This window comes from Bos javanicus, chromosome 2, assembly GCF_032452875.1.
Source record: "Bos javanicus breed banteng chromosome 2, ARS-OSU_banteng_1.0, whole genome shotgun sequence".
In the NCBI taxonomy this organism is placed as follows: domain Eukaryota; kingdom Metazoa; phylum Chordata; class Mammalia; order Artiodactyla; family Bovidae; genus Bos; species Bos javanicus.
The window spans coordinates 72955106-73027194 of record NC_083869.1 but is presented as its reverse complement, the minus strand read 5'-3'; the positions used below and the strand labels follow the sequence as shown (position 1 = coordinate 73027194).

General features: G+C 46.2%; 1 non-coding gene and 1 pseudogene across 1 annotated transcript; both read right to left on the bottom strand.

The window, feature by feature from the left end:
- Positions 1–27338: 27338 nt before the first annotated feature.
- TRNAL-CAA (transfer RNA leucine (anticodon CAA)) lies at positions 27339–27411 on the bottom strand. Its single transcript has one exon. It is a non-coding gene; the product is annotated as a tRNA-Leu (tRNA).
- LOC133256115 (ubiquitin-conjugating enzyme E2 N-like) lies at positions 27394–64561 on the bottom strand (annotated as a pseudogene).
- Between the last annotated feature and the right edge of the window lie 7528 nt (positions 64562–72089).

The following is a 72089-nucleotide window of genomic DNA, read 5'->3' as shown; positions in this document are numbered from 1 at the left end:
CTTCAGGAGACAAGGATGCAAGGAAAAGCTGGAGTGGGTAAGGATGGTGGATGTGGGCAGGTGCACGTCAAGGGGAAACCCTAGGTTACTGAGGTACCTGCCCCAGAGGATGATGCCTGAGGCAAGTGGAGATTGGTTATCTGGCTTGGAGGGGCCAGGCACCCAACCAGCCTCTGCCAGGGGGCAGCCAAGTCCCTACCTGCCAGTGAAGGCTGACAGGAGTATCAGGGCTGGGAGGGTCTTTTTCCAGATACCCATCACCACTACTTACAGAATGTATGTACCACAGTTCAGGCCAAGCACACAGCAGACTCAGTTAAATGGCCACATTTTTTTTTTTAGTTGAAGTATAGTTGATTTACGGTGCTGTGTTCATTTCTGCTGCATAGCAAAATGACTCAGTTATACACATATATATGGGGCTGGTGGCTCAGACAGTAAAGAATCCACCTGTAAGGCAGGAGACCCAGGTTCGATCCCTGGGTTGGGAATATTCCCTGGAGAAGGTAATGGCAACCCACTCCAGTATTCTTGCTTGGAGACTCCCATAGGGAGAGGAGCCTGGAGGGCTACAGTCCCTGGTGGTCACAAAGCGCTGGACATGACTGAGCGACTAAGCACACACATACACATATGTACAATCTGTTAAATACTGTTTTCCCATTATGGTTTATCCCAGAAGATTGGTTATAGTCCTCTGTGCTTAAATGGCCACATTTAACCATTGCAACACCCTGCAAGTTAAGGCTACCGTGTTTGTTCTCCAAGGAAAAACCTCAGGCTTAAAAACACTGACTTGAATGTGGTACATTCTTGGCCAGAAAGTGTGGCCTGACATCCTGAAAGGGAGTTCTATCTGCACAAGTCTCCCCTACACCTTTTCACATCATCTTTCCCATGGAAGGCCCCACCCGTGCTCCACTCCGGTATGGTGACCAGGAAGAGATCTAGGTGTAAGAGTTGCCATGGCGAGGGGCCCAGCTTGCTTGTCTCCAGTTGAAGGAAAGTGATCCAGACCTGATCTCTCCAGCCTGTCCTCTTTGAGCCCAACAGTGACTTAGAAAAAGGACCAGAGTGACATCTGGGGACCTGAGTGTAAATTCCATTTCTCTGAGTGAGACGTCTTCATCCACGGGTGAAAATTGCAAACAGACTCAGCTATCCTATTTTGGAACAGAAGATGTTAGATTTCAACCATTCACTTGTTTTTTTTATTTTGGCCACTGTCCTCTGTATTTTAGAATTGATCTCCACCTGACCAGGATTCTCAGCACTTTAACTGCAGAAGGCATTGTGGCTGGGGCAGGCTCAGGGGTTCAGGTTAGTTAGGTCAGGGAGCAGGGACAAAGACGTCCCCAGGGAGGCCTGGCATCAATTCAGGAGGTGCCTTGGGCTTGACAGGGCACCCAGTGGGGGATAGAGGCTGCTTGGAGGAAGTCTGACTTTAGGCTCCTGCCCCACATGCCACCAGCCACTGGCTGCCCATAAATCCTGGTGTGTGGGTCTTTTCCCAGAGACGCCATCTCCATCTGCCTTTCTTTCTAACACTGGGGCCTTTGCTTACAGGGAGGTGCCTTCTCGGCTCCTGCTGGGGTGGGTCTGAAATGCCCAAACTTGCAGCGTACAATGGGTTTTGGAACATTTTCATGGACACTCCTTGCTCTAAGCTGGTGGAAGCCAGAGGAATAGGAGGCCCTAGCAGGTTCCTTCTGGGAGGGACTTGGGACAAGCTGCTGGTGTCCAGGGCTCCCCCAGGGCAGCAGGCCTTTCCTCCTGTTCCTGTCAAGCCCAGAAACAGCTTGGGGGCAGACAGCACTTTGATAGAGCTGTCTTTTCAGCCAGGAACTATGGCGGCATTGCATTTCATAGATACCATCATGTTTTCAAATAAAAAAGAAGAAAAGGGTCCGTCTCACAAGTGGTTGTTTATAAGTAACTTATTAAACATCACAACAGGTCGGAGACGTTATAGCTAAGAGGATAAGAAATGTACCATGCCTCTACCCCAACATCCATAGTTCTTAAAACATCCTGCAAGGAGATACTATTATTACTATGTAGAGGAGTAATTAGGTCTCGATGGACATGAGTTTAGATAAACTCCGGGAGTTGGTGATGGACAGGGAGGCCTGGCATGCTGCGATTCACGGGGTCGCAAAGAGTCAGACACGACTGAGCGACTGAACTGAACTGAATGGGGTCTCAGAAAAATCGAGTACCTTGATTAAAATGACACAGTCAGGGATTTTCCTAGCTTCCACTGCAGAGGACATGGGTTTGATCCCTGATGGGGGATCTAAGATCCCATAATCCACGCAGAGCAGCCAAAAAGAAAACCCCACAAGCTGACACAGTCAGAAAGTGGTGATGCCTGGGTTCAGACTTAGTTCTGGAGCTCTTCAGATGGGCAGTTGTTTTGGGACTGGCACCTTCAAGTTTGGATAGGATGCCCAGGTGTGGGAAGACTCAGAGCCCAGGTCATGCTCTGCAGGGGGTACCAGCCAGCCTGGCTGCAGAGATGCTCTGATAAGGCCTCTCAGTAAACAGCTCATGACCATCTCAGATGTGACAGGGAGTGAAAGAAGCAAGGAAGAATGCATGTTACCCAACTTCCTAGCTTGGTAAAGAAGGCAAATCTATGAATGTATAGGGATGCTTAGGTGGTCAAGTTCAACAGAAAGGCAAGGAAGTGATAGCTGTGAATGTCTGGCTAGTGGTTAACTTGGCGGGGACGGGGGGCAGTGGGAGAGGATTCAGCTTGGGGGTGGTTCTGGGGAATTGCAGTGGTCCATTTCCTGCCCCAGGAGTGATCTTTTTGAATGTTCGCTTTGTTATAAGTCATTGAGCTGTGTGTCTGTTTTGTGCCCTTTTCTGTATTCACATTAAGTTTCACAATAAAATAGGTTTGAAGAAGACAGAAAGAGAAAGAAATGCTCAGTTCATAAAACAAGTCATTCTGAAAAACAAAACCAAACCAAACCCGTCCCTTGCCCAGTGCTCCCAGCTGGAGCAGGCAGTTCCCCCACGGACCTGAAGAATCTTCTCCTGTCTTCTCTTCTGGATGCACCTGCTTTTCTTTCAGTCTCTTCCACAACTGGTGTTGGCAGCACTTGGTTTCTAGTCCATGTTCCTCATGCTTGCTTGATGAGAAGAGTCAGTGCTCCACATAAGGGACCCTCTCCAGGGGGCCAGCTCATCTCCACCCAACCCTGCCGTCGAGCTGGGCCAGTACCAGAGCAGTCATCCATTGTTCTTGCCCATCAAGTCTGCTCTGCTGACAGCTCTGAAGAAAGAGGAGGCCTCAGAGTAGCTGGCAGCAGGGGTGTCTTCGGCCTCCCCTGCCCACTTGCTGGCGCAGATCCTGCCTTGGAGTGCCCAGTCCCCAGGAGCCAAAGGCTGCCCACAACTGCCCACCATGAGGCATTTCAGCCCACACCTGGCCGGTGTGTTCTAACAGCAGGAGGGTTCAGGCAGGCTCAGCCCTGACCACTTCTCTAGCCCCTAGACTAAAGATAATTGTACCTCCTTCCCAAGGGCAGGTGCCTGGTTTCAACGTGATGACACAGGAAAGGCAAGGGGCACTAATGTGGAAAGGGCCCGACCACATGGCTTTCTTGCCCAGGACAGCCTTCCCTTCCTGCAGGCACAGAGCCCTCCCGGTCGCCTCTAACACAGGTGGGCCAGACACGCCCCCTTCCAACTCCCACAGCCCCTAGCTTGCACCAGCAAAGGTGTTTCCTCTTGCCCTGTCCTCCCCCGGGCCGAGAGCCTCTGGAGCACCGGCCCTTGTCTTACATCCTGGGAGCTCTGAATTGGAGATGCTGACCAGCTTCCAGAGTAACCCCCAGATCTCCCTTCGAGGCCCTTGTTTCCACACGCTACTCTGGATACAGCCCATTCACTGTTAGTCATTCAAGCACTAATTTAAATATGTCAGTGGGTTTCACCTTTTAAGGAAAGCCTATGAAGAGATAGTTTTTTGGGGGAGTAAAGGATTCTTTTGTAAAGCCACAAAGCCTGTCTGATTTTTTTTTCTTACATAAATCCACATTTTGAACACTGAGGGATCTGGGAAGCAGACTCCAGGATAGAGATCACTGTGCAGGACATTTACCAGGGAATGAATGCCATTTTGGTTTTTTGTTTTGGGTGGTTTTTTTTTTGGCCATGCCATGTGGTTTTCAGGATCTTAGTTCCATGACCAGGGATTGAAGCTGTGCCTCCCAGCAGTGAAAGCGCCAAGTTCTAACCACTGGACAGTCAGGGAGTTTCCAGTAGGAAATGGTCTTGAGGTTGGCACTGGGAGTGGGACGTGGTAGGGAAGCAGCGAAGAGCAGATGAACATGTCAGGCTGCCAGGCTGTCCCGGTGGGGCCTCCAAGGGCCCCACGGGCAGCTCAAGGCTGGAACACATTTCAGAGTTTCCCTCACAAAGGGTAAGAGAGCCAAACCCTTACATCATCTGCCAGTCAGTCCCTGGATGCTGGTCACCCAGGACGGTTGTGACCCTAAGGTGGAAGGCATGTGGTTTGAAGGCAGAGGGGATGTGACTTGAGGGCAGCAATTCTTGCAGGGACTGTCGGGGGCTTCACCCTACCCAGCAACCTGGAGAGAAGGTACTTCATCCCTGAAGGGGACATTCATGAGTATCCACTACACACACTCCCCTCACTCCCATCATGTGAAACTTTCATAAGCAAAAATCAGGGAACTGCTGTTTTCTGAGGGTCCACTGTGAGCAAGACTCTGCACTTCATTCTCTCAGAAAATCCTCATAATGGCTTTGTCAGATGGGGGTTATTGCACCCATTTTCCAGATAAGGAAACAGAGGAGAAAGAAGGCCAGTTATCAGCAGAGTGTCGGACCTTTGCTCCCTGCAGCCAGGCCCCCTGTGAGCACCCATATCCTTTCCCTCCCACTTCCCACCTTGCCTTGTGTAGACCTGCAGCTTGTCCTAGAACCACACCCTTCCAGACAGCCAGCCCTCTGGCCACTCCTGGTGAACTAGAGGCAAAACCTAGATGAGACTTAGTGAGGCCGACCACCAGGGTCCAGGGCCCAGCATGGGGCCCAGGGCAGTCCAAGGACGGATCCTCGGCCAGGGAACTCCTGGTTCCCAGACAGAATTGGAGTCAGAGATGCAGAGGCTGGCTTCCCTGGAAAGTGCTCCGTGCAAGTGCCACCTTGCAGACATGAGGTAGTGAACACACTGGCCTGTGAGGATACCCACTCAACAGACATTGGACACCGCAGAGGAGGTGACTGAGTTCTGAGGCTCACTCGAGGCCACCAGTCATGGAGGGTCAGGACAGGAATACAGGTCTCCCTGACTCTCTTTCTTCCTTCCCAGGTTTGGACCCTAATCCCCACATAAAGATGCTCTGAAGTGACTTATGCCAAGGCTGCCAGGGTGGGAGTACTCATGTCCATTGAGGAAGGCACCTCACCTATGGCTAACCTTGGCTATGACCTTGGGAAAGACTGAAGAGCTTGCGCTGCTGGGTGGAAGAAGACAGTCCTGGCAGGGCAGGGGGTGGTGGTAGGGTCACACAGCCGAGATCACTATTGCCTTTACCCAAGGCCAATCAGACAGAGGGTGGAAGGTCCGTGGGACTTCTCTCTGTGCAGGAAGAGGGACCCCTTCCAGGGCTCGAGACTGGGCTCTTGTCTAACACTGAGAAGTGAATTGTCAGAGGAGACACACGTGCTGACAGAGCAAGAGACTTTATTGGGAATGGGTGCCCAGGCAGAGGGCAGCAGGGTAAGGGAACCCAGGAGTACTGCTCTGCCACAGGGCTTGCAGTCTCAGGTTTTATGGTGATGGGCTCAGTTTCCGGGGTTGTCTCTGGACAATCATCTTGCTTGGCTCTTATTTGGTCTGACTCAAGGTCTTTCCTAATTATGTGTGCATCTCGCAGCCAAGATGGATTCCAGCAAGAAGGCTTCTGGGAGGTTGGCAGGACAGACAGACTGCCAGAATCTCCTCCCTCTTTTTGGCCCTGCCCTAATTCTTAGTTTTTAGCAGCAGCATCATGTTCCTTATGGGAACCTTCTGCTATGAGACAACTCATGCAAGTGGTTATCATCACACCTGGCCAAAAGGTTGGTCAACGGTTCCCTACTGCTTCTGGACAAAGGCATGTGTACCTTTCAAAGGAGGCAGGGGAGGGTCTCTCAGCACCTCCCTGGTGGCAACTTGAGAATAGTGTCTGGCTCAGTGTCCCTGCTGGAGGCCTCAATTCTGTCACCTGCACATCCTCTCAGGGCTGGACTGGCACCTTCCACCGCTGCCCAGAGCCTGCTAATCAGAGTCATTTTCTCCACGCTGAGAGAGCCCAGGCTGTAGAGCTCGCGATATGTGGAGTTGACTGTCTCATGCAGCAGGACAGCCATTCTTGGGAAGTGGGCTTTGCTTCATATATTGCTGTATCATCTGTACCTGGAGCAGAGCCTGGACAGGTAAGATGCCCCATGAAGAACAAGTCCTGAGAGAAAAGCTGGCAAGGTTGGGCCTCTCCCAGTGTCCCCACCACCCTGCCTTTCCTCCCTGTTTCCCTGGCTCTCAGTAGCCTGGCCTTTCCTCTCCACAGATTTCCAGTTCCCTGGAGGGACACTGGCTCTCAGAGATCCTGGGCCCAGACTCACTAGAGTCAGCTGGTGGGGTGGGGGAGGGGAGAGGTAACTGGGTAGCTCAGGAAAGTGGCTCTGGCCAGAGTGAGTGCTGGCAGCCATGTGGCATGTCTGCACTGTCTAGACAAGTGTCATGATTTATTATTCTCTCCTCTCATTTCCCTAGTCAACTGTGAGCTTTTGGACATAGGGTACCATCTCATCTTGCTGTTGTATTTTCAGAGCACTGAGCCCAGAGGCCGAGACACACACATCATTTGGGTCACAGATCTGAATTTGACACAGTCCCTGTCCTCCAGGTACTCACTGGCTAAAGTGGCAAACAGTTCATTAAAATGCAGTGTAACAGGGGACGTGAAGATGTTGGGGAGGGCCTGGAAGGGGCCCCACACCCAGTCTCAATGATTGGGAGGGCCTTTCTGGAGATGAAGCTCTAGGTGGATAGGTTTTAAAACTTATTTCCTTATTCTAATTTTCTGCATGTTTAAATAAGTAATTTCAAATTTGGAGAAAAGTTGCAAAAATCGTGCAAAGAATTTCCAATATCCTTCACTCAAATTCCTTGAAATGTTAATATTTTGCCACACTTTCTTTCCCTCTCTCTTCCCATATCTATCATCTATCTATCCATTATCTATCATCTTCCTCATCATTTATCTATAACTCTCAAAATTTATTTTTTCTAAAGTGTTTCAGAATAAATTGCAGATATGATGACCTTTTACATCTAAATAGTTCAGTGAGAGTTTCCTAAACGCAAGAGCAACCCCAGTACCATGATCAACATTAGGAAATTGTAGGGAGTGTTGTGGGCAGCCTGTGGATGTGGAGATGGGTGGTATGTGTAGTAGTCTGAGCAGGGTTTCTGTGCTGAGCACCTGGGAGGGAGGCGTGGAGGAGGCCAGACTGCAGAGCAGGCAGCCCTGGCAATGGAACAGGCCTGGTGCTAAGTTGATCTGAGCAGCGTGTCTATGCCGAGCGCCTGGGAGGCGTGGAGGAGGCCAGACTGAAAGGCAGCCTGGGCAATGCAACAGCCCTGGCACTAAGTTGAGTGTTAGCACGGGGAGCCCTGCAGACTTGCAGGTTGGACAGCCTGGGCTCTGGCACGCACCTTAAACTGCATCTCTCAGGTCCTCCCGGCCTGGAGTAATGATCCCGGTGGTTGAGGGCCCTCGGTTCATGGGGCAACCCAGTGGCCCTGCTCAGTTCAGCAAGAACAGAATGTACTCCAGGAGCTCAAGGAACAGGGAGTGGAAGGGCAGGGAAGAAACAGAAAAAAGTGAGTGATAATAAGTGTCTGGCATGGGCCAAGCGTGTTTTGTAACCTGTGATGACGTCTCCCAGTGGGTGAGTCACTGTTCTTCTTTGAGGGCTCACTCCTTCCGCATTCACCCACCCCTACAACCATCCTGCTTCAGCCACCCAGCACTGTCCCGCTTGCCTTGCTCCTCAGGACTGAGCACAAGAACTTGGGGTTGTTCACAGTGGGGTTCATATCCTACCATGGCTGCTGTGAGAGTCTGAGCAAGTTGCTTGACCTCTCTGAGCCTCAGTTTCACTTCTCTAAAGCCTGAAAGGAAGTCCATCCCTTGTAGGTTATGGTGGGGATAGCCTGGGCCTGGCTCACCTGCCAGGGTGCCTGGTACTTAGTATTATTCATTAGGTGTTTATGGAACCGAGAGGGAGGTAAAGGGAAGTAAACTCATAAGCTCATGCCTGGCCTACAGCAGATCTAGGGGAAACCTCAGTTATTTTAAATGAGGGCTTTAAACCATCCAGTCATGACCCACTGCATCAGCTCAGAGGCAGGCAACCCAGGCTGAGCCCACAGTGCTGAAGGTGATGGGTGGTCCTGGTGGGCTGGTCACAGCCAGCCTCCCACCTGCATATGTGCTCTCATACCTTGAAGACCCCTGCAACCAGGAGACTAAGCTGGGGTGCTGATGGATCTCATAGGTAAGACCGCCAAGGCCCGTACCTGGCTGTGGGAGCCCCAGGCAATGCGCTGCGTGGAGGAGAGTGTCGGCGTGCTGGCGGGAAGGGTGGGCTGCCAGGGCCTTCCTCTCCTGCTCCCACCCCCGCCCAGGTAAATCAACACCTGGCCCTCTCTCCAGCCAAGAGAGGCAGACCTGTGCCTCTCTTGGCTGCTCTGGGAGGTTTGAAGGTGTTGCAAATTGCTCTATGATGTTCTGGAGCCAAACCATGTCCCTGGCCCACAGCCCACCCCCTGGGGCTTGGCGTCTGCTGCTTTGTCCCTGGAAGACAAGCTGCCTTTGAGGGCCTGGAGTTCTGAAGGCTTTGGTTTGAAGGGACAGGTCAGCAGCATCCTCACCTGGCTGGGAATGGAAAGGCGCCTCCCTAAGCGTCAAGGAGAATTGAGGAGGAGGTCAGAGGATGCAGCCTTGGGCTGCTTCTGTCCCAGGCCCCAACCACCCAAAGGTGCTTCTGTGGCTGAGTGGGGTAGAGGCTCGGAGCCTGTGCTCTGAAGCCAGACAGCCTGGGAGTCACTTACTCCCAGTGTGACCTTGGACAACTGTCTGCCCTCTCTGCTCAGTTTTCTCACTGGTAAGGTGGAAGTGGGAACAGTCTTCACCTCCGAGTAGTTCTGTGCCAGGTAAATGAGCTAATGCCAGTAAACTGTTTAGAGCAGCCTGGACTCGTGGGCTCTGTGCAAACATGAGCCATCACTATGAGAATGCAGGAACAGAATAGATCCTTCTTTGGGGCAGGATGAGGACAGCTTTCCCTCAGCTGAACCTCCCGCCCTCTGTGATCTAGCCCCACCCTCCATCTACCCTTACTTTTGACTCTTCCTTCCATTCATGGCAGCCCCAAGAGCTGATTTACTTTTCAGAACTCACTCAGGCCTTCTCCACCCACCAATGCAGGGGTCTCCTTCCCTCTGACCATCCTGCTTCCCTCTCTCAGGTTTGTAGGGGATACTGGAATGTTGCTATGAGGCTTGGTGAGGCAGCAACCATTTTGCCACTGTGAGGCAATACACATAAAAGAAAGGAGTCTCAGAGAACTTGAAGCCAGATGTATTCTTATCTTCTATAATGTCTAAAGAAAGAAAATTTCTGTCACAGCCACACAGAAGCAAACACTGGCAGTGCCCACTCCAGCAATGCCCACGAGAGCCTTTTTAGTCAATGACCTTTCAGAATTCTGGACCCATTGGTTTTTCTAGCTCTCTCTGTGCCACATTCATGCTCTCTGAGCAACCTATGTATGATTGTTTGTTTTCTGATGAAGGTCTGCTGTGGGAAGAAGGCAGAGTCACAGGCCAAGAACAGTTTCCATCATGTCCCAGGGATACTCATTATAAATGAGTATCCTGAAGGTTGCACAGGCCTGAAGGTTTACACATGTGAGTCCATCTGAAGACATGGAGCTGCATGTGGGGTGGCCCCTAAAGCAGATTTCCAAAGCCTTGCACTGTGAGACTCTTACCCATGAGCTTGGGAATTGCAGAAGATGTGCAATGTCTGTAGGATGAACAGGCATAAGATTTAGTAGAATAAATCTTGCCTCCCCCACTGCAGCTGGGTTCCTGAGGGCAAGACCTGCACATACTTCACCTCGAAGCGCTGAGCAGGGGACCCAGCCCTTGCAGGGATCCCCAAGTGCATGCCAAGGATCAATAGCTGGTTAGTGTGAGCAGTAAGGCCTCCAAGCAGGAGCAGGAGACCAGAGGACAGGAAGCCAGATATCTATGTCTGCTGCTCCTAGACACCTTAATTGACCCCAGGTGCCTGGGGGACCCTCAGCCCATTTCCGTAGGTGCTGAAGGGACATGACTCCCAGACACCCGAGTCCTTGGCCTGTCTTGTGCTGTGGTCCAGAGCTGCATGTGGGTTTCCTACAGAGGAGCTGCTCTTTGAATCTGCTTTGCCTTTTCCAGAGTCTTCTCTCAGAGTGTTTCTGAGTTCTATTTGGTTAGCTGTCACACAAGGATTTCTTGAGCCTTCTATGTGGAGACTGTGGTCTGGCTGCAGACTGGATTTCATTCGGATTCAAATTCAGGTCTGGGTCAGGACCAGACGTGGCCTCCTGGATAAGGTGAAGATTAATATTAAAGCCAGGCTGGAGGGTGAGTTTTTGGTCACATTTTTGTCCATCTCATAGGATGTGGAAGTTGGAGTTGGACTTTTACAGGATTAACCCTCTGAGACCCTCTGAGCTGCCCCTCCCTCCCCTTAGCACCTACTGCGCCTACCACTAAAAGGCCGATGGGCTCGTGTTGCATTTCTCCCAGGTGTATCTGGCTGTTGGGTGATGATACCACCTTCCTGCGGGCAGGGCCCTGGCCTTCCACTGACTGGGAATCTGCAGCTTTAGCCAGATGGCTGGAGGAGCAGTGCTGATGTCCGCCCATCCGGCTGGGCACACTTGCCTCCTAAGGATCTGATCCATGGTGTTCCTTCACTGCCAGGCTCCCACCCTCCCTGCCCAGCCTTGACTTCCAGAGGTGAATGGGGTTGTGATCAGAGGTACTGCAGAGCCAAGTTCCCAGGGTCTTGTGAAGCCAGGGTTAGAAGCTGGCTCAGGGGTGCAGACAGTCATGTCTGGTGCTCGTCACTCTGAGACGGAGCCATTGCGGGTTTGCTCAGGTGAACGGGTCCAGGCAGCTGGGGGAAACTGAGGGCAGGGGGGATGAGGGAGGGAGTCAGGGTGACAGAGCCGCATGGGGCTGCCTCCGGAGCTGCCACCTCCTTCTGGAGAGAGGGAACATGGTGTACGTGCATGTCCTCAACCAGGAAACCTGATGCTTGTTGATCTTGAGCGCCTGCCGGAGTCTTGGCCCCAGTTCTGGGCGCGTATCATCCAGCCTGTGAACGCTGGATCTGGGGCCCGGTCAAAGGGGGAGATGTGGGGGACCGGGGTGGACCTGGGTCCTCTGTCATCAGGGCCCTCCAGCGAAGCAGCACCTCCCAAGAGACAGCTGGAAAGGTCCCTACTGAGCACCTACTAGACATGGGCATTGTTCAGAGTGCATTCGATGCATTGTTTCATTTCATCTTGGGAGCAAGTCTGCAAGAGTTCAGCCTCATTACACAGGGATGTAAAGCAGGTGTGAGAGGAGTAAGACCCAGGCCTTGGCATTTTTTCTTAAGAGAACATCCTTCCCATGTGACAAAACAGAGACCAGAGAGATTCTCAAACCCACTGTCTTGACCTGAATTCACCCGAGCAGAGCCTGAGGCTTCCAGCCTCTGTGTGAAATCTTTTGGGATAGTACTGAAACGGAGCAGGACCATATGGTCCTTGCCGCCCCCCCATGTCCTCTGCCTGCCTTTTGCCTATGAAAATCTTTAATCAAAGAATAAGTTCAATCAAGTGAGAAATGATGAAACAAAGGAAAACAGTCAAAGGAGACTAAATAATAATGATGTAGTCATTAAGCATAGTCAAGGACGTTAGCTCTTTCTCAAGGGCTATAGATAATATTCTGAGCCATATCCTGTGAGCTGTCTTATAGATAGCAAAACACCAGGTGGAAAAGTTAGCTACATGATGACCAGACTGTACCCAGGACTTGAGCTGCCACAGTTCTGAGAATGGACCACAAAGAAATGGGAACAAATGGATCCTGGAACTGAAGATTAACTGTACCTGAAACAAACAAGATGATGCTGGTCAGACCACTGATGATCAGTTTGAGGATGACTGTTAGAGATGACTGTGCTGCTTTTGCACAGTCTACTTTTGCACACCCCACCCCCGCCCGATCTATAAGAGCTGTCACCCCCTGCTTGTTGGAGGGTGGGGATTAGCCTTTGGAAAGATGTCTGCCACCCTCCCCACCTCCAGTTGCCAGCATCTGAAATAAAGCAAAGTTTCCACCAATCTGGCCTGTTTACTGGCTTTTGAGTGGCAAGTGGCTGGACCACTCCTTCTCCCCCATATCCCTTTTGGTAACAGTATGACCCTTGGGAGATGGAGTAATGGAGAGGGGAGGGCATGGGCTGGGGTGGAGAATGGATGCTTGGATGGGATTGATGACAGACCCCTGGGTCCTGGCTTTAAGAAGTGGCACATACTCCTCCTGGGGGAGGGAAGCAGGGGACTTATCCTTAGGCCCCTGCATCCCACCATTTCCTATTGTAACTGTGTGGCCATCAAGCAAAGAATGCTCCGTGCATGGGAACTCAGAGCTGGTCCCCACAGGTACCCAGGTGGCTGGAGCAGAAGACAGGTGAGATCCAGAAGGTGTGAAGCCGTGCAGACCAAGAGGCCAATATGTCCAGTCTCCTCATCACACAGTTGGAGATACTGAGAGGGGACATGAAAGGCCGTGCCTTGGTGGCTGAGCCAGGACTGGCTTGAGATCTCTTGACATTCAGACGACTGAGGTGACTGAGGTGGTGACAGGCAGAAGGTGACCTGGCTCCGGGTGTGCATGTAAAGTCTGTGTAATATACAGAGAGAGTCTCTGGAGTGACAGGTAGGTGGCCAGTAATGAACAAGAATGCAGTCTTCTCTAGAAAGTTCTCAGGTGTGTGTGCCCTGTATAAAGAAGGATGCCCGCTGCCTCCAGGGCTGGGAGGTCTGAGCCCAGTGTTCAGGCCTCTGTCCCAGTCTTTGGAGGGGTTTCAGGCCAGTCCAGGCCCAGTCAAGGCCTTGACATCAGTCACTCCCAGGAGGAGAGGGGCCAGGGGGACGGCCCATCTGGGCTGTGGAGCTGTTCCTACTGGGTCTCAGGCAGCCCAGGGGCCCAGGTAGAGCAAGAATGATGAGTAACTGGGCTTTGGCATCCAAGTAAAACCCACCTCAAACCCCAGACGAAACCGCCGCCAGAGCCTGCCAGCTGCCGCTGCCAGAGTCATCAATACGTATTGTTCCCCTAGACATGTTCCCTCAGCGCTTTTGACCACTGGGTTCCGGGGACGGGCTCGGTGTGGGCTTGCACTCTGAGGATGGACACATCTTAATGGGATCTGTTCCCCAAGCCACCCTACCCAACAGCCTCCAGCAGCAGGGTCTCGGGGAGGAAGGCAGCTTTCAGGCTGGATGAGGCCAGAAAGCCGGCACCAGGCCGCAAAAGCTGGTTGACCTTGGCCTTAGAAATTCCTCCGCTACTCAAAGGGGTGATCACATGGCCCTCGCTCTCATAATGTTGGCGTAAAGGATACAAAAATTCCTGAGCAAAGCATTGAGCAGGAAGGAGTGAAGTGTAGTGTTCCTGCTACTTCTCAGCCATACTGGGAAGCATCAGGCTTCTGGCAAAGAATGTGGGGAGTCCTGGTCGAACAGGCCTGAGTTCCCACATCAGTCTCCTCCACCCCACACATGTGATCTTTCTAAGCTTCAGTTTCCTTATTTGTGAAATGGAGCCAGTGAAGATGGCCAGCAAGATGGTTGGGAGAGCTAGAAGTTGGGCAGGCCTGGCTCTCAACTCAGTGCCAGGGGCTGGCGGACTTGTGAAAATGACACGGCAACAGTCACCTAAAAGACGACTCTCCAGGTTAAACCAAGCATCGGGGCCAGAGCAAGGGCCACATCCTCTCTGTGAGGCCAATGTCAAGGCACACCTCTTCTGTGAAGACCTCTTGAGTTCTTTCAGTGCTCATCTGGGCTCTTCCTTTAGACAACTAGATCCCACAGTGTCCAGACTACTCTTTTTAGCTTTATCTTACTGCAGGGGTTATTGGGATGGGGAGAGTACTGCCCAGCATACTTGCCCCTGCCCATCCTATTTGAGAGAAAGGCCCCTTTATGTGATACTGGCAGGGTATAAGCCACCCCACTCTGAAAGCTGAAGAGGGCAGATGTACCCTCACCAAGGTCCTTGGCATGTTGACTAGGCTTGGCCAAAAAGACACTGCTATCCAGGGCTCAGAATCTTAGGTGGTGACATCTTTCAAAGGGAGAGTTTGACACCGTTCCCCATGGCCATGGCTAAAGGTGACTGCAGCAGTCCTAGAGACCAGCCACAGTGAGGCGGACCTTGCCCAGAGGAGCTGGGGTGTGACTGGCTATGCTTTGGGCTTCCAGCCTCCTTTGGCTCCTGGCCATTTCCTGAGCTTTGTTCTCCCACCTTCCTGTCGATTTGGAGATCCCTGGCAGCCAGAGTTGGGTTTCTGTTGTTTGCACTCAACACACATATTTGCACTTGCATGATACCAACTGTTCCAGGTGAGCAAATACTCTTCCCTTAAATGGATTACAATCCCCAAGGGCAGAAATGCTGCCTTACACCCTAGTGTAATTCCCACCCAATGCCTCCCAGTGTGGTAGACCAAGTGTGCAGGTGAAGCTCAGACTGTCAAACAGAGCTGGGATGGGATGCAGGTTCTGTTACTTATGGAATTTGGGGTTTTGAGAAGTCATTTAATCACCACGGGCCTTAGTTTTGTCATCTGTAAAATGGGCAGAAAGGTACCTACTTCCTAGGGTCTAGGGATAGGATGGGTACATGATAGAGGGAATGGGACTCAGGCTGCTCACAAACCAGCTTCTAGTGATGGACTGGTCTAAGGATGCAGATAGGGGCAGGGCTGAGGCTCTAGGAGGGGGGTTGGGACCCCAAGTGTGAGGAGCTATGATGAGCAGAGGCAAAGTACCTGGTAATTAATTCTGTTTTTATCATTGTTAGATTTCACTTTGCCATCTTTGTTATTTATATTTTATTCCCTTCAATATCCACTTATGATAAAAAACAAAAACAAACTCTCAATAAAGTGGGTAAAGAGGGAACATACCTCAATATAATAAAGGCTGTATATGACAAGCCCACAGCTAGCATACTCAAAGGTGAAAAACTCAAAGCATTTCCTCTAAGGTCAGGAGCAAGACAAGGATGCCCACTCTCATCACTTTTATTCAACATAGTATTGGAACTCCTAGCCACAGCAATCAGGCATGGAAAAGAAATAAAAGGAATTCAAGTGAAAAAGGGGAAGTAAAATTGTCACTCGTTGCAGATGACATAATACTAAACACAGAAAACCCTAAAGATGCCACCAAAAACCTACTAGAATTCATCAATGAATTCTGTGAAGTTGCTGGCCAATATAGAATTAACATCCAAAATATGCAAAGAACTCATGCAACTCAACATCAATAGAACAAACAACTACAGACTTCCCTGGTGGTCCAGTGGTTTAGACTCCATGCTTCCACTTCAGGGGACATGGGTTCAATCCCTGGATGGAGAACTAAGATTCTGTATGCTACACAGTGTAGCCAAAAACACAAACACAAAAACAAAACTCAAACAACCCAATTAAAAAATGGGCAGAAAATGTGAATAGACATTTTTCCAAAGAAGACACACAGATGGCCAACGGGGACATAAAAAGATGCTCAATATCACTAATCATCAGGGAAATGCAAATTAAAACCACAATGAGACATCACCTCCTACCTGCCAGAAGGACTATTATCAATAAGACAAGTAACAAGTGTTGGTGAGTATGTGGATAAAAGGGAACACTTACATACCACTGATGGTAATATAAACTGCTGCAGTCACTATGGAAAACAGTATGGAGATTCCTTCAAAAATTAGAAATAGAACTACCCTTGATCCAGAAACCTCACTGCTGTGTATTTATCCAAAGAAACAAAAATACTATTAGAAAAGATACATGCACCCCAATGTTCATAGCAGCATTATTTACAAGACATGGCTAAGTGCCCATCAACAGATGAATGGATAAAGATGTGGTACACACACACACACACACACACATATACATAATGGAATATTACTCAGCCTTGAAAAAAAAATGAAATCTTGATATTTGCAGCAACATGGATGCACCTAGAGGATATTATGTTAAATGAAATAAGTCAAATAGAGAAAGACAAATACTATACGATTTTACTTATATGTGGAATCTAAAACAAATGAAATAAATGAACAACATGACAAAACAGGAATAGAGTCATAGATACAAAGAACAAATAGGTGGTTGCCAGTGGGAGGGGTGAGGGGGAATAGTGAGGGAGATTAAGAGGTACAGACTCTCAGTTACAAAATAAATGAGTCACAGTATAAAATGTACAGTGTGGAGAACATAGTCAATAATTATGTAATATCTTTTTATAATGACATGGAAATTAGACTTATCTTGATGATCATTTTGAAGTGTATAGAAATATCAAATCACTATGTTGTGTAACAGGAACTAACATAGTGTTTCAGCTCAATTATACTTCAAAAACAGACAAACTAACTCATAGAAAAAGAGATCAGATTTGTGGTTACCAGAGGTGGGGTTGAGGGAATTGAATGAAGGTAGTCAAAAGGTACAAATTTTCAGTTGTAAGATAAGTAAGGGATGTAATGTACACCATGATTAATTTAATTAGCACTACTGTGTGTTATGCATGAAAGCTGTTAAGAGAGTAAATTCTAAGAGTTCTTAGCACAGGAAAAGAATTTTTTTCTATTTCTTTAATTTTATGTTTATATGAGATAATGGATGTTCACTGACCTGACCTTGATGATCATTTCATGACATATGTAAATCATTATGCCATAGAGCTTAAAATTACACAGTGCTGTTATGTCAGCTATATCTCAATAAACTGGAAGAAAAAAAGTTTTTAATCTTATTTTTTGGTTGAAGCTTCCAAAGATATATATTTTTACTCCCAAACAAAGCCTGACTTTCTTGAGGAAGAAGATTTTGTATTTTTCACCTTTTTATCTTTCGTAGCATCCAGTGCATAGTACAGGCATACCTTGTTTTATTGTGCTTTTCTTTTCTTTTCTTTTTTAGCAAATTGAATGTTTGTGGCAACTCTGTCAAGTAAGACTGCCAGTGCTGTTATTCCAACAGTATTTGTGCACTTCATGCTTCTGTGTCAAGTTTTGGTAATCTTTGCAACATTTCAAACTTTATCATCATTATTATATTTGCTATGGTGATCTGTGATCAATGATCTTTGATGTTACTATTGTGTACTTGTTTGGGGCACCATGAACCATGTGCATATAAGATGGCAAATATAATTAATAAATATGTGTATTCTGACTCCTCCCTCAACTGGCTGTTTCCTAGTATCTCTTTCCTTGGTCCTACCTATTCCCCAGGACACAAAAATATCGAAATTTGGCCAATTAATAACATTATAGAACCTGGGACAGAACTGTGTTTGGGTGTCTCCTGAGGATATACGGGTCAGCAGTGGACTGCTTCAGGGGCAGGGCAGGGGCTCTGGGTGCAGTAGACCTGGGTATGGCATAAGCCCTTTTGGAGGAGGTCACCATTAACCCACCATAGAGCCGCCAGAATTTACACAGGACAGGGGAAACAGACTCTTGGAGGACACAAACAGAACCTTGTGAGCACCAGGACCCAGAGCAAGGAGCAGTGACCCCACAAGAGACTGACCCAGACTTGCCCGTGAGTGTCCAGAAGTCTCTGGCAGAGGCATGGTCTGGCGGTGGCCTGCTGCAGGGTTGGGGGCACTGAGTGTAGCAGTATGTGCGTGGGACCTTTTGAAGGAAGTTGCCATTATCTTCATTACCTCCACCACAGTTTGGCCTCAGGTCAAATAACAGGGAGGGAAGACAGCCCTGCCCTTCAACAGAAGATTGGATTAAAGATTTACTGAGCTTGCCCCTGCCCATCAAAACAAGACCCAGTTTCCCCCTCAGTCAATCTCTCCCATCAGGAAGTTTCCATAAGCCTCTTATCCTTATCCATCAGAGGGCAGACAGACTGAAAACCTCAATCACAGAAAACTAACCAATCTGATCGCATGGACCACAGTCTTGTCTAACTCAGTGAAACTGTGAGCCATGCCATCTAGGGCCACCCAAGACGGACAGGTCACAGTGGAGAGGTCTGACAAAAGGTGGTCCACTGGAGAAGAGAACGGCAAACCACTTCAGTATTCTTGCCTTGAGATGCCCATGAACAGCATGAAAAGGCAAAAACACAGGACACTGAAAGATGATGCCCCAGGTTGGTAGGTACCCAATGTGCTACTGGAGATCAGTGGAGAAATAACTCCAGAAAGAATGAAGAGATGGAGCCAAAGCAAAAACAACACCCAGTTGCGGATGTGACTGGTAATGAAAGTAAAGTCCAATGCTGTAAAGAGCAATACTGCATAGGAACTGGAATGTCAGGTCCATGAATGAAGGCAAATTGGAAGTGGGCAAACAGGAGATGGCAAGAGTGAACAACAACATTTTAGAATCAGCAAACTAAAACTGACTGGAATGGGTGAATTTAACTCAGATGACAATTAGATCTTAGGAAGCAACAGTTAGAACTGGACACGGAACAACAGACTGGTTCCCAATAGGAAAAGGAGTACGTCAAGGCTGTATATTGTCACCCTGCTGATTTAGCTTATATGCAGAGTGCATCATGAGAAATGCTGGGCTGGAAGAAGTGCAAGCTGGAATCAAGATTGCTGGGAGAAATATCAATAACCTCAGATATGCAGATGACACCACCCTTATGGCAGAAAGTGAAGAGGAACTAAAAAGCCTCTTAATGAAAGTGAAGGAGGAGAGTGAAAAAGTTGGCTTAAAGCTCATCATTCAGAAAACTAAGATCATGGCATCCGGTCCCATCACTTCATGGGAAATAGATGGGGAAACAGTGGAAACAGTGGCTGACTTTACTTTTGGGGGCTCCAAAATCACTGCAGATGGTGATTGCAGCCATGATATTAAAAGACGCTTACTCTTTGGAAGGAAAGTTATGACCAACCTAGATAGCACATTAAAAAGCAGAGATATTACTTTGCCAACAAAGGTCCGTCTAGTCAAGGCTATGGTTTTTCCAGTGGTCATGTATGGATATGAGAGTTGGACTATAAAGAAAGCTGAGCACCGAAGAATTGATGCTTTTGAACTTCAGTGTTTGAGAAGACTCTTGAGAGTTCCTTGGACTGCAAGGACATCCAACCAGTCCATTCTAAAGGAGATCAGTCCTGGGTGTTCATTGGAAGAACTGATGCTGAAGCTGAAACTCCAGTACTCCAGTACTTTGGCCACCTCATGCGAAGAGTCGACTCATGGGAAAAGATCCTGATTCTGGGAGGGATTGGGGGCAGGAGGAGAAGGGGATGACAGAGGATGAGATGGCTGGATGGCATCACCGACTCAATGAACATGAGTTTATGTGAACTCCGGGAGATAGTGATGGACAGGGAGGCCTGGCGTGCTGCGATTAATGAGGTCGCAAAAAGTCGGACATGACTGAGCGACTGAACTGAACTAAACTGACCATTAGATCTACCATTGTGGGCAAGAATCCCTTAGAAGAAATGGAGTAGCCCTCATGGTCAACAGAAGACTTCAAAATGCAGTACTTGTGTACAATCTCAAAAAAAAAACCAAAAAAACAGAAAGATCTCTGTTCTTGAAAAACCAGATGATCTCTGATATTGAAAGGCAAACCATTCAATAGCACAGTAATCCAAGTCTATGCCCAGACCAGTAACACTGAAGAAGCTGAAGTTGAACGGTTCTATGAAGACATGCAAGACCTTCTAGAACTAACACCCAAAAAAGATATCCTTTTCATTATGGGGGACTGGAATGCAAAAGTAGGAAGTAAAGAAATACTTGGAGTAACAGGCAAATTTGACCTTGGAGTACAGAATGAAGCAGGGTAAATGCTAATAGAGCTTTGCCAAGAGAACGCACTGGTCATAGTAAACACCCTCTTCCAACACAAGAGAAGATTCTATGCATGGACATCACCAGCTGGTCAATACCAAAATCAGATTATTATATTCTTTGCAGCAAAGATGGAGAAGCTCTAAATAGTCAGCAAAAACAAGACTGGGAACTGACTGTGGCTCAGATCATGAACTCCTTACTGCCAAATTCAGACTTAAATTGAAAAAAGGAGGGAAAACCACCAGGTCAGTCAGGTATGACCTAAATCAAATCCCTTATGATTATTTCAGAGTGGAAGTGACAAATAGATTCAAGGGATTAGATCTGATAGACAGAGTGCCTGAAGAACTATGGGTGGAGGTTCATAACATTGTACAGGAGGCAGCAATCAAGACCATCCCCAAGAAAAAGAAATGCAGAAAGGCAAAATGGTTGTCTGAGGAGGCCTTACAAACAGCTATGAAAAAAAGAGAAGTGAAAGGCAAAGGAGAAAAAGAAAGATACCCATGTGAATGCAGAGTTTCAAAGAATGGCAAGGAGAGATAAGAAAGCCTTCCTCGGTGATCAATGCAAAGAAACAGAGGAAAACAGAATGGGAAAGACTAGAGACCTCTTCAAGAAAATTAGAGATACCAAGGGAACTTTACATGCAAAGATGGGCACAATAAAGGACAGAAAATGTATGGACCTAACAGAAGCAGAAGATATTAAGAAGAGGTGGCAAGAATACACATATACAAAAAGATCTTCACTACCCATATAATCAAGATGGTGTGATCACTCACCTAGAACCAGAAACGCTGGAATTCAGTCATGTGGGCCTTAGGAAGCATCACTATGAACAAAGCTAGTGGAGGTGATGGAATTCCAGTTCAGCTATTTCAAATCTTAAAAGATGATGCTGTGAAAATGCTTGAATCAACACGCCATCAAATTTGAAAAACTTAGGAGTGGTCACAGGACTGGAAAAGGTCAGTTTTCATTCCAATCCCAAAGAAGGGCAATGCCAAAGAATGTTCAAACTACCACACAATTGCACTCATCTCACACGCTAGCAAAGTAATGCTCAAAATTCTCCAAGACAGGCTTCTACATTACATGAACCATGAACTTCCAGATGTTCAAGCTGGATTTAGAAAAGGCAGAGGAACCAGAGATCAAATTGCCATCATTTGTTGGATCACTGAAAAAGCACAAGAGTTCCAGAAAGACATCTATTTCTGGTTTATTGACTATGCCAAAGCCTTTGACTGTGTGGATCACAGCAGACTGGAAAATTCTTCAAGAGATGGGAATATCAGACCACCTGACCTGCCTCTTGAGAAATCTGTATGCAGATCAGGAAGCAAAAGTTAGAACTGGACTTGGAAAAACAGACTGGTTCCAAATCGGGAAAGGAGTACGTCAAGGCTGTATATTGTCACCCTGCTTATTTAACTTATATGCAGAGTACATCATGAGAAATGCTGGACTGGATGAAGCACAAGCTGGAATGAAGAGTGCTAGGAGAAATACTAATAACCTCAGATATGCAGATGACACCACCCTTATTGCAGAAAGAGAAGAAGAACTAAAGAGCTTCTTGACGAAAGTGAAAGAAGAGAGTGAAAAAGTTGGCTTAAAGCTCAACATTCGGAAAACTAAGATCATGGCATCTGGTCCCATCACTTCATGGCAAATACGTTAGGAAACAATGGAAACAAAAAGAGACTTTATTTTCTTGGGCTCCAAAATCACTGGAGATGGTGGCTGCAGCCATGAAATTAAAAAAATGCTTGCTCTTTGGAAGAAAAGTTACAACCAACCTAGACAGCTTATTAAAAAGCAGAGACATTACTTTGCCAACAAAGGTCTGTCTAGTCAAAGCTTTGGTTTTTCCAGTAGACATGAATGGATTTGAGAGTTGGACTATAAAGAAAGCTGAGTGTTGAGGAATTAATGCTTTTGACCTGTGGTGTTGGAGAAGACTCTTGAGAGTCCCTTGGACATCAAGGAGATCCAACCAGTCCATCCTAAAGGAGATCAGTCCTGAATATTCATTGGAAGGACTGATGCTGAAGCTGAAACTCCAATACTTTAGCCACCTAACTGAAGAGCTGACTCATTTGAAAAGACTCTGATACTGGGAAAGATTGAAGGTGGGAGGAGAAGGGGATGACAGAGAATGAGATGCTTGGATGGCATAACCAACTCAATGGACATGAATTTTAGTAAACTCCAGGAGTTGGTGATGGACAAGGAAGCCTGGCGTGCTGCAGTCCATGGGGTCACAAAGAGTCAGACACAACTGAGTGACTGAACTGAACTGAATAACCTTACAATGGCTTTGAAGTGAAAGGAAGAGTCAAATAAAACACTAGAAATATAAAGCTTAATGAGGAAGACATGTTAAAAGCCAAGACAGGCTTAAAGGTAGGCCTCTAGTGCCTAACAGTCAACCAAGTTTTGAATACAGAGGGAAAGTTCTTGACGGAAATTGAAATCTGCTCCAATGAACACACGAATGAGTAGAAACCCAAGCAGGGAGGGATAGAGCTGGGGTGGTGGACATCCCTCTGGAGCTGAGTTACTTAAGACAGGAGATGATTTTCCCTCTTTTTGGGTCTTCAGTCCTGATTTGGGGGGAAAAAGGAAATGTTTGCATGTTTCTTTTTATTCTCCCAGAAGCAAGTAGGTAATAATTATTTTCAGTTTGGCACAATTGGGTTCAAAGGTGAAGACTTGAATCTTTTCAGTACTGATGGTTCTAGAGAAGGAACAGGAATCTGTGTCATTGCCATAAAGTCTCAGTGCATAGAAAAGCCAGAGGAATCTCCCAGGAACTTCAACCAGTGAAGGAACAGGGTTGAGCTGGGTTTGGCTTTGGATTTTACAGCAAGCTTCCCTGAGCAGTCACTTTCCTTCTTTACATGTTTATAAATATAGATGGTTGTTCCTTGGATTTAATAAATGTCTTATGGTTGGTTATAATTTCTGACATTGGAAATGACCCCATGTATCATAGAGCCATTGAATTTCCTTAAGAGCAGAGGAGAAAATTCCCTGGGATTTCCAGGGCAACAGAAGTTGTGACTATGACTGGCCTTAGCCAGCATCCCTGTGGATTTGGACCCTGGACAATGTTGCAGTATCCAGGCTAATTGTCCATTAATTCCTTTGTCAATTTATTTGTTCTACTAATTTGCTCCTTACTTATGACCTTACTTGATTCTGGTCATTCCCCTGTTATGACATCCAGGGTAGCCTAGATTAAGAGATGAATGGTCAAGATGGAAGTTCTCTGACATTTCTTCTTAATTTCCTGTGCCAGCTTGTCTTTTTCAAGCCAGGCTTTAAATATTGGTGAGCAAAAGACAAAGAAAATGCAAAAGACAAAGCATATCTGAACCTCACTAAGCCATGTGATAAAATTGTGTGCAGCCTCCTTGGGGACCAGACAGAGAGACTCATGATACTTTCTAGCTGTATGTCCTTGGCAAGTTACTTAGTGTCTGTGACCCTCCCATCTCCTCAGCCTACAGATTAAGGATAAAACTAATCTCTATTAGGTACGCAGCACTCTGCCAGGGCCTGTGGTGAGCACATGACACGTGTAATCTGATATTTGTCTCAGCAACCGTAAGAAGTTAGGACAGCCAATTCTTCCCTTTCATAGAAGAGGAAACTGGGGACTTAACAGAGGTTAGTCACAAGACTGGGTGATGGGTAACAGGGCTGGTAGATGGTTTAAGTGTTCAGTTTCACACATTTTGTTTTGTATTTTGGGTGTTTGAGGTGGAAGGGTAAATTTGGTCCCTATTACTCCAACACGCCTTCCCAGTGTTTTGGGAAAGCTTATTCCTCAAATGGCCCCCCAGGAAGGGCTGTAGAACAGTATTCCCTGAGTTATTATATTCATAACAATTTTCTATGGTCTTGTTACATAGAGATTTATTAGGTTGGTGTAAAATCTGTGACTTACCTTTTTTGCATATGTTAGATAAGTTACTCCATTGTCTTCTGGCTGTCAAAAATTCTGATGATAATGTGGCTATAATTCCCTTTTGAGTAGCTTGGTCTTTTTGCCAGGATGCCTGAAATAACTTTTTCATAAAGCCTCATAATTTTATCAGAATACGTCTTGATACTGGCCACATAGGTTATTCTCTTTAAGACTGTGGTATGTTCTTGTACTATGTAGTCACAAATTCTATTACTTCAGGAATGTTTTCTTAAGTTATATGTTTTAGTCTTTGTGTTTTTTTTTTTTCCTTTGCTTTCATGCATGTCTTGAAAAGCCCCTTATTATACATATGTTGTATCTTTGCTTATCTTTATTATCTATCATTTTTATTTTTTAAATTTATTTTTGGCTGCATTGGTTTTTTGTAGCTGCATATGGGCTTTCTCTAGTTACAATGAGCAGAAGCTACTCTCTAGCTATGGTGTTCGAACTTCTCATCACTGAGGCTTCTCTTGTTGCAGCACTTGGGCTTAGTGCTCTGAGGCATGTGGGATATTAGTTCCCTGACCAGGGATTGAACCTGTGTCCCCTGAATTGGCAGGAAGATTCTTAACCACTGAACCACCATGGTAGTCTCTATTGTTTTTCTCTCAATACTTTCTATCTCTTTTAAAATATTTTTAAATATGTCTTCCTTTCCATGTTGTATTTATCTTAAGGCATTATTGTGTTGCTCTTTCTTGCATTTCTTCATTTTAGACTTCATTTTAAAATAACACTATTTTCTCTAGTTATGCTCTGAATTCTGTCACTCCTCTTTTCAAAGCTTCCGAGTTTCCAGTCACCTCATTTATAAGATTTTCTGATTTGAATTTATACTTTTCATAAATATCTTTATCATTTTCATAGTACATTTTAGCTTGTTTTTTCATTTTTTATTTTTTAATTTATTTATTTTAATTGGAGGCTAATTACTTTACAATATTGTATTGGTTCTGCCACACATCAACATGAATCCGCCACGGGCGTACATGTGTTCCCCATCCTGAACCCCCCCTCCCACCTCCCTCCCCGTACGAATCCCTCCGGGTCATCCCAGTGCACCAGCCCCAAGGATCCTGTATGGAACCTGGACTGGCGATTCATTTCTTATATGATATTATACATGTTTCTACGCCATTTTCCCAAATCATCCCACCCTCTCCCTCTCCCACAGAGTCCAAAAGACTGTTCTATACATCTGTGTCTCTTTTGCTGTCTCGCATACAGGGTTATCATCACCGTCTTTCTAAATTCCATATATATGCATTAGTATATTGTACTGGTGTTTTTCTTTCTGGCATACTTCACTCTGTATAATAGGCTCCAGTTTCATCCACCTCATTAGAACTGATTCAAATGTATTCTTTTTAATTGCTGAGTAATACTCCATTGTGTATATGTACCACAACTTTCTTATGCATTCATCTGCTGATGGACATCTAGGTTGCTTCCATGTCCTGGCTATTATAAACAGTGCTGCGATGAACATTGGGGTACACGTGTCTCTTTCAATTCTGGTTTCCTTGGTGTGTATGCCCAGCAGTGGGACTGCTGGGAAATCACAGCAGGATCCTCTATGACCCACCTCCCAGAATATTGGAAATTAAAAGCAAAAATAAATAAATGGGACCTAATTAAAATTAAAAAGCTTCTGCACAACAAAGGAAACTATAAGCAAGGTGAAAAGACAGCCTTCAGAATGGAAGAAAATAATAGCAAATGAAGCAACCGACAAACAACTAATCTCAAAAATATACAAGCAACTCCTACAGCTCAATTCCAGAAAAATAAACAACCCAATCAAAAAATGGGCCAAAGAACTAAATAGACATTTCTCCAAAGAAGACATACAGATGGCTAACAAACACACGAAATGATGCTCAACATCACTCATAATCAGAGAAATGCAAATCAAAACCACAATGAGTAGTACCATTTCACGCCAGTCAGAATGGCTGCGATCCAAAAGTCTACAAGCAATAAATGCTGGAGAGGGTGTGGAGAAAAGGGAATCCTCTTACACTGTTGGTGGGAATGCAAACTAGTACAGCCACTATGGAGAACAGTGTGGAGATTCCTTAAAAAACTGGAAACAAAGCTTGTTTTTTTTAATGTTAGCTTATAATTTCTATCTCTTGCATACATATCTTTCTGGTATGTTTTATTGTCTCTGGGGGATATTTTTTCTCTGATTCTTATATATTATTATATGTACATGTAATTCTTCTCATTCTCTTGTTTCTTCAGAATTATCATCCTATGGGATTTGAACTGACTTTTTTCTATTGCTCACTTTCTATATGCAATGCATTTTTCTTCTTTTTAGGCTGTGTGCACCAGAATATCTTTTTTGGCTTCATCCCTGTACAGTTTCCTCTTTTTTTTTTTTTTTAGAATAACAAAAATATTTTGCTAAAACGTAAGACTTACAGAAGTTTCCAGACAAATCATACTATACGGTCACAAGCTTTTACATGAAAGGTGGAGTCTACGCTTGATAGCAAAGTCATAGTGTTATTGGTGAGGGCTGTGATGTTTGTTTGATATTCCCATTTTGGCTCAAACAATTAAACCTATCCACCTGTGACAACTAAATAAATAGAGAGCATATTCTAAAGAATGGTTAGCTGTTTAACCAGTGAAATTGGATCACTATTAAAGGGAAGGAGTCGATAAAATTAAAATAAAATTACTCTCACAAGCTCAAAAAGTAATAGAGAAAAACACCCATTACCTTGGCAGCAAACCCTGGCCATTCCCTTCATTCACAGTGCTTTATACTTAAACAGTGATGGATAGATGAATTAAAGAGAGGTGCACTGCTTTGAAATGTTTCACAACAATCCTGGTGTCTTTCTAGCCTCTGCTCATGCTTTACAGCAGTGAGTCAGGAGGAGACACAGATATGCTAATGTGCATTTAATCACCAAAGGATAAAAGGTGTCTGGGCTTTTAATCTGCAATATTTCCAAGACTGTGTCCATTAAAGTGAAATGAAGTTCACTCAGTCGTGTCTGACTGTTTGTGACCCCATGGACTATACAGTCCAGGGATTGAACCCAGGTCTCCTTCATTGCAGGTTTGTTCTTTACCAACTGAGCTATCAGGGAAGCCCAAACAAACTGCCCTATCTGAGGCTTGAACTCAGGACCTTCAGATTTTGAGACTGATGCACTGCCTACTGAGCTAAGAAGGCAGACGTGTCCATTAAAATCAAACCAAAAAGAAAGACATCTTGGCAGAACAAGAGAAGTGATGAAGACTTGATGATCCAATTAATATAAATATTATTCATGTTGGCATATAGCCGAGTCCAAGCCAAGTCCATGCTTGAGCTGCTTCTATGGCTTGAGCTTTGTCAAGTCTTTCACTGCTGAGACACATCATTTACTAATGGATCATCTGGATTGGAAGCACTTAACAAAGCCAGGATGGATGCCAGAACAGTACTGATCTGCAGGGCTGGGGACTACTCAGAATATCTAAACATATTCTTCCCAACTTGTCTACATTAGGATGCTAAATTTTGGTCATGAAACATACTTTAGGGGCTGCCATTGGCTATTCTTCTGGAAGGAATAGTTCACATTTAAATGTCCCTCCTTCAAAGGGGAACCCTGGGGCCAGCAATGGCCACATTAAAATAACAGACATTGATTGCTCTCATCTGGTTCTGCTTTGATGCCAGGAACTGGTCCAGCCAGCAAGTAATGGGTTTCCTCAACAATCCCTAGGGCATCGTAGCCATCTTGTCAGATCCCAAGCCAGGTCTCTGGTCTCCTCTCCCTGCATGTGTGTGCGCACGCCCAGCAGTTTCAGTCATGTCCAACTCTTTGTGACCCCATGCGCTGTAGCCTGCCAGACTCCTCTGTCCATGGGATTCTCCAGGCAAGAATACTGGAGTGGGTTGCCATGACCTCCTCCAGGGGATCTTCCTGACCCAGGGATCGAACCTGGGTCTCCCGTACTGCAGGTGAAATATTTACCACTGAACCTCTGGGGAAGACCCTCCTCTCCCCACAGGTCCCTCTAATATTGTTTTCACAAAGTGATAAAAACATGGTCTCACGCTCTTGGAGATCTGAGTTTTCTGTTCCCCTCCTCTACTTTTATCTGGACTTTTTTTTTCTTTCCTTTTACTGTCCTTATTCAGCTCAATTTGGATTCTACTGCTGTCTGTTTCTTCTTAGTCTGGATCTTTGTTTTGGAAAAGAACTTTCATTTGTTACATTTCATAAGTTTAAGGGCCTATGCTGCTCCAGTGCTATCAGCTCTCCCACATGGACCAGTGCACTCGCCCCATATTGGATCCTTCAAAGCCTTCCTAGTTCTCAGACTGGCCCACAGTGCTTTCCAGTTAGTTAGCCTAGTGACTGTGGGCCATTGGAAGTCCAGTTGCCTCCTTATGCTTCCTTCTGCCCCAAAGTAGACCCCATCCAGTTCTCCTAGCTACTATTGGGTTGTTCCCAAGCCCTCATATCAAGAGATCATTGGGGAGACCTTATCATGTGTTTTTTGCTATAGATATTGCCTATGGGTCTTTGTTTCTCTGTAGGACAATTTGGGAAGACTTAAAAGTGTCATCACAATGTTCTAAGAATTCCAGTGTGTGTTGACTATTTTTTTGATTTGCATAATTCAGCTCTAAATATTTTCTGTTGCTCCCAAGTAACCTAGACGGATACAATAGTATTGCTACACTGGAGGTGCAAACAAATAAAGTGGTCACAGACTGAGATTTCAGTTCCCATCATGTAGAGCAGAGCATTTTGACCGTAAGAAGTCATGACCTGCCCTCTCTGCTCTGGTCAGACCTTGGGTGCAGCATTGCATCCTGGCTGGGCATCAAGGTTTTAACAGACACTCATCTGGGAAGTGTGTTTAGGAAGGAGAGGCAGTTCGAAAGCGTGCAACACAAGTAATGGTTAAGAGAACGACCATAACAGGTATAGTTTTCTAACTGCTGCTCTGTGCCGGACATAGTCGACAAACATTAGTCATGTGATCCTTACGGCAATTCCGGAAGTGCTGTTCTTATCATTTACACTTGTTAGATGAGGCTTCAAACATGAAGGACTGCCCAATGTTACACAGTAAGCAGCAAAGCTGGGATTCAAGCACAAGTCTATTTGTCTCCAAACCTGTACTTTTAGACATTTCAGTAAGGAAAATGCTGGGAAAGATTGAAGGCGGGAGGGCAGGCGGCAACAGAGGGTGAGACGGTTAGATGGAAATCATCAACTCAATGGACAAGAGTTTGAGCAAGCTCCAGGAGACAGTGAAGGACAAGGGAGCCTGGTGTGCTGCAGTCCTTGGGATGGCAAAGAGTCAGACGCTATTGAGTGTTGTTCTGTCAGAACAACAACAATAGGGGAAAATTAAGATTTTTGAAAATGGGTTGGCACCATATGATTCAACAGTGTTCCAGAAGGAAGGACAGGACTAATGTGAATTGAAGATGTCGTACATGCCTGGCATCATGTAAAATCTGTTTAATTTAATCCTCATACCCATAAGAAGTATGCTTTAATACCCTGAAGGATCAGTCAGGACCTGTTAGGAGATAGAAGTCATAATACTTATTTATATCAGAAATTCATTTAAATGTCCTAAACCAGATAAAAAGTTGTTAATTGGGTAAATGAAAAAGTAAGAAGGAAACTAAGTTATTGATGAAGTAATAACTGCTGGAAGTTTCTAGTACCCTAGGGCAGGGGAATTGATGGATGAGATTAGATTATTAAAACTTAATAATTTCAATTAGTTAATTTAGTTGGAAGAGAGGCCCCGTGGGGCTGACGCTCAGGTCCCTGAAGTGTAGGACATGCTGCCAGTATGGAGTTGGAGTCTCCGAGATACAGCACCAAGAGGCTAGTTCTATGAGGGCTGGAAAACTGCAAAGTGGATCCCACTGTTGCTATGGGAAGGATCTCTGGCTGCGGGGGTGAAACATGCTGCTGGAACATAAAGCAGACATGGGGGATAAGTCCAATCCTCCCCTTCAGCCCTGCACCCTCCCTCAGTGTCCTCATGGGCTGATGCTGGCGATGCAGAAGTGTGCTTTCAGAGTCCCAGCCGCAGCAGCACAAGGAGAGGCGAGAAGGACGGCATTTTGGTGATGAGGACATGAAGGCTCAGACACGTGCCTCAAGTCTCAGAGCTGGTGAACCAGGCAAATTCCACTCTCAGATTTTTACAAAAGATTATTTTTTCTTGGCATATAATTACTTTACGGGCTTCCCTGGTGGTTCAGCGTTAAAGAATCTGCCTACCAAGCAGGAGGTGTGGGTTTGTATCATTTTTTAAGATTTATATATCATTTTATATGTAGTTATAACAGTTCAGTTCAGTTCATTTCAGTCTCTTAGTCATGTCTGATTCTTTGTGATCCCATGGACTGTAGTGCACCACCCCTCCCTGTTCATCACCAACTCCTGGAGCTTGCTCAGACTCATGTCCATCGAGTCAGTGATGCCATCCAATCATCTTATCCTCTGTCATCACCTTCTCCTTCTGCCTTCAATCTTTCCCAACATTAGAGTCTTTTCCAATGAGTCAATTCTTTGCATCAGGTGGCCAAAGTATGGGAGTTTCAGCTTCAGCATCTGTCCTTCCAATGAATGTTCAGGACTAATCTCCTTTGGGATTGACTGGTTGGATCTCCTTGCAGTCCAAGGGACTCTCAAGAGTTTTCTCCAACACCACGGTTCAAAGCATCGATTCTTCAGGGCTCAGCTTTCTTTATAGCCCAACACTCACATTCATACCTGACTACTGGAAAAACCATAGCTTTGACTAGACGGATCTTTGTTGGCAAAGTAATATCTCTGCTTCTTAATATGCTGTCTCTGTTGGTCATAGCTTTTCTGCCAAAGAACAAGCATCTTTCATGGCTTTACTCACCATCTGCAGTGATTTTGGAGCCGAAGGAAATAAAGTCTCTTACCATTTCCATTGTTTCCCCATCTATTTGTCATGAAATGATGGGATTGGATGCCATGATATTAGTTTTTTTAATGTTGAGTTTTAAGTCAGCTTTTTCACTCTCTTCTTTCTCTTTCATCAAGATGCTCTTTAGTTTCTCTTCACTTTCTGTGACAAGGGTGGTGTCATCTGCATATATGAGGTTATTAATACTTCTCCCAGCAATCTTGATTCCAGCTTGTGCTTCATCCACTCTGGCATTTCACATGATGTGCTCTGCATAGAAGTTAAATAAGCAGGATGACAATATACAGCCTTGATGTACTCCTTTCCCAATTTGGAACCAGTCCATTGTTCCATGTCTGGTTCTAACTGTTGTTTCTTGACCTGTGTACAGATTTCTCAGGAGGCAGGTCAGGTGGTCTGGTATGCCCATCTCTTTAGGAATTTTCCACAGTTTGTTATGATCCACATAGTCAAAGGCTTTGGCTTAATCAATAAGCCAGAAGGAGATTTTTTTCTGGAACTCTCTTGCTTTTTCAATGATCCAACGGATGTTGGCAATTTGATCTCTGGTTCCTCTGCCTGTTCTAAATCCAGCTTGAACATCTGGAGGTTCATGATCCACATACTGGTGAAGCCTGTCTTGGAAAATTTTGAGCATTACTTTGCTGGCATGTGAGATGAGTGCAGTTGGGCGGTAGTTTGAACATTCTTTGGCATTGCCTTTCTTTGGGATTAGAATGAAAACTGACTTTTTCCAGGCCTGTGACCACTCCTGAGTTTTCCAAATTTGCTGGCATACTGAGTGCAATACTGTAACAGCATCATCTTTTAGGATTTGAAATAGCTCAGCTGGAATTCCACCAGCTCCTCTAGCTTTGTTCATAGTGATGCTTCCTAAGGCCCACTTGTCTTCACATTCCAGGACGTCTGGCTCTAGGTCAGTGATCACACTATCATGGTTATCTCGGTCATGAAGATATTTTTTGTATAGTTCTTCTGTGTATTCTTGCCATCTCTTCTTAATATCTCCTGATGCTGTTAATACAATTTCTGCCCTTTATTGTGCCCATTGTTGCATGAAATGTTCCCTTGGTATCTCTAATTTTCTTGAAGAGATCTCTAGTCTTTCCCATTCTGTTTTCCTCTATTTCTTTGCATTGATCACCAAGAAAGGCTTTCTTATCTCTCCTTGCTATTCTTTGGAACTCTGCATTCAAATGGGTATATCTTTCCTTTTCTCCTTTGCCTTTCACTTCTCTTTTTTTCATAGCTGTTTGTAAGGCCTCCTCAGACAACCATTTTGCCTTTCTGTGTTTCTTTTTCTTGGGGATGGTCTTGATCACTGCCTCCTGTACAATGTTATGAACCTCCACCCATAGTTCTTCAGGCACTCTGTCTATTAGATCTAATCCCTTGAATCTATTTGTCACTTCCACTGTATAATCATAAGGGATTTGATTTGTGTCATACCTGCATGGTCTGGGGGTTTTCCCTCCTTTTTTCAATTTAAGTCTGAATTTGGCAGTAAGGAGTTCATGATCTGAGCCACAATCCACTCCCAGTCTTGTTTTTGCTGACTATTTAGAGCTTCTCCAGCTTTGGCTGCAAAGAATATAATCAACCTGATTTTGGTATTGACCATCTGGTGTTCATTGGAAGGACTGATGTTGAAGCTGAAACTCCAATACTTTGGCCACCTGATATGAAGAGCTAACTTATTTGAAAAGACCCTGATGCTGGGAAAGATTGAGAGCGGGAGGAGGCGGGGACGACAGACAATGAGATGCTTGGAAGGCATCACCGCCTCCATGGACATGAATTTGAGTGAACTCCGGGAATTGGTGATGGACAGGGGGGCCTGGTGTGCTGCAGTTCATGGGTCACAAAGAGTCAGACACAACTGAGAGATTGAACTGAACTGAACTGATCTGGTTATGTCCATGTATAGAGTCTTCTCTTGTGTTGTTGGAAGAGGGTGTTTGCTATGACTAGTGCAAAACTCTGTTAGCCTTTGCCCTGCCTTTTGAAGGAGGTTGCCATTATCTTCACCACCTCCACTATAGTTTGATCACAAGTCAAATAACAGGGAGGGAACACAGCTCCGCCCATCAATAGAAAATTGGATTGAAGATTTACTGAGCATGGCCCCACCCATCAGAACAAGACCCAGTTTCCCCCCACAGTCTCTTATCCAGAGGGCAGACAGAATGAAAACCACAATCACAGAAAGCTAATCAAATTGATCACATGGACCACAGCCTTGTCTAAAACTCAATGAAACTTTGCGCCATGCTGTGTAGGACCACCCAGGGTGGATGGGTCATGGTGGAGAGTTCTAATAAAACGTGGTCCACTGGAGAAGGGAATAGCAAACTGCTTCAGTATTCTTGTGTTGAGAACCCTATGAACAGTATGAAAAGATAAAAAGATATGACATTGAAGTATGAACTCCCCAGGTTGGCAGGTGCCCAATATGCTACTGGAGAAGAGTGGAGAAATAACTCCAGAGAGAATGAAGAGAGGGAGCCAAAGCAAAAACAACGCCCAGTTGTGGATGTGACTGGTGATGGAAGAAAAGTCCGATACTGTAAAGAGCAATATTGCATAGGAACCTGGAATATTGGGTTCATGAATCAAGGTAAATTAGAAGTGATCAAACAGGAGATGGCAAGAGTGAACATCGGCATTTTAGGAATCTGTAAACTAAAATGGACTGGAATGGGCAAATTTAATTCAGATGACCTGTATACCTACTGCTGTGGGCAAGAATCCCTTAGAAGAAATGGAGTAGCCATCATAGTCAACAAAAGACTTCAAAAAGCAGTTCTTGGGTGCAGTCTCAAAAATGACAGAATGATCTCTGTTCATTTCCAAGGCAAACCATTCAATATCACAGTAATTCAAACCTATGCCCCAACCAGTGATGCTGAAGAAGCTGAAGTTGAATGGTTCTATGAAGACCTACAAGACCTTCTAGAACTAACACCCAAAAAAGATGTCCTTTTCATCACAGGGGACTGGAATGCAAAAGTAGGAAGTCAAGAGACCTGGAGTAACAGGCAAATTTTTTCTTGGAGTACAAAATGAAGCAGGGCAAAGGCTAATAGACTTAAACTGAAGAAAGTAGGGAAAGCCACCAGACCATTCAGGCATGACACAAATCAAATCCCTTATGATTATACAGTGGAAGTGGCAAATAGATTCAAGGGATTAGATCTAATAGACAGAGTGCCTGAAGAACTATGGGTGGAGGTTCATAACATTGTACAGGAGGCAGTGATCAAGACCATCCCCAAGAAAAAGAAACACAGAAAGGCAAAATGGTTGTCTGAGGAGGCCTTACAAACAGCTATGAAAAAAAGAGAAGTGAAAGGCAAAGGAGAAAAGGAAAGATATACCCATTTGAATGCAGAGTTCCAAAGAATAGCAAGGAGAGATAAGAAAGCCTTTCTTGGTGATCAATGCAAAGAAATAGAGGAAAACAGAATGGGAAAGACTAGAGATCTCTTCAAGAAAATTAGAGATACCAAGGGAATATTTCATGCAATGATGGGCTCAATAAAGGACAGAAATTGTATGGACCTAACAGCATCAGGAGATATTAAGAAGTGGCAAGAATACACAGAAGAACTATACAAAAAATATCTTCATGACTGAGATAACCATGATGGTGTGATCACTGACCTAGAGCCAGACATCCTGGAATGTGAAGACAAGTGGGCCTTAGGAAGCATCACTATGAACAAAGCTAGAGGAGCTGGTGGAATTCCAGCTAAGCTATTTCAAATCCTAAAAGATGATGCTGTTACAGTATTGCACTCAGTATGCCAGCAAATTTGGAAAACTCAGGAGTGGCCACAGGCCTGGAAAAAGTCAGTTTTCATTCTAATCCCAAAGAAAGGCAATGCCAAAGAATGTTCAAACTACCGCCCAACTGTACTCATCTCACATGCCAGCAAAGTAATGCTCAAAATTCTCCAAGACAGGCTTCACCAGTATGTGAATCATGAACCTCCAGATGTTCAAGCTGGATTTAGAACAGGCAGAGGAACCAGAGATCAAATTGCCAACATCCGTTGGATCATCAAAAAAGCAAGAGAGTACCAGAAAAAAATCTCCTTCTGGCTTATTGATTAAGCCAAAGCCTTTGACTATGTGGATCATAACAAACTGTGGAAAATTTCTAAAGAGATGGGCATACCAGACCACCTGACCTGCCTCCTGAGAAATCTGTACGCAGGTCAAGAAACAACAGTTAGAACCAGACATGGAACAATGGACTGGTTCCAAATTGGGAAAGGAGTACATCAAGGGTATATACTGTCAGCCTGATTATTTAACTTCTATGCAGAGTACATCATGTGAAATGCCGGAATGGATGAAGCACAAGCTGGAATCAAAATTGCCTGGAGAAGTATTAATAACCTCATATATGCAGATGACACCACCCTTATGGCAGAAAGTGAAGAGGAACTAAAGAGCATCTTGATGAAAGCAAAAGAAAAGAGGGGAAAAGTTGGCGAAAACCCAACAATCAGAAAACAAGATCATGGCATCTGTTCCCATCACTTCATGGCAAATAGATGGGAGAACAATGGAAACAGTGACAGACTTTATTTCCTTGGGCTCCAAAATCACTGCAGATGGTGACTGCAGCCATGAAATTAAAAGACACTTGCTCTTTGGAAGAAAAGCTATGCTTAACCTAGACAGCATATTAAAACGCAGAGAGATTACTTTGCCTACAAAGGTCCGTCTAGTCAAAGCTTTTTTTTCTTCTGGTAGTCATGTATGGCTATGAGAGCTGGACTATAAAGAAAGCTGAGTGCCAAGGAATTGATGCTTTTTAACTGTGGTGTTGGAGAGGACTCTTGAGAGTCCCTTGGACTGCAAGGAGATCCAACCAGTCAATCTTAAAGATCAGTCCTGAATACTCATTGGAACGACTGATGCTGAAGCTGAAACTCCAATACTTTGGCCACCTAATGTGAAGTGCTAACTCACTAGAAAAACCCCCATGCTGGGGAAGACTGATGGCAGGAGGAGAAGGGGGCGACAGAGGATGAGATGGTTGGATGGCATCACTGACTTGATGGACATGAGTTTGAGTAAGCTCCAGGAGCTGGTGATGGACAGGGAAGTGCTATAGTCCATGGGGTCACAAAGAGTCGGACACGGCTGATCGACTGAACTGAACTGAACTGAAAGGCTAACAGAGTTTTTCCAAGAGAACGCACTGGTCATAGAAAACACCCTCTTCCAACAACAGAAGAGAAGAAAGACTCTACACATGGACATCACCAGATAGTCAATGCAGACATATAAGCAGTATCATATGAAATTTATCTTTCTGTCTGATTTACTTCACTTAGTATGATCATCTGTAGGTCCATCCATGTTGCAGCAAATGGCATTATTTCATTCATTTTCATGGCTGAGTAATATTTTATTGTGTATATGTACTGCATTTTATTTATCTATTCCTCTGTTGATGGACATTTAGGTTGTTTTCATGTTTTGGTTATTGTAAATAATGCTGTAAATATTGGGGTACATATACCTTTTTGAACTATAGTTTTCTCTGGTTACATGCCCAGGAATGGGATTGCAGAGTCAGACGGTATTTGTATTTTTAATTTTTTATGGAACCTCTATACTGTTCTAAAGTCAGTATGTTATTATCCTCAGTTTACAGGTAAGGAATCTGGGCTTCAGAGAGGTGAAAGGATTCATCCATCCCAGCACAGTGAGGATGGTGTCAGGCTCCAAACCCCTGCTCCCACCACCAGACTCTGCTTCCTTGCTGTGTGTCCTGTTGCCCCCAGAGGCTCCAGGTCTGGGAAGGGCCGAATGAATGGCTTTCAATCTATGAATTTTCAATCTATTAATGGTTTCCAGGGCCTGGGTTCAATCCATACCTCCTGGACCAAGGGGAGCCAGGCATCAGGGGACAGAGTCTTCCTGTCCCTCAGGGGAGGGATGGCAGCTCTCCCTCCCTCTCACCCACCTCTCACTTCTGCCTCCACTGTGGAGGATGAGGTTGGGAGCAACTGATTCCCACCTCTATCCCAGAACCCTTATTGCAGACATGACTAAGGAACACTGGGCTGCAAACCCCAGGGCACAATCCTGCTCAGGTCTGGAGCCTCAGAGATTCCAATCTTGCTACATGGGGGGAACTCCCATTCAGAACGTCAACAGGAGGAGTATGGCGGAGATGCAGAGTAGGAAGGCTCTGAGTTCACCTCCCACCATGGACATCAAAACTGCAAGTATTTACAGAGCAGCTATTGATGAGAAAGACCTAGAGACTAGTAGAAAGATGAGACTAGAAGACCTAAAGATGAGTAGACCTAAAGACTAGACCTTTTTACAAAGCTAAAACGTATGAAGAAGAACAATGAGATGAGTAAGAGGGGCAGAAACTCAGCCTAGTTAGGACCCTCACTCCCTGTGGGTGGGTGACCCACACGTGGGAGAATAATTACAGTTACAGAGCAAGGGGTCTGAGCCCCACACTGGGTTCCCCAGCTTTGGGATCCTGCACTGGGAAAAACAGACCCAAGAATGTTTGGCTTTGAAAGCCAGCACTCAGAGGGCTATAATAAATCATATGCTCTAGAACCCAGGGCAGGAGCAGTCATTTGAATGGAGACTGGGTCAGACCCACCTGCTGCTCTTGGAGGGGCTCCCATTGGACAGTTAGCTGCCTTTGCCCAGCATTATGAGAGAGTACCATGTGCTTCCCAGGTGGCACCAGTGGTAAAGAACTTGTCTGCTAAAACAGGAGATGTAAGACATGGGAGTTTGATCCCTGGGTCCGGAAGATTCCCTGGAGGAGGGCAAGGCAATCCACTCTAGTATGCTTGCCTGGAGAATCCCATGGACAGAGGAGCCTGGAGGGCTACAGTCCATGGGGTCACAGAGTCGGACCCTACTGAAGCAACTACGAATGCACATACACATACATGAGAGAGTACAACCCTGCATACTGCCTACCTGGGAAAATGCAAAATTCCAAGTATGGTTTCCACTGAATGCATATCACTTCTGCACCATCCTCAAGTCAAAAAATCATCAGTTGAACCGTGGTCATTGGGGACCATCTGGACTCTAATGTTAGTGTAATTGAAATTTTCAAAGGAGAGAAAGAGAATGAAAGATATATAAGAAGAAACAATGGCTAGAGATTTTTCATATTGAACTATGACTATAAATTCACCAAACCAAGAATATCAATGAACCCCAAGCACAAGAAACTTGAATAAAACTACATCAAGGTAGATTATAATTGCATTGATCAAAACCAATAATATAGAGAAAATTTAAAAAGTGGCCAGGGAAAGAAGCAATGCCACATATGAAAAAGAATCAGAATTGCAATAAATTTCTCTTCAGAAAAAAATGCAAAGAATGGCATTTTATTTAAATGTCAAAATATTTAAAATTGTGTAAAGAAACAGCAACAACAGTTTAGAATTCTAACCCAGCAAAGAGTATTTAAAAATTAAGGTGAAATAAAGGATTTGTTCAGACATACAGAATCTATAAGAAATTGTTACCAGCAGATCTGTATTTCTGACGCCAGGCAGACTCCCAAAATATAAAGGAAGATACAGAGAAAATAAAGATTCTGGAGAAAAGAATTATGTATAAAGCATGTATAAATTATGTATAAAACATAAAAGTAAGTTTTTATGTTATACTATAGTTGATTTACAATGTTGTCTTAGTTTCGGGTGTACAGCTATACAGGTGTTCAGTTATACCCATTCTTTTTCAGATTCTTTTCCCACATAGGTTATTACAGAATATGAGTAGAGTTCCAACTTCTTGATTTTTAGAAATGAAATGGTGACCCTGTAACTTTCCATGAACTCCTCTAGAACTTTCGGGTCCTGGCTCGGGTCACTGCACTTTGCCATCTGAGCCATGCAGGATGGAGATTCTGGGGGGACGGCGGGGGGGACCAGGCAGGAGAGCAGTTGAGGGACCCAGGGCAGGGAGGCTGTCACTGCTGTCACTGCTTCCACTTTTCCCCCTTCTATTTGCCATGAATTGTTGGGACTGGATGTCATGATCTTTGTTTATTGAATGTTGAGTTTTAGTCCAGTTTTTCCAACAGTGGTGGGTGAGGTTAAATGAAAAGGAAAGTTCTTGCTGGGCTGAGACAAGACCAGGAGCTGGGAGGGGGTTGAGAGAGAAACTCTGCGGAGCTGACACCACCTCCTAAGAGATGAAGAAAACTAGGATTTATGGGAGATGGACTAGCCTGGGAGGAAGGGAGCGGGGTAGCCTGGGGTAAAGTGGCAGGTGGAGAGGGGCCAGGAGGCTCTTAAGAACAGGACTACAAAGCCTGATGCTCTGTGCTATCCTCCCCATCCCACCGTCACCACCCACTACACAGTCTTTAGAAGGAGGAGAGAGAGTGAGCATCCGAGAGAGAGTGGGCTGTCTCCCATCTGGGTTAGGGTGGGCTGAGCCTGAACTCAGGGTCTCCATGCAGCTCACAGGTGATGAGATGGGAACTGATCACAACATACAACTGTGGGAGCTGGTCTTCGGAGACGGCAGTGACTTGAGAGAGGAAGCCTTCAAGAAATTTGCAGAAAACTTGGGGAAGACCTTGAAAGTCAGAGAGCAGTGAATGGAGGTTTCAAAGTTGTTGGTCCAAGTGTCACCAGTTGCTGTTCAAGAGAGAGGTGTCCACACTTGTTTTTGGATGAAATGTGGTTTCTTTGGGGTGTGCATGTGATTCTGTACAGGTACAGCAATTTGAGATGTATTGTTCTGGGGTCGGGGTGATGGGCTAAAGGCCCTGAAGCCCCCTGCCAGGTACTGGGGTGTGGCATTGTGACCCCACTCTCTGCCTAGTCCTGAAGCATTGATCAGGCCACATTTCTGGCCCCACCCTGGGCCTGACTCTCCACAGCTTTGGTGACAGTGTCTCCCATGGGTCCTAGACTTAGCTGGGGACCCAGCCCTCTTCACAGGGACCATTCAGAGTCAGGAGAGCCCCCAGGGAGCCCCACCCCTCCCCAAGGCACCCTCGGAGAACAGGCTGCCTGGGAAGAGTGTTTGTTCCTGTCCAGAATAGCATGTTCAAGGCTCATTTGCCCTCCGCTCACCGGGCCATAGATTGACAGCTGCGATAGGGGAATGGAACCATAGGGCCTGGCTGGACTAAACTGGCCCCAGTGAGGCAGGGACCCGCCTTTTCTTCTGGTTACTCCAGGTCTGTCCAGCCATCTCTCTGCCTTCCTGTCTTTTTTCTCTTTTCTGTTCTTTGCCATCCTAACTGCCTCTCTACTGTCCACTCTGCATCTTTCTCTCTGCTCTTTCCCCTCCTTGACTTTTTCTGTCTCTCTGCAGTCTTTCCTCCATCACTTCTTCTGTTTCACCTTTTTTTCCCCTCTGTCACATACCCCTCCATTCTGTCTCACCACAAATAGCTTTATTTGAACAACAAAGGGCAATATTTCTTTGAGAAAACAGGCTACTTTATTCACAAGTGAAATTGTCAATCAGCCCTCAAACACTATCTCTGGAAAAAAATGATTGGGGGACCCAGTCAGTTGAGGAAGGTCTCTGGGGGCCAGTTAGTGCTAGAACTGGGGAGATGTTCTTAAGACTTTTAAGTTTCTGCCTTTGACTTTGCCCACCCACCTCCTGCAATAATAACAACAAATACCTAAATAAGAATAATGGTTAGTCTTAAGGTCTCAATTTATTGTCTATCAGCACCATGCTAGCTGTTTCACATATAATATTGTGTTCAATTACCACCACAGTCTTCAAAATCCATCTCATTGCCACTTTTAGCAGTAGAAACAGAGGTTCAGAGAGGTCACTCAGCCCTACGTGATTGCACAGCACACATCTGACCCCTGCACAGATGCATCCTCTGCGCCCGCATGTCTGTCATGGGCTGACTGATTTTCTTTAGGACTTAAGGGGCTTGGGGAAAAAGCCAGTGGCACCTTGCCATTTGCTATGAGAGGGTGACTTTGGGGGAAGGGGACCCTGCCTATGGTCACTCAATCAGTCAAGAGTGATGGATCTCAAACATCTGACATCTGGGAGAAGTGGACTAGAGGCCATGCTTGAGGCTCCAGGAAATCTTTTTCCCTGCAGTGTCACCCCCACAAGCCCCTGCCCCTCTCTGAACCCCACCTTCCCCATCTGAGAGCGGGGACCCTAGAATCTGCTTTTGAGACTCTGTAGAGTGGTCTGCCCTGTGGCTGGGGACACTGGGAAGAAGGGCTTTCTTTTTCAAACTTAAATTTCATCATATAACTGACTTCTGCCTGAGATTTTCCTACCTGAGAGTCCATTCTGTGAATTCTAGAGGAATTAATCAAAATGATGCTTAAAGGGAAAAAAAAGCTCTATGGATGTGGCTGTAATGAAGATTCATAGGGTGTGTCTCCCCAAAAGATAGCCTGCCCAACCCCATGATGGAGGGATTGTCTCTTGATTTGCAAGTGTTTTCCTTCATCTTTTACTTTCTTATAATATTTTGTTGAAGAAACAAAAGCGTTTGTACTATAGAGTTTCCTACAATCCACTCATTTCTTTTCTCTTTTTTGACCACATCTGCAGCATGCAGGATCTTAGTTCCCCAACCAGGGTTTGTCTGTCCAACCAGGGAGACACTTTACCACTGACCTTGTTGGGGTTTCTGTAGCATGGTGACAACAGACAGGCTGTCTGGTGTGCCTCTATAGCTGTCAAGGGACACTCCCAGGGAGGTGGACAGAAGAACTGAGGACAGTGGGTAGAAAAAGCAATGCCAGACTGACTTATCTTTCATAACCAGGTAACAGGGAGCCATAGGAGACAATGTGGCAAGGTCAGCCTTTTCTCCTGGGTCCCTCCTTCCCCTTCCTATTTTCGTGGACCAAGAGAACAAAAGTGGCTCAGGTTTCCTTGATCCAAAGGAGCTTTCTAGAACCTTGCTTTGGATTCTAAAACCACTTACACTTTGTTCCTTGTCTCTTTGGTCTTTTTTAAAAAAATAATAATCCTTCTGTTGCTTTCCTAGCATAGTCAACTCAGGGCTGTTAATTAACTTGAGAATCCTTGTAAAAAAAAAAAAAAAAGATTATGAACCAGCAGAGCAAGGGGGTAGCTGGACTCCATTCCTAGAGGAAAAGAAAACATGTTTATGAGAAGAGAGGGCAAAAGATGGGGCTGCCTGTCTGTTCTGCTTGGCTTTTATTAGGGGAGCCGGAGGGCCCAGGTGGGGTCAGCTGGTCAGAGGGCTCAGCTTCCATCTTTTTGGCTGAAGGGGCTGCTGGCCTGTCCAGCTGAGAGCCCCATGCAGAGCAGTCCCGGCTCTGCCCTCTCTACCTTTGTGAGCCTGTGTCTCCTTCTGTAAAAGGAGAAAGTGCTGTTTCGGAAGTGGTGGGGAGGGAATGCATCAACGACTTAGTACAGTTTTGCCTAACACTAGGTGACTAATAAAGGTTTAAGTCCTGAGAGCCCAGGGCTGCTGTGAGCCCAGGCAGCTGAAGGCAGGTGTCTGTTATCCGGTGAGGGTTATGGGCTATTCCGAGGGCTGGCATAAACGGTTTAAGATGTGATTCAATTGCGAGTTTGTTCAGGGCAAGGGCTGTGTTGTATAAACCTTTGCACCCCTGGGGCTGGGAGAGCACCTCGCAGGTGCCTCTGGGAACAGTTACTCCAGGACCGGTCAGGCAAGGCGCTGCCCCCATCCAGGCTCCCCGGGAAAGGCCGAGTCCTAGTCCTGGGTGCTGCCTCCCCAGCACCTCCCAGGGTCACACAGTAGGTGCTCGGTGAAATCACCTGCATTTCCTATGGAAGCACTTGTTTGCTTCAAAGATTACATTGCCTTTTTTTTTTTTTTTTAATGCTTCTTCATTCCCCACCCCCACCTCCAGAGCATCAAAGTAATATTTTTGGTCTCATAATTTAGAAAATACAGAGAAGTGTGAAGACATTACACACAGTCTCACTTAAGGTTATTTTCTAAGATAAGGCCAGCTTTCTTGTTAATATACAGTATATTATAAATCTCTGTCTATCTATCCATGTACCCCTACTACCTGGTGTTTATTGAACCCTCCCTCTGCCAGGTGTTGTGCTTGGCCATCTCAGCTGTTATCCTGTCCTGCCTTGGTGATGGCGGGTGTTGATGCAGTTGAGGGGATAAAGCATTAGGTGAAAGGGTCAGATGAGCAGACATTCTGAAGGCATTGAGAGACAGGCAAGATCACTTGAGCTACAAGAGTCAGGGAAGGCTTCCTGGAAGAGGTGGGATTGAGCCTGACCCGTGAGAATGTGAAGGGCTTCCTTCTGTATGAGTATGAAAGCCCAGGAACCATCCTCAGCACAGGCACCGTGTGAACATAGTCTGGAGATACAGGCATGAGCTTCTGACTTTTTTGAACTCTGGTATTATCACAGTCCTCTTCAGAGCAATCTGAGGGGCAGGAGTACAGAGCTCGTTAAAGCCTGGTTGCTGGAATCAGACAGGCCTGTTCTGGAATCCCAGCCATGTCTTAGGGCTGCATGAAGATGATATAGCATCCTCGTGGGTACCATAGCTACCTGCTTCACAAAACTGGCATGAAGATCTGTAACAGCCTGGTGCTGACTCAGATGCAGCCTGGCACAGGGTCTGTATGCAGTATACGCTGTGGGTCCTAGTGATATTTCCACAGGCCAGGGAGGAGATTGGGGCTCACAGCAGTGCTGTGCCTTCTCTGTTTCTGAATCACCCCTAACTCCCCGGTGCCCACCTTGCATGCAAACCCTGGGGTTCACACAGGGAGAATGGCCAAGCTCAGATGGAGCTGGTCTCTGGGGCAATGGGCTCAGGAGTGAGGGTGTCTTGGGTGAGGCTGTCTGGGGCAGGGGTTTCCACAGCCCTCTCCCCATGGTCTGGCACACTTCCTTCCTTGCCTTGACCTTACTGAAAATCCAGCCTCCTTTTGGGGTCAGGAGGCATCTTAGGTCTTGGCCATGGTCTGAGGTGGCTGACTGTCCATGCAATCTCTTCCCTGATGCATGACTGACCATGACTTCTGCTCTTTCCCTTTCAAAAGGAGCTGGGGTGCGGGGGCGCTCTCTGCATCCTAAAGTATGGTGGGGTTCTCAGTTCCACTGTCCTCCCTTCTTTGGTGCAGTACACCTCCTTTCCTGCTTTCCTCCACCTTGGGAGAGGGTTCACTTAGCCCAGCCCTGAGGGGTCAGCCAAGGTCATCCCAACTCCTGGCCCACTCCCTTCTGTGACTCACCACGAGGTTATCGCACCTTCCTTCCTGAGCCTGGGGAAAAGTGGAGGGTGGGTCCTGAGCCCAGCAATGAATGACCACACTTATGGGGCCCCACCCTCCACTAGCCCCTCTGGCTCAATCTGGGCGTTCCAGCTGCTCCTTTGACCTTCACAGCTGCACAAGCTTTGGCCCCTGTGGGACTGTGCTGGTCGTTGTCTTCCTTTACCATCACTTCCTATTCTAATCTCGCTCATTCCCCAGGGCTTTTCTAGCCAAAACTGAGTACCTATCACCAAAAGTGCCCTCAGTTGTTGCAGTAGAAATGCAGGCAGGGTTCTATGCATGTTTCAGAGGTATTTGGACCCATATTTTTCACCTCACCTACCTACTCACTCCCTGCCATTGTCTCCCATTCAGCTGTTTGCTGAGGACATCTGCATGTTACCCACCCCTGCCTCAGCTACCCTTTTCTCAAGCACTAAGGGTCTTCCATGGGGTGGCTGGCGCTGGGTGAGGCATGGGGAGTTGAGCTTTACCATGAAGTTCTGTCCTCCGGAGCTCATGCTCAGGTCAACGAGACAAGACTTCTGTCTTAACAGACCCTTCCCTTTGCCCTTTAAAACTATTTTTTATTTTGAAATAATCAAAGACTCAAAGGAAGTTACAAAAATAGCATGGAGACATCTGTGTACTCTTCAGCCAGTTTCCCCTAATGGCATCGTCTTATATAACATGTTATCAAAACCAGGAAATCAACATTGGTACTACTTCTTCCAGTTATTCAGGTTGCATCATTTTTACATATCACGTGGAGTTATAAAGTATATACAGTTATACAGAGTTATACAGTATATACCTTTTTAGTTTTTTTAGAGAGAGTAAAAAATTTTACATGTCATCATATTACATAGTCACATATCAGCTGCATCCCCTCCTTGCCTTCTGCATCCCTGGCCACCATTAGTCTGCTCTCCATCACTGTAATCTTGGCATTTTGAAAATCTTTCTTTTTTAAATGTTTATTTATTTATCTGGCTGTGCCAGGTTTTAGCTGCAGCAGGCAGGATCCTATAGCTGTGGCATAGGAACTCTTAAGGTGTGAAGTGTAGGGTCTAGTTCCCTAACCAGGGATTGAACCTGGGCCCCCTTCACTGGGAGCATAGAATCTTAGCCACCAGACCACCAGGGAAGTCCTGCCATTTTGAAAATCTTACATAGAGTTATACAGTATATATCTTTTGATTTTTTATAGAGAGAGTAAAATTTTTTAATTAATATATAAAAATAATACGATACTATTATACAATATATCAATATTATTGATGATTATTATATATTAATATATAATAATATTAATTAAAAATTTTTTACTCTATATATACATAGAGTAAAAAAATTAAGAAAGAATTGAAGGTCATAGTCTATGCCTCTCTTCTCAGGTCTCTGGTCTTCCTTCTCTTGTGTTTCCTTTAATACTTTTTAATACACATATTAGCCCACAACTCCTTTTTTGCAAAATTGCAGAATATCTCTAATTCTGGCCCTTCAGTTGTGTTTACATACAACTGAGAACAGGTAAAGAAATGAATTGTGTCCTCCTCTCCGGCATCAAATTCTTCGACATCTACCACTTCTCAGAACCTCCCCTGCTCCCACCCTAGTGCAAGCCTGGCCATCTCCTGCCCAGACCATCAGATCATCCTACTCTCCTGCTGTCCCTCTGCATCAGTACTTCTCAGTTGGGCCTGCAGACGTGTTTTGGTCATCACAACCAGGTGGTAGGGGTGCTACTGGCATCTAGTGGGTGATGCCTGGGATGCTTCTAGATATTGCACAATGCACTGCTCTGTATCCCCCATAATTTAAAATCCCCATGCAAAACTCATCAAGCCCAAGATGTCACACTGCAGAGGTTGAGACATCCTGGTTACTGTCTAGGGTCCAGGCAGCTGCCAGAGGGTCGCTCCTCTGCTAAAAACCCTTCAGTGTCATCCTAGCTCTCTTGGCATCAAATCCACGACCTTGAAGTGACCTCTACGGTTCATTACCACCTCTGACTTTACTTCTCCCATCTATCTGCTCCAGCTTTACCATCCCATCTACTGATCCTCATAACATACAAAGCACACCCCAAACTCGGTGCTTGCCCAGAGGGTCACGTGAAGGGCATTACTGCTGTACTCACAGCCCCGCTGTCATCCTCTCAGGTAGGCTTTCCCTGACCACCTGTTTAAGACACCACCTGCCTGGTCACCCCTCCCCTTGCCCTCTGAGCATCTGTCTCCATCTGACGTTTATTTGGTTGCTTTTTTTTTTTTTTTTCAGGGACTCACTCTCCTCATTACAACGTAACCCCTGTGTGTTTTGCTCACTAATGTATCCATATCCTTAGATGAGTACCTGGCACACAGTAGGCTCTCAATAAACACATGTTAATAGATAAATCTTGGCCAAGCTCTTCGAGTGAGCCTGTCGCCCAGTCTGAGCCGTGCATGTGCACTGGCCGGGAGGGATGTTCTGGGAAGCCCCCAGGCCTGCGGTCCCCAAACCTATGCCGCCACTGCCCCCCAGCACACCCAGGGCTTGCTCTGCTGTCACTCGCTGTTTAAAGCATCTGCTAACATATGTGGCAACTCCAGCTTTGGTGACATTTCAGATGACTGCTGTGTTTGTGGTACCCTCTGTTTCCGTTCTTTCATTCTGCCTCCGGGGTCTGACATCAGGGGCCCTCCACTGGGGGTGGAGGACTGCAGGATTTGCTTTGTCTCTGCTGGTCCCCTGTTGCCACTAAATAAAGTATTTAATGGAGCTGCTCCTCCCCAGACTTAGGAATGCTGCTTTCAGGAAACAAAACAAGCCTGTCCTAGTGTCCACACAGCCAAGGACAGACACATGGATGGAGAGTCCCCTCCCTCCAACCACAGAGGACAGCTGTGTGGCCAGAGGGTCCCAGGTCCCCGCACTGGGGCTCCAGTGGAGTTGTGGGCCCATCTCCTGGACCAGTCTGAATGGGCAGGTCAGACACAACTTGGGTAATGACAGGGTCTGGCAGGAGCTCTCCCCGAGGCTGGGGCCTCCTCTGAAGACCTGGGCATCATCTGCTGGCCTTGGCAATGGTTGCTGCCACTTACCCAGACCCATGAGGGACAGAGACAGGCCTCGTGGCCAGCAAGCGATCCTCTTGCCTCTGAACTTTTGTTTCCTTGCTATTGAATTGAAACAATGTGGTATCTGAATCACGTGGTCCCTGGGGTATTTATTTATTTATTTATTGGCCACACCACAGGGCTCAGCAGACCTTAGTTCCCGACCAGGGACTGAATCCACGCCCCCCTGTAGTGGAAACTTGAAACCTTAACCACTGTACCCCCAGGAAAATCCCCCTGGGATATTTGAATGAGACAGTAAGTTGTAATTTTGGAAACTGAGACATAATTTACATGCAGTAAACTTTGCTCTTGTGTGCAGTTTTATAACTTTCATGTAACCATCTCTCACCTCAGTCAAGATATAGAATATTTTCATCACCCAAAAGTTCCCTTCTGACCCTCTGTAGTCAAACCCTTCCCCACCCCAGCCCCTAACAACCCATCTGATTTCTGACCCTAATTTTGCTTTCTCCAGAATGTCATATAAATAGATATGTCATCCAACTTTAACTTTAGCCATTCTAATAGGTATATACCATGAAGTTTTTTTTTTTAACCTGTCAATTACAAATTCCTAGTTTTTTTGCAGGCAGTATGGACATGTGTATGGAATCAAACCAGCTGGCTTCAAATCTTACCTTGATTATTTAGTAACTCTTTAATTTTTCAGATTTCTTATAGAAAAAAAGGAATTAAAATGGGGTTGTCAAAGGAATTAAGTGTTACAGTGTAAGACAAAGGCTGAGCTTTCCCATTGCTAAGCCACTATCATTACTAAGATATTGTGTTCTTGATCTTTAGTGCCCCAACAGGCATCAAAGTGGGTATTCTTATGCCCATTTTATCGATGAAGACACTGAAGCCCAGTTAAAAGACCACATTTCCCCATCTCTCTAGCAGATAGATATAGACATGGAGTATATTTCAGCCAATGACAGGTAAGCCCAAGTGTCACATGAGACTTCTGTAAAGTCTTCCTTAACAAGAATAAGGTACATCTTTTTTTTCTATTCCTCCTTCTGTCTGGAAGTCAGGCTTGTTGGCTATATCTCCAGCAGCCTTTTAGGACCACCAACTGATCTTAAAAATATAAAGCTAAGTGCTGAGGACAGGAATAGAGGTGCCTGGGTCCCTGATGGGATCATGAACCATCCTATTAACCCTGGACTGCCCATCCCTAGACTTCTTTTCTGAGGAAAAGAAACCATTTCAGGAGGCACATGCTATATAGAAAGTTGCATTTGACTATCAACAGAAGGTGTGAAGAAATGAGTATGTGGAAGTTTGAGAGAGGACAATCCAGGCAGAAGAGAAGCAGGTTCTTTCCATGTGGTGATATTATGCAGAATCCAGATCTTACCTTCTCACTTCTTCCTTCTTCCTCTCCTTTGCTTTAAATAATCAACTGAGATTATTAGAGTCAAAACATCTCTGTCATACTCTTGTGCCTAAAGACGTCTGTCAAGTAGGCATTGTGTCTGACCAAATCCCTCCCCTCCCCAGCCCTCAGTTCCCTGACTTGGGTCTCTGTTTCCCCATCCATCTAATGGGAGGGTTGATTCAGACACTCAGGGGCTTTTCTGGGCCATGGGGAGAGGGGTATTGTGTTGCCAGACCTGGGTATGAACCGTAGCTCCACTACAAAATAGTTGTGAAAAAGTGTGTCTGCCCCTCTGACTCTCTCAATTTCTTCAAAACAACCCTCTTTGGAAGGGGTGAAATGCTCAAGTGCAGCCTGGTGTATCTGAAACCCGCTCTCTGTCCCTACACCACTAAGATTCCCAGGACTCCAGACAGGAACCAGGAAAAGCCTTCATGCAGAGCCAAGTAGCCCTGTCAGAGGATCCTTCTGGCATTATGATGATCAAGGCTTTCTGGGTTCTTCAGAAGGCTTCTCGAGTTTTTGCAAGTCCTTGGGTCCAAAAGGCTTCACTGTGGACCTAATTTCGGGAGAAGAGGACCATTTGGCCTTCCTGCCCCTGGGGGCACATCCTAGATGGTTCTGGAAAGTCAAGTACAATTATGTGATTGTTGGAATATCTTTGACATAGGAAACATGTCCTGGCCATTTGGGCATCTCATGTGTTTGGGTTCTGGGAAGAGAGGCATTTCCTATATGAAAATTAAGACCAACTGAGATGGCCAAGTCTAGCTGTTGGTACTAACCAGGGTCCCACTGGAGGAGACACTGGTCAGCAGGTGTGAGGAGGAGGTAAAAGCAAGAGAAAAAGGAGCCGATGGGGATGGGGAAGGGAGAAGACCACACCGCCGGGATATCAGGTGGCCAGAACTGCTGGTGGCCCCCATGCCCATGAGAACCAGGTTTAGCTCAGGGCAGTCTCCCCTTCCCAGACTCCCTTGCATTGAGGAGTGGCCACGTGACCTAGATCTGGCCAGTGATACATGCTTACCCTGGGTGGAACCAAGGTTATGCCTGGGGGTAGAACAGCCATCTTGGGACCAGGATGGAGAAAGCCACTTGCTAAGGACGCTATAGAAAAAATGCACAAGTGCACACCCCTGTGGTGCATGGGGCCACTGTTCTGGCCCCAACTGTCCACCTCTGGACTTCTTGACGTTCAAGCTGGATTTAGAAAAGGCAGAGGAACCAGAGATCAAATCGCCAACATCCGTTTGATCATAGAAAAAGCAAGAGAGTTCCAGAAAAGCATCTACTTCTCCTTCATTGAGGGCTTCCCTGGTGGCTCAGATGGTAAAGTGTCTGCCTGCAATGTGGTAGACCTGGGTTCAATCCCTGGGTCAGGAAGATCCCCTGGAGAAGGAAATGGCAACCCACTCCTGTACTCTTGTTGGAACACAAGCTGGAATCAAGATTGCCGGGAGTAATATCAATAACTTCAGATACTCAGATGACACCACCTTTATGGCAGAAAGTGAAGAGGAACAAAAAAGCCTCTTGATGAAAGTGAAAGAGGAGAGTGAAAAAGTTGGCTTAAAGCTCAACATTCGAAAAACTAAGATTATGGCATCCGGTCTCATCACTTCATGGCAAATAGATGGGGAAACAATGGAAATAGTGACAGACTATTTTTGGGGGCTCCAAAATCACTACAGATGGTGTCTGTAGCCATGAAACTAAAAGATGCTTGCTTCTTGGAAGAAAAGCTATGACCAACATAGACAGCATATTAAAAAGCAGAAACATTATTTTGCTGACAAATGTCCATCTAGTCAAAGCTCTGGTTTTTCCAGTAGTCATGTATGGATGTGAGAGTTAGACCACAAAGAAAGCTGAGCCCCGACGAACTGATGCTTTTGAACTGTGGTGTTGGAGAAGACTCTTGAGAGTCCCTTGGACTAAAAGGAGATCAAACCAGTCAATCCTAAAGGAAATCAGTCTTGAATATTCATTGGAAGGGCTGATGCTGAAGCTGGAGCTCCAATACTTTGGCCACCTGATGGGAAGAACTGAATCATTGAAAAATACCCTGATGCTGGGAAAGATTGAAGTCAGGAGGAAAAGGGGAAGACAAAGGATGAGATGGTTGGATGGCATCACTGACTCAATGGACATGAGTTTGAGCAAGCTCTGGGAGATGGTGAAGGACAGGGAAGCATGGCATGCTGCAGCCAGTGGGGTAGCAAGGAGTAGGACACGACTGAGCAACTGAACTGAAGTGAACTGCACTTCTTGATCCATGAGAAACAGTAAACCCCACCCAGTTAAGCCCCCAGGTGGGTGCCTCCTCCCCCGAGAGGGACTGAGCACTAACAGCCTCTATGTGCCATCCACATGTTACAGATCCCGGGTTGGGCGCCTGCCTCGTTATTTTCCTCTGTCCTCACAGCCCTGCTTCAAGGGTTGCATCTGAAGCCCATTTGACATATGAGGAAACTGAGGCTTGGAGAGGTTCCTGCCCTGGCCCCCTGGAATCCTTCAGGTAGCATCAGAGTTGGAGTCTGATTCCAAATGCTGCACACTCCACCCCACACTGTCACACTAACCATGACTAGTATTCAGGGTCACAGAACTGAGTGTGGGTCTGAATCCTGGCTATTTACTTGCTAGTTGTGCAAAATTATTCGGTGCGTCTGAGCCTCAGTTCCCTCCTCTGGAACTGGTGGCCACAGCAAGACCTACCTCGCAGGGTCATGGTGAGAGGGGCACTCACTACATGGTGACCCTGACTTCCTCTGGCTCTGTGGCAGTGCTGTTGGTCTAAGTATATTTTATTTTTAAAGTTACTTATTTATTTATTTGTCTGCTATGGGTCTTAGTTGCAGCACACAGAATCTCCATCACAACATGAAGACTTTCTGATTGCGGCACACGGGTTCAGGTGCCCCACTGTCTGTGGGATCTTAGTTGCCCAACTAGGGATCAAACCTGGGTCCCCTGCATTGGCAGATGTATTTTTAACCACTGGATCACCAAGGAAGTCCCCTGAGTGCATTTTAAAGTGCCCTGCAAAGCTCCTAGCTGCTGTATTAGCTTCTTTAAGGAGGTATTGTATCCTCTACCCAGGTGTAGAAACTGAGACTTGGAAAGGGTGAGGACTACTCTGAACCTCACTTTCTTCATCTCTAAAATGGAGATGGGAATACTGGCTGCTTTAGATGGTTATTATCGGATTAAATGAGATATGGGCAGAACTCAGCTCAGTGTCTGACACACAGTAAGCTCTCAACTCATGGAGCCGGTGCTACAATTTGTTATTATTATTACAGAGCTCCATGCCAGCCATGCCAATCACCTGCTTCATCACTGCAGGGGACTCAAGGGTAGGTGTGCACCTAATTTAGGCTGAGGCAGGCCTCCACTCCACGGTCAGCCTCTGCGTGGCATTGCTGAGATGAGCTCAAGATGGTGAAGGCTGGCTGGGGGCCGGGTCAAGATCAGGCCCACCACAGCTGTCTCTGCCTCATGGAAACCAGCGCTGACTCCCCAGACAGACGTGTAGTTCTGGGAGGCTGAAGACTGTCCAATCACATAAAGTCCTTCCTCACAGATGCTAGGGACAGATAAAGAACTAGCTCTGTCCAGACCCCACTGCTAGGGGTACTCTTGATTTATGGAGAAATTCCACTGACTGAGGCGTGACCTTGCCTCATTCCCGGAAGGCGTCTGCTGGCTACACCAGTAGCAGGGCCCCTGGCTGTCAGGTCACCTTTCTGCAGGGCAAGGAAAGGGAGGCAAGATACACAGACACACAAACACACATTCATTCATATTCACTGTGAGCCATGCTGTGGGTTCTAGCTCCCAGCATGGTGCTCAGCACACAGCTTGGTGTTTAGGCTGTGTGCTCTGGGTGGGTGGATGGATGGATGGGTAAAAAGAACAGTTGAGTGTATGTTCTGCAATTCACTTGTTCAGCCTCTGTCTGCTGAAGGTGCGCTCTGCTCCAGGGGCCACCTGTGCAGGGCAGAGCAAGACTACCAGCATCTGCTCATAAAGACCCACCAGTCCAGGTGATGGGTAAATACGCAGAGGGAGAAAGGGGCTCCAGCACCCCCATGCCCTGGGGAAGCCTGTCTACATGCTGGTGACTACATCTTCTTGTTCTGGCCCCCAGTGCAGGTCCGGGACTCCAATGAGACAAGGGAGGCCCACTCTGCACTTGCCACCTCGGAGTTGGCGCCTCCCTAGATGTTGTGCCCGGGTCCCCAGCTTGCCACCCCAGGGCCCAGATGCTCCTGCAGGCTTGGGAGACGGTGCTGGACCTCATCAACGATTCTCGCCGATCCAGGGCCATGAGGAGACATGGTTGCACCCTAAAAATTTCCACTTGGGTGTCAAACAGCAGGCCCATCCAGGCCAGAAGAGGCAGATGGGGGGCAATGCTCACGGCCCTGAAACTGACACATTGATTGAGTGCCAGGGCTGGACCAGACCGATGAGGGTTCCTCTCACCATTTCATGGTGATGACAATTCCCCATTCCTGAGATTAAGAGACAGGTGCCCAGAGAGGGCAAGTGACTTGCCCAGGAGCCTACAGCAGGTAAGAGCCAGGGTCCAAACCCTCTCCTCTGCTGTTGGCAAAATGTGGGATCAAGCACCAGCATTACAGGCATGGCGGATGGCCAGAGGGCCCAGACCGGCTCTCTGAAGAGGGAAGACTGGGAAGAATCCTTGCAAATGGTTTCCTCTGAATGGAAGAGTGGAGGTGGTCAGTGCCCCAGAAGGCACCACACACCATCCCAGATCCTGAAGTGACAGACCTGAGGTGTGTGTTCTTTGAGATGAGGCCCAGGGTGGGGCAGCTCATTGCTTGAGGCCACACTGCAGAGCCTGGGCTAGAAGCAGTGCTCTGTCCTCAGCAATCACAACAAACAAAGCAAAACCAAAACAAAGAAAAAACCCAAAGCAGTATTTTAGTCCACCCAGGACTGCAGTTAAAAAAATAAAGAACCAGCCACCCTAGTCCTATGGTCTTGTAGGCAAAACAAATGGCCCTGGGATGTCACCCTCCCCTTTGCACCCACCTGGCCTGTCCCCACCCCTTGCACCCAAGACCCAGGGGAACAAATGCTGGGGGAAAACCCTAGGCCATGACTTTCCTGAAGCTGAAAGTCAAGTTGCCAAAACAAACTTCTTTTGTCTCTCCTCAATTTTTTTCCATGTTTAAATAATAATAAGCTGAAAATGAAGTCATTGTGCTCAGCTGTCCGCCTGCCAGCATCGCCTGCTGGAGTCCTGAGTGTGTCTAGTGGGCCTCCTGCCCCAGCTCATTGGATCAGCGCCCCCACCCGACTCGCACTTCTATGATTCTCTCTCCCGTATCTCAGCAAAACTTGTCCACCAGGGTCTCACTCAGGGTCAGTTTCTCTGCTGAGAGAATGGGCCAACTCTCCTGAAGGCATTGCTGCTCGTGGGTGATTCCCAACCTGTGAAACATTTTGCCTTTGAGAGAGACAGAATTTCCCAATCTTAAGGTGTGGATGTTTCTTAAGCAGTAGAATTTGGGTAGCTGGTGTAAGGAATTTTTTTTAATAGAGGAAGTCTCATATTATATTTAGCCTTAGATGGAGTTTACCACCCACTTTGGGCTGCATTCCCAAGCAACCGGGCTCTGGGGAGACCTGGGCCCAGTGTGTCAGGGGCCACTACTGGCCTCACACAGTCCACGGGCTGCATAGACGCCACCCATTTACCTCTTAACAGTTTCATGTAAGTTCTCTGGGGGAGGAGAAGGAGGACCAGGCCAGGCAGGCATCCTGATTCACCCTCCATGGCTGCGGAGAGATCCCTTCGTTTGCAGGGCTAGCCTGGTCAGCTCCTACTGCCGTCTCTACTCAGCAGTGAACTTCTGGAATCTCCAGGACTCTTACTCTTTCTTTCGTCTACCATTGCAGAGGGCCCAGGGAACCCAGTACCCAGCAGGCGCTCTGGGAGGGGTCACAGGACTGAGAACGGAGGAGAGGAGACCTGAGCACCCTCTCCTGCAGTCTTCATCTGTGGCAATCAGTAGCCTGTTTCTTTGCTCTCAGGCCTCTTCCTTCCCACGTGGGCTCTGATGCTCCTGGGACCACTGGGAGAGTCTGTGCTGAGTGTGGGACACCCCACAGCCCTGTGGCCATTGGCCACTCAGGTAACTTCCCTGAGCTTCTATCCCCATCAGCACTGCTTACAGCTGCAGGGAGCATTCAAGGAAGTGACATCTTTTTTTTTTTTTGAAGGTTTCACATATAAGCGATGTGATACTGTTCTCGGTCTGGTTTACTTCACTTAGTATGATCATTTCTAGGTCCCTCCATGTTGCTCTAAATGGCATCATTTCATTCTTTTTATGGGTGAGTAATATTCCATTGTTTATAGAAAGAGACCCACAGGAACAACAATTTATAGTTACCAAAGAGGATCAGGGGGTGGGGAAAGGCTAAATTAGGAGGTTGGAATTAACAGATATACACTATTATTCATAAAACAGATAACCAACAAGCACATAATATATAGCACAGGAAACTATACTCAATGCTGCTGCTGCTGCATTGCTTCAGTCGTGTCCGACTCTGTGCGACCCCATAGACTACAGCCAACCAGGCTTCCCGTCCCTGGGATTCTCCAGGCAAGAACACTGGAGTGGGTTGTCATTTCCTTCTCCAATGCATGAAAGTGAAAAGTCAAATTGAAGTCGCTCAGTCGTGCCCAACTCTAGCGACCCCATGGACTGCAGCCTACCAGGCTCCTCCGTCCATGGGATTTTCTAGGCAAAAGTACTGGAGTGGGGTGCCATTGCCTTCTCCGATATATATATATATATATATGTGTGTGTGTGTGTGTGTGTGTGTGTGTGTGTGTGTGTGTGTGAAAGTGAAAGTCACTCAAACATGTCCAACTCTGTGCGACCTCATGGGCTATACAGTCCATGGAATTCTTTAGGCCAGAATACTGGAGTGGGTAGCCTTTCCCTTCTCCAGGGGATCTTCCTGACCCAGGAATCGAACCGAGTCTCCTGCATTGCAGGCGGATTCTTTACCAACTAAACTATGAGGGAAGCCATATGTGTGTGTGTGTATACATATATGTACAAATGAATCACTAAAGTGTACACCTGAAACTAACATGATACTATGAATCAACTATACTTCAATAAAAAATAAATAAAGTGCTCAGAAGAGCTCCAATTTGTAGTAGGGATTTAATAAAGGAAGGTGTTCCTCTGCATTTATTAAAAGGCAGCAGCAGCTAAGAGTTACTGAGCATGTACCACATGCCAGGAACTGTGGCCAAGAACTTTTACACTCATCTCTACCCTGTTGCTCCATGGGAGCTGCCTTTACTGTCTGCATTTTATAGAAGAGAAAACTGAGCTAAGCTGGACTCAAGTCTAGGATTAGCTTCTTTCACATGCTGGAGGTCATTCCATGAACTCTTTAACCCAGCCCTAGCTTGCTGGGCGAGACTTCCCTGGTGGCTCAGACGGTAAAGAATGTGCTTGCAGTGCGGGAGACCTGGTTTCGATCCCTGGGTTGGGAAGATCCCCTGGAGGAGGGCATGGCAACCCACTCCAGTTTTCTTGCCTGAAGGATCACCATGGGCAGAGGAGCCTGGTGGGTGGGCTATAGTCCACACAGTCGCAAAGAGTCAGACACGACTGAGTGACTAAGCACAGCAACAGCTTGCTGGGCAGGACTGAAATGCAAATATTTCCCCCTCCCATCAATATACGATGGGGAGGGAAGGGAAGTTGTCCTTAGATCCAAAGCCTCAGCCCAGGATAACACAGGTGCGCGAGCATGCACACACACATACACAGACATGCACATAGATACTCATATGCACGTACACATGGAGAGACAAAGGCTTTCACAGGAGCAGGGGGCTCTGCCAGGCTCCCACAGGCAGATGCTGATGCTATTGGGGTAGACTGGGGAAGGCCGCTGTCCTTGTTTTCAGCTCATCTTTAGCTGGGAAGCAGGAGGAAGGTGCCAGAAGGGCAGATGGAGTCAAAGAGGTGGACTGGGGTGTCCAGCTGCCTCTAGAGGGTGGAGGCCCAGCTGGCCATGGGGCCTCAGGGCTGCTGAGCTCAGCAAACACCAGGCCCAGCCCAGACTTGCTTGGCTGGAAACTGCTGACCTTGGGTTGCTGGGACCAGATTCTCTGTTCTGACCTCTCTGGGAGCAGGGGGGCAAGTACACAGCTTAGGGGGTGAGTCTGGCTCAGGGCAGGGAGACAGAGCCACCCTGGGGTGGCTTGGATGCGCCCAGGGCTCTGACCCATGGATTCATCTGGAGGTGAATGTCACCCACCACCTCTAATATCTTGGTCACGGAACCCAACCAGCCTTCCTCAGCAAGTGGAAAGTCCTGACACCTGGGCCAGGCTGTCCAACAGAACTTCCTACAATGATGGAAACCTTCTCCACTTGCTGTATCCTATAGGTAGCCAGGTGCAGCTTCCAAGCACCCAGAAATGGAGCTGATGCCACTAAGGAACTGAATTTTTATTTGATTGAATTAAGTTTAAACATAAATATCCACAGAAGGTCTCAGCTTCCACACTGGATGGTCCAGCTGGGAGAGGCCTGAGCTCTGGGACGGGAGAGCTCCTTGCTCAGTGGCTGTGACCCACTCCTGGCCACTTAAGTGCACCCAAAAGGATCCCCCAAAGTAGCCATTGTGAGCACATAGGCCAGCACCTGAGAGCAGGTCTATCAAGGCTGAACCAATGTGTGGTTGCCTGCCTGCAGACAAACCCAGGTGCTGGGGTTTTCAACCTCTCCAGTTCACCAAGGCACCAAGGGGACAGCTCTTGGGAAACTTTAAATCAATGTTCCCAGTGTCTTGGACCTAAAAGTGGGGTGCAGGGGCTGGCTAGGTACATGTGTACAAACTTAGCATCAGACAGGGACTCCTTGGAACAAGGGGGCTCCGTTCATCTGAGGACTCTACTTTCATCTCATTGGAGATAATATTCCACCCAACTCTCAAAGCAAATTCTCCAGAAGTGAAAGGAAAATGTTAATGAACTTCCATTAAAATTCTGTCCAAGACTGGTCATTCTGGGCAGGCAGGCCCCTGACCTGCTCAAAGCTTGCAGGTCTGAAAGAGCTGATTCCCACATGGAGCCCAGGAGAACTCAATAAGCCCTAGGGCTGGAGTTGAAGATCTTGGTTCCAGGAGAGTATCCTGCATCCATGCCAGGGACTTGGGTCAAAGTCCTCCAGCAGAGCCACATTGCTGTCTCGCCTTCTTTCATGACAGAAAGACTTAGCATCTTTCCAGAGCCCACATGGGACCAGCATGTCCCCTGCTCTATTTCCAGGTTTCTCGGCCGACCTGCATGGCAGAGGAGGAGACTCAGGTACAAAGTGACGATGTAACTTGCCCAAACCACAGAGTTGCCATGCTGGGGTTCATGACTCACTCACAGGAGGTTTTCAGCATGTCAGCTGTCTGGTCAACACGGCCTGGAGTTCATCAAGGATAGTGCCGTGACGAACACTTGTCTAGACACAAGACACAGCCTCATCAACTAAGAAACTTGTTTTCTTTTTAAAAGAGACACAATAGCACCTTCTTCTCCAAATGTACACTGCCCCGCCTTTTTCTCCTCCGGGAGCAGGAAAACACTGCCGCCTCCTGTGGCCTCTGTCACATTTACGGTCAGCTTCTGCCCGGGTCTTCTCTGGGAATTAATTTCTGCATCCATCTATATCATCACAACTTATTTGTGACAAACTAGTATTGTCCAGACTGACCCCACCCTGGACTGGTGAGTTTACTAAATTACTTTTTGGTGCCATGCCAACTGAGTGCTTTGAAGATGTTGCTTTATTTTACTTTTTGATATTTATTTATTTGACTGCCCCAGGTCTCAGTTGAGGCAAGCAGGATCCTTCAGTTGTGGCCTTAGAACTCTTAATTGTAGCATTTGGGATCTTACTTACCCAACTAGCGAGTGAACCCAAGCCCCTTGCACTGGAAGCGCAGAGTCATAGCCACTGGGCCACCAGGGAAGTTCTGAAGATGCTGTTTTAAAAAGGAACTACAGGAGGTGCTAATGGTAAAGGACCCTCCTGCCAATGCAGGGGATGGATGTAAGAGACTCAGGTTCAATCCCTGGGTTGAGAAAATGCCCCGGAGGAGGGCATTTCAAACCACTCTAGTATTCACACCTGGAGAATCCCGTGGACAGAGGAGCCTGGCTAGCTATAGTCCATAGGGTCGCAAAGAGTCAGATATGACTGAAGCATCTTAGCATGCGTGCACAGAAACTCACTATTATAGGGATGTGGTCAAGACACTGTCCCCTCAGGGATGTGGTCAGGACACTGTTCCCTCGTCCCAAGAGATCAAGTTTATTGGGAACCACAAAAGACATTGGTTTCAGATCTCTATACTCAGGAAAGCCTGTGCATCTGATAGTCAACTTGTTTATAACTTATATAACACGAGCACCTTGAAGCTGACCATTTTCACTCTTTGCTTTGGCCACAAGGAAGCTCAGGATCACGTTTATGCCCCTCTTCTAGCACTATGGTGTAAGCAAACTGACTTTGTTTCAGTTTAAATTTTCGTTTTCTCCTTTTGTCATTTATTTTTATTTTCTTGTTTCACACTTTTAAAATATCAACTGAAATCCATTTCAAAAAGAGCAGGGTAAAAATAAATAGCAAGCTATGATTGATTATCCATGTTATCTCCCAGACCAGGCTTTGGATACTATTGGTCATTTCCAAAAGTCAATTCCACTCAATCTGAATTTCTCAACCTGGAACAAGTGTTTTGCCTGCCAAGTGTTGAGCGTGAAGGAAAACACACTCTCAGGACTTTGCTGGCGGTCCAGTGGTTAAGACTGAGTGCTTCTCCACTCAGCTTCTACACTCAGGGGCACAGGTTTGATCCCTAGTTGGGGAACTAAGATCCTGCATACCGTGCAGCATGGCCAAGGGAGAAAAAAAAAACAGAAAGCACACTCTTGGTCATAGGATTTATTCTGATTTTTCTGACATATCACATTCTCAGTTTACAGTTGAATCTGGCATGCAGGGTGGATTGGGCAGTAGAAAGAGCCAGGATACTGGGCTTATACTCTTCATTCTGGGGCCAGCCACCTGTGACATGGCGGGAAATTGCTTCACTACTCTGAGCTTTGTACCACTGAATTGAGGACACAAACATATCCCAAACCCTGTATAAACAGCTTCCGTAGGATTTCTGTAAGTTACCCCTGATGGTAAGGGACAACTGGAAGGAGATACAAACTACAGAAGGGCTTACCCAGCCTTGACCTTGGCATTCTGTTTGGACCACAGGTCACAGTTATGTCTCTGGGGTCAGGATCCTAGTGATGTAAACCAAGCTTTAACCAATAGCAGGTCATGGAATTTTGGAGTTCTGCTTCATCCTGCAGGACCAATCATAGCTTTGCTCCACTCTGGTAAGCATCCCACACTTACCAGGGTAGTCACAACCCTTAACAGACATTCAGGGCATGCCAGTGGGTGCTGAATCCCCTGCATGGCCCTGAAGTTACCAAGAGGTTGAACTTGTGGCTCTCCATAGTGGTTAGAAAGCTAAAATCTACCACATGAGAAAATTTCTAACCAGGTTTCTGCTTTCTGACAATCAGAGGTTGGTTATGTCGTATCTGCACTTTCCCCTGGGTTGCCAGGAAGCTCAGAAGTAAATATGAACTTCAACTATGGCAATTTCATAGATCATTTGCTGTTCAGTCACTCAGTAATGTCCGACTCTTTGTGACCTGATGGGCTACGGCACACCAGGCTTCGTTCTTCTTCATAGTCTCTCAGAGTCATATATCATTGGCATCTGGATTTTGATGTTTCCATTTTTTCTCCCACAGCTCTGACTTCATATCATTATTAATATTTTCCTGGTTTTGATTTATTTTTTCTAACTTAAAAATTTTTTAATTAATTTTATTGACGTATAGTTGGTTTCAGTTCAGTTCAGTTCAGTTGCTCAGTTGTGTCTGACTCTTTGTGACCCCATGAACTGCAGAATGCCAGGCCTCCCTGTCCATCACCAACTCCTGGAGTTCACTCAAACCCATGTCCATTGAGTCGGTGATGCCGTCCAGCCATCTTATCCTCTGTCATCCCCTTCTCCTCCTGCCCCCAATCCCTCCCAGCATCAGGGTCTTTACAAATGAGTCAACCCTTCGCATGAGGTGGCCAAAGTATTGGAGTTTCAGCTTCAGCATCAGTCCTTCCAATGAACACCCAGGATTGGTCTCCTTTAGGATGGACTGGTTGGATCTCCTTGAAGTCCAAGGGACTCTCAAGAGTCTTCTCCAACACCACAGTTCAAAAGCATCAATTCTTTGGCACTCAGCTTTCTTCACAGTCCAGCTCTCACATCCATACATGACCACTGGAAAAACCATAGCCTTGACTAAACAGACCTTTGTTGGCAAAGTAATATCTCTGCTTTTGAATATGCTATCTAGGTTGATCATATCTTTCCTTCCAAGGAGTAAGCGTCTTTTAATTTCATGGATGCAATCACCATCTGCAGTGATTTTGGAGCCCCCAAAAATAAAGTCAGCCACTGTTTCCACTGTTTCCCCATCTATTTCCCATGAAGTCATGGGACCAGATGCTATGATCTTCATTTTCTGAATGTTGAGCTTTAAGCCAACTTTTTCACTCTCCTCTTTCACTTTCATCAACAGGCTTTTTAGTTCCTCTTCACTTTCTGCCATAAGGGTGGTGTCATCTGCATATCTGAGGTTATTGATATTTCTCCAGGCAATCTTGATTCCAGCCTGTGCTTCTTCCAACAATGTATTAATTTCTGCTATACAGCAAAGTCATGCAGTTTTATATATATATATACACATGTATATATCTATTTCTCCTATATTGGTTTATCACAGGATATTGAATACGTGGAGTCTCATACCAAGGCCACAGTCTCATACCAAGGCCACAGACAATGGAGCCCAGCACCAAGGTTGCCTCTGGAACTGACTGAGCCCCATCATAACCATTGCCAAAAGCCCCCCTGATCCTTACTGGTCAGTTTCCTGATCCCATATTAGGTAAAAATGCCTACCCTTGTACTCACCCTATATTGCCCTAACCAATCATCTAATGCTGCCCTTGAAGCAGGGATTTTTTTTTTTTTTTTTTTTGTCTTGAGAATATAAAAATTGGCTACTAACTCTGGAAAGGCATCAGCTCTCCCTGATCTGTGAAGACAGCCTGATGTCTTGGCAGGGCCCCTCACTACTTCAGCCCTTTGTTCTCAATAAATTCTCTCCTCTAAAATACTCTGTCTGAAAATTCTTTTCCAACCTGTACTCAGACTGCCTTGACAGAATATAGTCCCCTGTGTCTAATTCATATTTTTAAAATTTTTTCCTAGTTTCAAGTCACTATACTGACCCAGATGTCTATTTAAAAAAAATATATATGGAGAAGGAAATGGTAATCCACTCCAGTATCCTTGCCTGGAAAATTCCATGGACAGAGGAGCCTGGCAGGCTACAGTCCACGAGGTCACAAAGAGTCAGACACGACTGAGCGACTGAGCATATCAGAACATACTGTGATCTAAAATGGTTGTTTCCTTTTGTGTTTCTACCAGAAGAGTTCGAGGCTTCCAGTTCTTCCATCTCCTTGACAATATGTTTAGTCTTTTTAAACTTTTGACATTTTTAATAAATGTGTAGCATTTAAAAAAAAAATCTATAATAACTTGAGATTCCTGAACTTCTTCCATAATATAATTTGATCTTAACTTTTCTGGGCTAAATCTTTACATATCTTTGTTTTTTTTAATCTATTTTTTAATTGAAATGTAATTGACTTGCAATGTTGTCATATTTTAAAATTGCACAAATATATTCTACTTGAAAAAATAGAATCAGTATGAAGAAAATCACCTCTGTCTTCGCTGATGGCCAGGCCTAATTCCACTCTCCTCCTTGGGGGCAACCCCTGCACTGACACATACAAGGCTCTGCGAAAGCATGTTGCAGGATAGTTGTGGTCATGGTGTGTTTTCACACATGGTGTGATAATGAAGGCATGACTCTGAGACTTGCTTTTTTATCTGACAATAGTTTGTTTTGGAGCCCTGTTCTGGTCAAGTCAGAGGAACAACCTCATTATTTGTAATGCGGCGTGTGATTTCATTGCAGGGTGATATCACAGTTTACTAGGCCTGTCCCCATCTGTGGCATTTAGGTTGTGTCTCTTGTTTTTGCTCTTTTAAAGAAGGCTGTAGTAACCAAGTTTGTATATGCCTCTTGCATGTGTGTACAAGTTTTCTTATGGGTACATACCAAGAAATGGAATAATCAGGTCACAGTATACAAGATTTAAAATTTGAAATTCCTGTTGTCAAATTGCCTTTCGACATGGTTACATCTGTTTATACAACCCACAGCAGGCATGAGAATATCTACTTTCATATCCTCTCCATTCTGAGGTGCTCAAACTTTCTAATTTCTGCCCAGCTCATGCAAGAGAAACAGTATTGCCTTGTGGTATTCACTTACATTTCCCTGATTGTTAGTGAGGCCAGTTTTTTTGTCAAATGTTTATTGACCATGTGGATTTTATATTTTGCTAACTGATATTCACATTCTTTTTCCATTTCAATTGGGTTCTTGGTCTTCTATTACTGTTGTTGATTTGTAGGAGTTCTTCACATGTTCTGGATATGTATTTAAATATATATTATATAACACATTCATTTATATATAAATAGATAATTATTTATATAAATATATTATTGTAAATATACAATATATGTAGATATTTATATATATAAACTATTTCCTCCTAGTCTTTTTTAGTTTTTCACATAGTTATTAAACTTTGGTTAAGGTGATTTTTTGGCACATAAAAATTTCAATATTTTCTTGAGGTATAATTGAGACAACATTATATTAACTTCAGGTTTATAACATGATGGATCAATATTTGTAAATACTGCAAAATGATAGCCACGGTAAGTCCAGTTAACTCAATCTTTTGTGACAACCCATAGGGGAAAAGAATCTGGAAAAGTATATATATCAGATTCACTTTGCTGAACACCTGAAATTAACACAACAGTGTAAATCAACTATAATTCAATGAAAAAAACTAAGTCCAGTTAACATGTATCACCACACAGAGTTACAGTTTTTTCTTGTGATAAGAATTTTTAAGATCCATTCTCCCGGATACTTTCAAATATTGGACACAGTGTTTTAACTATAGTCACCATGTGGTTTGTAGAGTGTATCCATGTATTAGTCTTATTTTAGGAGATTTGTACCTCCTGATCCCTTTCATGCAGAGATTTCCGTTCTGATTCAGTGCAATGTGTCCATCTTTTCTTTGTGAGTTTTGCTTGCTCTACTTTCTTGACCAAAGCCTTCCCTCCTACAAGAACACAAACACATGCTCCAGTATTTTCCTCTATGGGTTTAGAAACTTCATTTTCCTTATTTATCTCATTTGTACATCTGATTGAATTTTGTGAATGGTGGGAGGTTGGAATGTAGTTATTTTTTAATATGAGTAGCTGACTGACCCAGCACCATCACTCACCGGTCCACTGGGTGCTGAGGACCCATGTGGGTATGGCCTTGCTCATGGAGGGGTATGGACTTATTCCCTGCCCTGTGTTGAGTTCCACTGACTTCTGTGTCCTTTCTACTAATCCTCAGGCCCTGACTTTCTATACTTGATGGTATTCTTTGGGTTTTTTAATTTATTAATTTTTCCAACATATTTTTATATTGGGAAGGTTGTATAATAAATATAATTTAGTATAAATATTGGGAGGTAGTCTGACCTGCCTCTTGAGAAATCTGTATGCAGGTCAGGAAGAAACAGTTAGAACTGGACATGGAACAACAGACTGGTTCCAAATAGGAAAAGGAGTACGTTAAGGCTGTATATTGTCACCCTGCTGATTTAGCTTATATGCAGAGTACATCATGAGAAACGCTGGGCTGGAAGAAGCACAAGCTGGAATCAAGATTGCCGGGAGCTATATCAATAACCTCAGATACGCAGATGACACCACCCTTATGGCAGAAAGTGAAGAGGAACTAAAAAGCCTCGTGATGAAAGTGAAAGTGGAGAGTGAAAAAGTTGGCTTAAAGCTCAACATTCAGAAAACGAAGATCATGGCATCCGGTCCCATGACTTCATGGGAAATAGATGGGGAAACAGTGGAAACAGTGGCTGACTTTATTTTTGGGGGCTCCAAAATCACTGCAGATGGTGATTGCATCCATGAAATTAAAAGACGCTTACTCCTTGGAAGGAAAGTTATGACCAACCTAGATAGCATATTCAAAAGCAGAGATATTACTTTGCCAACAAAGTTCCGTCTAGTCAAGGCTATGGTCTTTCCTGTGGTCATGTATGGATGTGAGAGTTGGACTGTGAAGAAAGCTGAGCACAGAAGAATTGATGCTTTTGCACTGTGGTGTTGGAGAAGACTTGAGAGTCCCTTGGACTGCAAGGAGATCCAACCAGTCCATTCTGAAGGAGATCAGCCCTGGGGTTTCTTTGGAAGGAATGATGCTAAAGCTGAAACTCCAATACTTTGGCCACCTCATGTGAAGAGTTGACTCATTGGAAAAGACTTTGATGCTGGGAGGGATTGGGGGCAGGAGGAGAAGGGGACAACAGAGGATGAGATGGCTGGATGGCATCACTGACTCAATGGATGTGAGTCTGAGTGAACTCCAGGAGTTGGTGATGGACAGGGAGGCCTGGCGTGCTGCGATTCATGGGGTCGCAAAGAGTCGGACACGACTGAGTGACTGAACTGAACTGAAGTATATGTGAAGTGTTATCTCGCTATCATTTTGATTTGCATTTCCCTGATGGCGAATGCCATGGAGCAATTTGTCATGTTCTTACTGGCCATTTTTATATATTCTTTAGAGAAATATCCACTCAAATGTTTTGCCTATTTTTGTTTGGGTTGTCTTTTTACTACTAAATTATAAGCATTCTTTATATATGTTGGACACAGAAACCTTATTTAATATTTGATAAGGAGGCACATAGACTTTGTTCTGCCGTCAGAGGAGCCAGTGGAGAGTGTGCAAGCAGAAGAAAGCCATACTCAGATTTGAAATTTGCTAAGGTCACTCAAGATCAGAAAAGAGGGGAAGGAGCCAGCCTGGAGACTATGTGGGTGCAGGCGACGGTCTCAGGTCAGGTAAGAGAGGAGGGGTGGACAGATATGATTCTATATGCTTCTTTCAGTACTGGTTTCATTCTTGATTTTTCTCTTTATACTGTAGTGGTTCAGAGTCATTTCTAAGAATGGAAAATACCAACTAGCAAGAAAGTCATGAAGGACAGCTACAGCTGAGGAATGATTGTTCACAGCTTGTGGCCTGTGAGTGTGCACACCAATATGCATGCATGTGCACACACGCACACACACACACACACACAATATCCTACATGCTGATATAAACTCAGTCTAATTCTTTCAGCAAAATCCAGATTACTGGACATTTTGGTTTCAAACTTCTTGCAATAACAAGTCAGAACAGGAGTAACTGACAAGAATGAATTACAGCTAAGAAGAAAAACAGTCATTTTAATCTGATAAGGGATAGACAGCCAACAAAGACCTACTGTTAGCACAGGGAACTGTATTCGGTATATTGTAATAACCTAAAAGGGAAAAGTATCTGAAAAAGAATAACTGAATCACTTTGCTGGACACCTGAAACTAACACCATACTTCAATAAAATAGATTACATTAAAAAATTAAATCTGAGAAGTATGTTTGCTCACAGGTGCGTGAGATGTTAAAAGGCCCAATCTCATCAGCAGGGAGCTTGGGGAGGGGGCTCCGAAACATGCCCTTCCTCCTGCTGACCAGCAAGGACCACCAGATGAGGACTCCAAACAGAACGAAGTGGGCAACCTCACTTTGGTTTCCGGGCCCCCAGGCCAAGCCCACCAGGGGCTTCCCTGGTGGCTCAGATGGTAAAGAATCTGCCTGCAATGTGGGAGACCTGGGTTTGATCCCTGGGTTGGGAAGATCCCCTGGAGGAGGGAATGGCCACCTGTTCCAGTATTCCTGCCTGGAGAATCCCCATGGATAGCGGAGCCTGGTGGGCTACAGTCCATAGGGTCACAAAGAGTCCAACATGACTAAGCACAGCACAGCACAGCACAGTCCAAGTTAAGGACTGCCCTGGGCTCCTTTCCAGAAAAGCAGAACACCACTTGCGTGGTCACCTTCAGAGATCCAACCTGGCCTAATGACCAGGAGCTGTGTTAGAATTCTATAGATGTGTATTCAACAAATGAGTCAGGGAAGAATTGTCCTGATAATGTAAAAATGGCAGGGAACTAACCCAGACAGAAATGAGTCATCTTCAAAAGTCACTTCAACCCTGTGACTTGCTCCCAGGAGGAAGCCGCTGAGATTTTTAAAAAATTTTGAGGTTGGGTTGGATTCTTTTTTTAAACAGCTTTATTGAGGTGTGATTGACATACAACAGACTGCACAGATATAAATTGTACAATTTAGATTGTAACTTATGAACACATTCATGGGGCTATTATCACATTCAGGGTTAGGAACATGTCCATCATCTGCCATCGTTTGCTTGTGACCTCTTGCTGTTTGTAATCTCTTCCTTCCGAGGCCCCATCCCCTAGAGATCAGCTTTCTCTCCCTGTAGCTTGGTTTGTGCTTTCTAGAACTGAGTATGAATGGAATCATCAGTTAGTCTGTGCTCTTTGTGGCCTGTCTTCTTCGTGGGGTGTGTCTGAGATGCATGCCTGCAGTAATTTCTCCCAGTGGATCTAACCATCACTCTCTTTTCACAAACCCACACAAGCTGGGTGAACTGTAAATGTCACCCAGCCCTGAAGTGGTCTAGCAGGATTTGATCCTGGCTCTGTCTGGCCCCCAAAGCCATCTCTTTCTTTCTATTACATCCCTGCCTCTAAGCACGGCCCTCAAGTGAGCCTGATTTCTGCAGAGTAAGTGCTGGCCAACACTCTGGGTCCATCCCCTGCACCCCTACTTCCTGCTCTGCCCCTTCAGAGTCTCTGCACGTTCTGTGGGGAGAATGGACACCTTACTGTCTGAGTCTAGAGTCACCCCCCACCGCTGGGAAGGGGAAGACACTCCCTGCACATCCTCGAAGCCTGTGCACAGCCCAAGGGCAAGCAATGTTCTTACTGTGTTACACCCTGGCATCCAATTGATTCGCACCCTGAATGGTCACCAGTAGATTTGTGTTGGGCTTTTTCTCTGTTTTGTGTCCTCCATGGGGCAACCTTTCTGGGAGAGGGGGGCCCCTTGCTGAGGTCCAAGACTCCTCCGAAGAATAGGGTGGTCTTACATTCTCAACTGGCACGTGCCCTCGGGGACCAGGCCTGGGCTTCACAAGCCTGACTGGGCCCAACCCTCACTGCCACGAGGTCATCAGCCTTGGCCAGCTTGTGTGACCCCTCATTCAGCAGCACCTCATCCTCTGGGAGGCCCAGAGACCACCCTGGTCAGGTCCCGGCAGGGCTCAGGCCTCTAGACCAGCCTTGGCTCAGTATCTGGAGGTGCCACAAGCTCCTTGCATCTCCAGAGTGCATGGCAAACATGAGATCTGGAGTCCCTTGAGCCATGGATGGAGCCCTGGCTGTGCCATTACCACTGGAAGACCCTGGACAACTCTCTCACTCACACTCACACTCGTTCGCTTGTTCCTTCACACAAGCCTCTGTGCCAGGCCCACTTACAGCCGAGTAAGACCAGGCCGGGGATGCGGTACAGTTGCGCAGGTTGCATTCTGACCCAGGACCCCAAGCTTCACCCCGTGGTCGCATGGGGCTGCTTCCTCCTGGAGGAAGGATTCTGTGTGATGGCCCTGACCCCTTCCCTGACCTCAGGGAGTCCATGGTCAGGGGCAGTAGGGGCAAGGGATGTGAAAATATGCTTGGCAATACAGCACAACTAGGGCTGTGCAAAGAGGAATACTGATTTGCTGGGAGTTGCCCAAGTAGTCTGAGCCTATCGGCATGGGGAGGGGGGCGCTTCCTGGAAGAGGTGGCATTGCCACAGAGACAAGATGATGTGGGAATAAGAGGACAGCTAACATAATGAGGGGAAATCCCAAGCATAGGCCTGGGACATGTGTGTGCCCAGTGGGTGGAGAGGCTGTGAATACTGCAGTGACAAACAGTGTGGGGCCGGTAGTGGCAGGACCCAGAGGCAGGGGCTCTGTTCCAGCCTGAGGGCAAGGGGGAAGCACTGGAGGATTCTTACAGGGTGAGTGCAGCTCTGGGCCTCGGGTCCCTCATCTGCAGAGTGGGCCTGCAATTGCTGCTTCCGCAGGTTGTGTGCCGGACGTGGCACTTGGTAGGTCCTCAGTGAGGATGTGGTCACTGCGTCTGCCTTGTGCAGCGAGGACAGGGGTGTGGTGCCACACCTCTGGCCCTGGAGCCCTCTGCGCTGGGGTCAGGTGATGAAACCAGATCCCGACCCAGAGAGTTGGGCGACGTGCCTCTCAGCCACCCTCCCCAGATGTGGCTGTGGCTCTGACATCTGGCTCACCTCCCCAGCACCTGGCCCTTGAGGCAGGGCCAACACAGCCGGTTAGGACCGGGGCAAGCAGCATGAAGCAGGGCTGGGCCTTCTGGGACTGGCACCCACTCACTGGCAAGGTAACAAAGACCTGGAGGTGTCTGTCCAGCTGCCCCTCCTCTCCCAGGGCTGGGGCCAAGCAGCCGTAGGGACCCCCCAGCCTCTCTGCCCTCAACTGGCTCAATGCCCCCAGTATCTCCTGTCCCAGCCACTTGGTTTAGCAAAATTATATTTTAAGCATTTTCATATCGACTGTTTTTCTGATTATACAATAATACATGCTCATTTTAGAAACCGTGGAAAACATGGATAAGAAAAATAATGAGTCTATCATGCAGAGACAAACATGTTAAATTAACGGTGTGTTCATTCTTGACACTTTCACACATGTGTGGGTAGATACACACAGACACACACACACAGTTGGGATTGCAATGCTTACACAGTTTTACATGTTGCTGTCTCACTGATTATTTTATCATGAATGTTTTCATCAGTCATTAAAGATAATTCATTGGAACTTCCCTGGTGGTTTAGTGGTTAAGACTCCATGCTTCCAATGCAAGGGACTCAGGTTTGATCCCTGGTCAGGGAACTAAGGTCCCACATGCTGTGTGGCATGGCCAAAAAAAAGAAGGCTCAAAATCATGTCCATGTTTTATTACAGAAAACTTCAAATGTACCTAAAGTTGGGAAAAAATCACACGAGGAGCCCAGTATCTGCCATCAGCTACGACATTCACCAACAGTCTGTTTTATCTATTCTGTTTCCCCCCAGTTCTTTTGGTTTCTGTTGGACTATTTTAAAGTCAACTCAAGATAGCCTGTCTTTTTACCCATAAATATCCAAAACATTTTAAAGGCTCTGGAAGTAGCCTTGTGCTATATCTAAAGAGTCCCTGGCCTGAGTGTTGAGAGACCTGAGTTCTAACCCTTGATTCAGGTCTTCACTGTTGTATGAACATGCTCTGGACTCATTTCTCTGTGAGATGAGGACCACAGTGTCTGCCTTTCCCCATGGGGAAGAGGGGAATGGGATGAGGTCGTGAGGGTCAGTGGGATTCCAAACTCCCCAGAGTTCTGCCACGATAATCTGCCATGTGCCAGGCATGCTGCTCATCCACTTAATCCTCACAACAATCCAAGAAGGTTGTGCTAGTATCCTCATTTTACAGAGAGGTTAAGTGGTTTGCCCAAAGTCACACAGTATTCAAATTCAGATCTGTTGATTTTTTCTGCTGCAGCAACTGGTACAGGTAGGATTAACCTCTTAAACAGCTACCCTTTGGTGTCTCCAGCAGAAATGGTAACAGGTTTGGTCCTAGGAGATTCAGCCATGCTGGGGTCAAGAAGAGGCATGAAATCAGACCAAGTCTGGACAGATATTATCCAGAAGTGTGGAGGTGGGTCAGCTAGGGGCTGGCTGAAACACAGGACCTTCCAAGGATTAACTTGCAGAGAGGCTCTGATGGGACTGAGGGCAGGGCTAAGATGCCAACAAGGGCCAGAGGTGCCAGGACCACCAACAGGATCCATGGCCACATAGGACCCCAGCCTCTGTCCAACCTGGGCTGGCAGGGAGGAGCCAGGGGAGTCGACATCCATCTCTCTCTATCATTGCCCCACATAGTCCCATGGGCACCTCCATAGGCAAATCTGCCTGGAAGTCAAGGGCACGGGAAGAGTGACTGGAGGCCCCTGACGGTCAGCCTGCTCTGCTGCCCAGAGCAAAGGGCCAGGGAGAAGGTATGATCTCAGGTGGCCTCGGCCTGCAGCGGCTTGAAGCCGGGTTTGCTTCCTGTCCAGAGATTAAAGTCAGGTCACGGCAGGTTAGAGCCCTGAATCCTAGCCACTAGACCACCAAGGACAGTGGCCAGTGACAAGGCCCTGGCCCATCACCTCTGTAGAAATGAAAGCAGTGCCACAAGTAAAGTGTTTAATAGGAGGATAACAGTACATGTGGATAGACACACGTGGGCGGACTCAGAAAATTGCGCCCTTGTGGTGGTTTGAATCACTCATGGGGCACTTCTTCCAGGTTTCCTCTGGCCAGTCGTTTTGCTTTGCCTGGTTCTGAGCCCATATTTGGTTTATCTCAGGGTTCTCCCCTGTGTGTGCATCTCTTAGCCAAGATGGATTCTAGCAAAGAGGCCTATGGGTTGGTTAACATCACTTACTAATGGGTGGCGAGCCCTCCCTTTTGGACCTTTAAGAAAACTTTCTGAGCGTGTATAGTCTGGAAGGAATCGACCTAGAGAATGGTGAATACGTGGTCTTTCATCTTTTATCTGGGCAGGGCTCAGCTCCTCTCTTGCTCCTGCGCTTATCTTCATCTAGGAGGATCTGTCCACACCAGACTCCAGCTGCTCACCCTGGGGCCCATCTATCTCCTGCCTCAGGTGGGGAGGGGGCCTGCCTGGGGGCAAAAAGAGAAAACCAGTCCAGGAAGTTGTGTGCTGGCTGGCAGAGGCAGGTCCTGGGGTCTCTGGCTACAAGATCTGGGGTCTCAGAGCTGCTTTTGGTTTACTGGTGGAGGAAGCTAGGTCC